Here is a 72089-nt window from a genome sequence, read left to right on the forward strand (position 1 = left end):
GGACCGTGCCCAGCGCCACCCCCCCTGGTCCTCACGCCCCCCGCAACTCCTACTTCCGATACTCTGCCAGCGATCTCCTCGCCCTCAACCCTGGCCCCTCCATAGAGTGCTTCCTGGCCACCCCGAAGCACACCAAAGGACCTTTTTCCTGCCGCACCTGCAACTTCTCCTGCAACAGAACAACGAAGCCAGCAACAAACAACACTCACAACCTGCACTGCATCCTCCTCAACACACGCTCCGCACGAAAACACGCCATCGAGCTCTGGGACTTGCTCGACACCACTGCCCCAGACGTGGCCTTCCTGACCGAAACCTGGTGGAACGACTCTTCGGCCCCTGACATCGCTATCGCCATACCGGATGGATACAAGATCACCAGAAGAGATCGAACCAACGGAATCGGCGGAGGAATAGCCATCGCCCACAAATCCACCCTCAAGATCCACACCCACACGGACGACACTCTCAAGACAGCCTAACACCTCCACTTCCAGATCCACACGGACCCCAACACGACCCTCAGAGGAACCCTCATATACCGCCCTCCAGGACCAAGAGCCCCTTTCAGCGACACCATCTCCGACCTCGTAAGCACTCACGCCCTCGCCTCTCCAGACTACATCCTCCTGGGAGATCTAAACTTCCACCTTGAAAACAACAACAACGCCAACACCGCTTCACTGACCACCAACCTCCACAACTTCGGACTCCACCAACTGGTCAACACTCCCACCCACATCGCCGGTCACACGCTTGACCCCCTCTTCACCTCAAGCAACCACATCTCTTTCAGCCACACCTCCGAACTCCACTGGACCGACCATCACTGCGTCCATTTTACCTTCAAGAAAAACACCGAACACCACCGCATCCCTCTACCACCTCACCGCCGCTGGGGAAAAGTCACCAAAGACCAACTAACCAGCTCCCTCGTCAAACACCCACCACCCGACTCCAACGACCCGAGCGCCGCCGCCATCAACCTCCATCAATGGATCCTCGACTGCGCCAACACCTTAGCTCCACTCAAGAAACCCAGCACCAACCAATGAAAGAAAAAACCAGCCTGGTTCACAGAAGAACTGACCACCTCAAAACGCACCTGCCAGAAGCTCAAGAAGAAATGGATCCTCAAGCGCAGTCCCGACAACCTTGCCACCCTCAAAGACGCCAACCGTGATCACCACCAACGGATCCGACTCGCCAAGCGCGCCCATTTCACTGAACGCCTCAACAACAATGCCCACGATTGCAAAGAACTCTTCGGCATCGTGAAGGAACTCTCCAACCCTAACACCAACATCAACGACATCCCACCCTCCCAGAAACTCTGCGACGACCTCTCCACCTTCTTCCACCAGAAAATCGCAGCCATCCACGACAGTTTCAACACCGCTCCTCCGCCAAACCCCACCCCTGACGACGCCGCCCACGCCTGCCGCCTCACCGCCTGGACCCAAGTGGACGACGCCGAAACCATGAATTCCATCCACTCAGGCTCTCCCACGGACCAATGCCCACATCACGCATTCAACAAAGCCAACGCCACCATCGCCCCCATACTCCGCAAGATCATCAACCTCTCCTTCAACACCGCCACCTTCCCGGACAGCTGGAAGCACGCAGAAATCCAACCCCTCCTCAAGAAACCCAAGGCTGACCCCAACGATCTCAAAAACTTCCGACCGATCTCTCTCCTCCCTTTTCCAGCGAAAGTCATCGAGAAGATCGCCAACGCACAGCTCGCCCACTTCCTAGAAGCCAACTCCATCCTAGACCCCTCTCAATCTGGATTCAGACGAAACCACAGTACCAAGACCGCACTCCTCGCCGCCACTGATGACATCAGACAACAAATAGACAACGGCGAAACCTCAGCCCTCATCCTCCTCGACCTATCAGCCGCCTTCGACACAGTCTGCCACCGCACCCTACTGGCCCGTCTCCACGAAGCCGGCATCCAAGACAAAGCCCTCAACTGGATCTCATCCTTCCTCTCCGACAGAACCCAGAGAGTCCGGCTCTCCCCCTTCCGCTCCAAAGCCACCAACCTCATCTGCGGCGTCCCCCAAGGCTCCTCTCTCAGTCCAACGTTGTTCAACGTCTACATGGCCCCTCTTGCAAAAGTGGCCCGTCAACACAACCTCAGCATCATCTCCTACGCCGACGACACCCAGCTCGTCCTCTCCCTGACCAAAGACCCTCTCACCGCCAAAACCAACCTCCACGAGGGACTAAAAACCATTGCCGAGTGGATGAACAACAGCCGCCTGAAGCTCAACTCCGACAAGACGGAAGTCCTTATCCTCGGACGCTCCCCCTCGGCCCGGAACGACTCCTGGTGGCCCACTGCACTCGGACCCCCACCCACCCCAGCCAACCACGCAAGAAACCTCGGATTCATCCTCGACTCCGCTCTCACCATGTCCAAACAGGTCAACGCCGTCTCCTCTTCCTGTTACAACACCCTCCGAATGCTCCGCAGAATCTTCAAGTAGATTCCAATAGGAACCAGAAAGACGGTAACTCAAGCCCTCGTCAGTAGCAGACTTGACTACGGCAACGCACTCTACACAGGCATCCCAACAAAAGACATCAAATGACTCCAGCGCATCCAGAACGCATCCGCCCGCCTGATCCTCGACATACCCCGCCGATGCCACATCTCCCCCCACCTGAAAGACCTCCACTGGCTCCCCGTGGAAAAAAGGATCGCCTTCAAACTCCTCATCCACGCTCACAAGGCTCTACACGACACCGGACCCACTTACCTCAACACCAGACTCAACTTTTACGTCCCCACACGTCAACTCCGCTCTGCCAACCTCGCCCTCGCCATCGTCCCCCGAATCCAGCGCAAGACCTCTGGCGGCAGATCCTTCACCTTCCTCGCCGCCAAGACCTGGAACTCTCTCCCCACCTCGCTACGCCAGACCCAGGACCTCCTCACCTTCAGGAGACTCCTCAAGACTTGGCTCTTCGAACGCTGGCAGCTCCCTCCCCCCCCCCCTCAGCGCCTCGAAACCCTGACGGGTACATAGTGCGCTTAATAAGTTCTCTGATTGATTGATTGATTAAGTCTGTCCATTTGTGGTCTCTTCCCTGTATTCATGCATTTTATCGCCGATCTTATGTCGGACTCGGCAAGTGGTGCATTCAGTGCTACTTTTGCATCTACATCTACTTTAGGGATGTGTGCCTCATCAAGACTGGCTGCTGCCTCATCATCCCGGCCCATTTGTGCATACAATATTTTGTAAAATTCAGTGCATTGGGCCAGAATATCTTCTTGGGCGGTCACAGATACTCCATTTGTGCTTTTGATAGATACAACAGCATTACCCTCCCTCTTAACTAGCCAGGCTAAGAGCCTACCAGGGTGATTTCCCTGTTTGTGTAGTGTTTCTGTGTACGCATTGAGGTCATGCTTCCCAAGGGTGTCCTGCACCTTATTTAGCTCTCCCATACCTCTGCAGTATGTGGGGCCTGTCTGTCAATGTCTGCAATCTGACGCTCTAGTGTAGTGACGGTGTGTCCCAAGGATTTAAGCACCCCATAAGCATTGTGGACTTGTATTTCCCTCATATGGTACCTTGAAAGCCTCCCAGAGTACCCCAGCCAATTCCAAGGTACTTGTATCTATTTCAATAAATTCCAGTATCACCATCCTAATTTCCTCCCAGAACACATGCTCAAGGTTGTAAAAGCCATTGCTGCCCCGGCACCATATACACTTGGTTCAGCAACTCTACCAAAAGTAGGGCATTGTCTGATATTTGTCGATCCAAGTATTATGTCACCCCAAATTGCTCAATTTGTTCCGTATGGATAAATGCATAATCTATGCTAGAGAATGTCCCATGCGGGGGAGAATTGAAAGACTATCCGTTCGTATTGCCAGGCTGTGCTCTCCATGGTTCTAAGTGGAATGTGTCCATGTCCTCGAATAAGGATCTGGAGGATCTGCCGAGTGGTCTAGCTTTGGGCCTGGAGATGTTTAGATGTCTGTCCAGTACACAGTTGCCTCCTATCTCACCCACCACGCCCACATACTGGCCATCAGCTGCCTTTAGTTCAACCATTACTTTGAGGAGGATACTATCATTTAACCACAACAGCACCCACCGTACTGAGGATGTGAAACTAGAATACCATAGTCTACTCCCCCATTTGATGTGTACTTTCTCATGTTCCTTTTTTAGCAAATGTGTCTCTTGTAGCATTACTAGCTCTGCCTGATGTTTCTTCACATAGGATTATTTGCCTATTTATGGGGTTCTGTATAACTTTAACATTCCCAGATAGAGCTGTCACCCCATGCACGGAATGTTGGGATGTCTTGCATGTCCCTGCGCGGTCATGCCAGCCTGGCATTGCAATATGTGTACCCCAGGCCTCCCTCTCTGGTTATCTTATACCAATATCCCCTGAAAAAGAAAAAAAACCATGACACCCCTTCACCATCCTCCTGTGTGACTCTCCTCAGCCTGGCCTCCACAATTGACACATGGGCCTGTATTTATACTATTTTTAGCGCCGCATTTGCGCCGCTTTTTGACGCAAAACGGCGCAAACCTACAAAATACAATGGCATTTTGCAAGTTTGCGCCGTTTTTGCGTCAAAAAACGACGCAAATGCAGCGCAAAAAAAGTATAAATACGGGCCATGGTGTCTTCCTTGTCCCCCCCAGAAGACAATGTAGCTTCCCTCTCCTGGTGCAATGACCCCATAGTCCCCACATAGGGTTACCCCTTTGGTCTCGCCCCAAGGTCTCACACACACACATTGGAGAGTAGTAGTGTCATGCATACCCCTCCAGTCACAACCAACTCACACAACATTCTCAATCCCCTGTGAAGTACCCTCCCTCTGGCTTATAGATAGTAACATCAATGGTCCCCCTGCAATCTTAGTCTCATGCCAGTAGTTATGTGGTTCCCTTTTGGACTCTGGTCAATGACTTTCAAAAAACTGCATATTGTCCTCTGCATTATCAAAGAAGTGTCTCTTTCCTTGGATGTCTATTTAGATATGCAGCGCCATCAACAACACATGATCTAGTCCTCAGTCTCTGAGTTTCTGCTTCACTTCCATGAACGACCACCTTCTCTGTTGGGTAGCCACACCATAGTCTGGGTAGAACAAAATTCTGTTTATTGTACTCCAAATTACCCTGCTGTCATGCCGCCACCAGAATGTCCGTTTCATGTCTTTGTATCGTAGCATCCATACTATCAGCATTCATGGTGGGGCTCCTGGTTTGGTTCTGCCGCCTGGTGTTCTGTAGGCCCTGTCCACTGGCAGCTTCCCTGCATCCCACAGCCCAGATAAGACCGTGACAAGGCAAGGCTCGAGGAATTGTTCAAATGGGGTGGTTTCTGTCTCCTTGGACAAGCCAGTTACCCAGACATCGTTGTGTCTAACTTGTCCTCCAAATCCGCCAATTTAGCCTCCTGTGCTTGTATTTGTCTGTCCTGATCAGCCAGTTGACTAATATGCACCCTCAGTACCTCATCCATACCATTGGCTCTAGTTCCCTTATCTTGTCCATGTCTTGGCGTAGTAATCCCATCCATTTTCTCTGTAATTGTCTTGTTGCCCTCCAGGATTGGATTTTTGGTCTCCAGGTTTGATGGAGGTGAGGGATACCCCATGTTGGGCTCTTTAGTAGGGACAGCGCTCTATGCCATTCTGGCCAGTCCCTCTTCAATGGGGTGGCGGGTCTTAGGGACCGTGCCTGGCCCCATTTGGACTTTGGCAGAATCCATTTCTGGCAGTAGTTCACTGATGGATTCGGAGCCTAGAGCAAGTCAGTTCGGTCCCTGCCGCAAGGGAGTGACCCTGCTTAACTCATTAACTGTTGCAGTGAGGGGGAGCACCGCCCGGGCCCTCTGCCACAGTAGCCATCATAGTCAGCCCCCAGAACACCTGCAATGGACTGTGCAGTTGTGTATGGTTGGTGGGGCGACATAAGTCCAGGCAGATAATGTCAGCCAGTGATGAGTACCCACGTACCCAGGGAGTCCTTCATTGAGCAGGCTTCACATCTGCTTTTTAACTATGTGAATAGTCCTGTTAGGTTGGGAGCGATCCGGGTGCACTCACTTTCTCCCCCAACAGCCTGGTTTAGGTGATCTCCTGCTTTCAGTTTTGCTGCCTGTTCGTGGGGATAATGTTTACATTTGTGCACTTATACAATATAGTCCTTTCCTCAGATAAGGGTAGGGGCCAGTCCTCCTTTCAAGGGACTCTCTATGCAACGGATCCGGTGCTTACTGTCGATGTGAAGCCCCTCGGGCCCTCAGGCCTGGAATATAGTCATTTGTGTGCCACGGGGCCCCTTTTCCACCACCAGCTCCACGTGTCTCTCATTTCAGTCTGTGTTGGAGTGCACCCCGCACTGCTCCCAGGGCTTCCTATGCTTTCTTTGTAGGGATGGTGCCAATCCCTGTCCTCCCCCGAGCCTCCAAAAATGTCCACTTTTGATGTATGGCTCGTCTCCAAGCTTTCAGGACCATGGCCTGCACATCTCGGCCGCGACTTTTGCTACTCACTGCCAGCGGCCCGGTCCCACCTCGAGTACACCGTCTGTGCAGATTCGGCCTCAGGTTTCCAGGCAGACTGCTATCTCCACAGGCCATACTGCAGTCTGTGCAGCCCTAGTGCTGACCTGGCCACAACTGTTGCTCCCCTGATCTCACAAGCGTCAGGCTCATCAGGGGGGGTTGCTGTGCCTCCCTGGTGTCGCCCTCTGGATGGGGGACCCAGTCATGATGTGCAGGCCAGTTTGCGACTACCAGTGGGGCCGAGAGTGTTCCTAACACTAGTAGTCGTTAGAGCTGCTGCAAGGTGTGTCCTCCTAGGCTGCCATCTTCTCACTGTGTAAGGTCTAACTGATAATTTCTTGTACACATACGGAACATGGGAGCCTTTTCCTACATTGTTTTCACAAATTACATTTGTATTTTTATTCTGGTAGCTCAAATAGCAGGGATGTACAGCAGCATTGGTTATTTTAGTTTCCAGAATAAAGTCCTTTCCCTGTGTACAACAAGGCAGTCAGTGATACCCAGGCAGTGTCTAAGGGGCTGCGAGGAAGGGGACCAAACACATGATTTTATTGGGCAGGTGATGATAGTGGTAGGCAGCTGTAAGGGAATGTTTGCTGAAAGGGGAGTCCTAATATTGTGAGAGGTCTAAATAAAGTCAATTTGTATTGGGTAAAATTTGTGACACACTTAGGGTAAGTTATTAGCAAAGGGTCATTGAATGTGCATCAGGGAAAATTCCTGTGCATAAACATTATCTGCCTGAGTCCAAGACAAAATTTCCCTGAGGTGTCACTCAGAGTGTCAGACATGAGGCCTGAAAAGGTCACACATTAGCTGGTGTAAACAATGAAATATCTGTAGATTGTGCAGCAGATAGTGAGTTATATAGCAAATGCAGAATAATGTGGAAAATGGCACAGTCAGAGAATTGCATAATTCCAGTGTCCCTGGCTGTAACCCAAAACAGCAATTACCCATATTACCCATGCCTGCGTGAGCCATTACATATATCTGCATTATGTTCTCTATGCATTTTATTATATGTGATATCACCATTCCTTGCAAGGGGGGCCGCTAAGGTTTTGTTACGCCGCTGGTTAAGACCTGGAAAGGGTCTGGCCATAGCATTCACCGTTCTATACGCACATAATCATCCTCCCTTTTTCAACTCGTCTGCACTGATAATAATTTCAATCCACAGCACTTACACTAGGAAGTACCAGATACCAGCTATAATATTTCAACCAGTCATCCATACTATGGGAATGGGAATCTTTATGTCGCAGCACGCAATGGTGGTTAAAAATTAGGGCTGATTCAAAGTCACAATCTTACCATGGGACAGGGTGGTGGTGACCGGTCTGACTCAAACTTCCACTGAACAATTTATGGATGTAATTATTATGTGAAAAGTCTTTCTCTGGTTGAAGAAAACCTATCAGCTCCGGCTGCCAAATAGCCCTATGCCTTGCGTGACGCACGATCCAGCAATGCAAAGCTGCACCTTCCAGAGTACAAGGTTTTTTCGGGTGAAGTGTCAGGACTTAAAGGGGTCCACGCGCGTCACTTTGATGCTATGGTTTAGACACCCTAAGAGGATTGTCATTAACAAAAATAGCGTTTTTTGATAGAAGACAATATCTCTCGGTTCCTGCAAATATTGGTCTATTATTTCTGAACTTGTCAGACATAAACTGTATTTCAAATAATGGTTCGAAAATGCTGCCTGTTTGTATAAGCGATGCTTGGAAAAATATACATTTTCAGAGAAAGCTCTTAAAATGCAAATGCACTGGGTAAAGGATTTATTTCAAGAGTCTAGATACAATTAAACGAGGGCTGAGAGGCCTGAAACCTGAGGTTGAATCTCTCAGGTTAGTGGCATATGGATGTGATTTTGAAAGATCACCACTATCTGGGCTGGCCTAGTGTCCTTTTAGGACAGCGCCTCTGAGAGGTCGGTATAGCAGGGGCTGAACGAGCCACGTTTCAAGCCAGGCACTGAATGGTTGATTGACTGTAACAATTAGACTGGTGAGGTGGGGCCATATAGTGCATGAGCTGGCAGTGTCCTTTTAGGACAGTACCTCTGAGTGGTCTGTAGAGCTGGGACTGAGCGAGTCACATCTCAAACTAAGCACGGAAAGCTGATTTGGCTGTAACAACTACAGTGGTGAGGCAGTCATGGGCTGATAGCTTGTCCTTTTAGGACAGTGCCTCTGAGAGGTCTGTACGACTGGGGCTCATTGAGTCACATTTTAAGCCAGGCACTGAATGCTGGATGGTCGATAATAAATAGAGAGGTTAGACCATTCCATACAGCACATGGACTAGATGAGTGTCATTTTAGGGCAGTGCCTCTGAGAGGTCTGTAGAGCTGGGGATGAGTGAGTCACATTTCAAGCCAGGCACTGAAGGCTGGATGGGGTGTAACAACTAGAGCGGTGATGCTGATCCATACAGTACATGTGCTGGCAGTGTGTCATTTTAGGGCAGTATCTCTGAGAGGTATGTTGAATTAGGGCTCAGTGAGGCACTTTTCAATCCGACAACTGAATTCTGACGGTCTGTAACAACTATAGTGGTGAGGGCAGTGCTTAATTTGTGCTTATTTTTTCCGGTGCTGAACACCGGCACTTATTTTGGAGAGCCGGGGCTTATTCTTCTGCCTCAAGCATGTACTGCGAGCAAAAGACACATATGGGAAAGACGGATGAGCGGAAAAATGAAAAAGCATCACAATCTGAGAAAGCAGAAAGCTGCAAGAGTGAGCTGAAGGGGCAGGGAGTGGCTTTATATGGATGAAGGGGCCCGAGATGACTTCAGGATTACACCGCCTCAGTAGTCCATGTTCACACATTTAATTGCAGCAGGGGCATGTTTAAGAGGAGGGCTTTGGGCACCGGCACCTTTTCATTTACAAATTAAGCACTGGGTGAGAGTGGTTCATACAGAATCTGAGCTGGTAGAGTATCTCTTTAGGGCAGTACCTCTGAGAGGTCCGGAGAGCTGGGTCTGAGTAAGGCATTTCAAGCCAGTCAATGATTGCTGAATGGGTTGTATTAGAGTGTTGAGGTTGGTCCATACCGTACATGGACTGGATGAAGGTCCTTTTAGAGCAGTGCCCCTGAGAGGTCTGTAGAGCTGGGGATGAATAAATCACTTACCAAGCTAGGTACTAAATGTTAGCTGGGCTTTAACAACTAGAGTGGTGAGCAGTGGCGGTTTATCTTCGAGGGCGGGGAGGGGTGTTACCCCTGCCCCGCCCGCCGCCACCTGCTGCAAGCCGAGCAGGAAGAAACAGAATGGCACTGAAAAGGTTTCATTGCCATTTTATGCTGGGTGTGCCCTCTGCTGCCGGAAGCAGGGGTAGCAGAGGACTGCCTCTGCTTCTGGAAGACGAAGTAGCAGAGGACTGCCCCTGCTTCCGGCAGTAGAGGGCTGAAGCAGTGCCTGGACTGGCTGCTCCATAGCACGCATGTCACTTTGCCCAGCTGCTTTGTGCCAGACAAAGTGACATGCACACTTTGAAGCTCTCCACCCAGCTGTCTTAAGATAGCTGGGAGGAGACCAGGCACAGGCTTCCAGGGCCTGAAGGAGCGTCTAGACAGGACACTCCATCCAATCCAGGCATTTCTTTCATGCTGGTTAATAGCATGAGAGCAGCGTCTGGATTGGCTAGTGAAGCTCTTCCTCTATCGGATAGCAGAAGCACAGGAGCAGGATGCGCAGCCTGTTGGTAAATACCTTTTTTTTTTTTATGTGTGATGCACGTGTGTAATGTATTCAAAAGTGTATTGCATGTAAGCGTGTTTGTGTTTTAGTTAGTGTTATTTGGGCTTTTGGTGGGAGGGGTGGTTTACTTTAGGGTTTTGGAGGGAGGAGCTGTTTTTTTTTAAGTGGTGGGGCACTTCACTCGCCCCACCACTTTAAAAGGGTACAGTCTGATGCTGGTGGTGAGGCCAGTCCATACAGTACATGAGCTGGCAGAGTGCCCTTTTGGAATGTGCCTCAGAGAGGTCTGGAGAGCTGGGGCTGAGCGAGTCACATTTCAAGACTGGCACTGAATGCTGACTGGGCTGTAACAACTAGAGCGGTGATGCTGATTCATGCAGCACTTAGAGTGAACAACTCTCCTTTTAGGACAGTGCCTCTGAGAGGTCTGTAGAGCTGTGGCTCTGCGAGACACATCTGAACCCAGGCACTGAATGCTGGATTGGCAGTAACAACTAGAGTGGTGAGGCCGGTCCATACAGCAGATTGGCTGGATGAGTGTCCTTTTAGAACAGTGCCTCTGAGAGTCTTTGAGCTGGGGGGGGTGAGAAAGTCACATTCCTAGCCAGACACTGAGGCCCATATTTATACTTTTTGACGCAAAACTGTGCTAACGCAGTTTTGCGCCAAAAAAATTAGCGCCGGCTAACGCCATTCTGAAGCGCCATGTGGGCGCCGTATTTATTGAATGGCGTTAGCCGGCGTTAGCCGACCGTCGCTGCCAGGTGTGCGTGAAAAAAAACGACGTACACCAGGCAGCGCCGGCGTAGGGAAAAATGGCGTTTGGGCGTCCCAAAATGGGGCAAGTCAGGCTGAGGCAAAAAAATCGTCTTAACCCGATTTGCGCCATTTTTTTTGGGCGCCCAGACGCCATTAACATGACTCCTGTCTTAGCAAAGACAGGAGTCATGCCCCCTTGCCCAATGGCCATGCCCAGGTGACTTATGTCCCCTGGGCATGGTCATTGGGCATAGTGGCATGTAGGGGGGCACAAATCAGGCCCCCCTATGCCACAAAAAAAAATAAAAAAAATACTTACCACAACTTACCTTTTCTTCCCTGGGATGGGTCCCTCCATCCTTGGGTGTCCTCCTGGGGTGGGCAAGGGTGGCAGGGGGTGTCCCTGGGGGCAGGGGAGGGCACCTCTGGGCTCATTCTGAGCCCACAGGTCCCTTAACGCCTGCCCGGACCCAGGCGTTAAAAAGAGGTGCAAATGCAGGTTTTTTTAGCCCCGCCCACTCCCGGGCGTGATTTTTGCCCGGGAGTATAAATACCACGCACATGCCTGGGAGTCATTTTTTAAGATGGGAACGCCTACCTTGCATCTCATTAACGCAAGGAAGGTGTTCACGCAAAAAAATGACGCTAACTCCATGAACTTTGGCGCTAGATGCGTCTAACGCCAAAGTATAAATATGGAGTTAGTTTTGCGTCGAATTTGCGTCGAAAAAAACGACGCAAATTCGGCGCAAACGGAGTATAAATATGCCCCACAATGCTGAATGGGCTGGAACAATAAGAATGATGAGACCGGTCCATACGGTACCTGAGCTGGCAGAGTGTTCTTTTAGGACAGTGTCCCTGAGAGGTCTGTGTAGTTGGGACTGAGAGAGTCACATTTCGAAACAGGCCCTGAATGCTAGCTAAGCTTTAACAACTAGATTGGTGAGGCCGGTCCATACAGTGCATGAGCTGGCAAAGTGTCCTCTTTAGGACAGTGCCTCAGAGAGGTCTGTAGAGCTGTGACTGAGCGAGTGATATCTTAAACCAAACTCTGAATGCTCGCTGAGCTGTAACAACTAGAGTGGCAAGGCAGGTCCATAAATTACATGTGCTGGAAGAGTGTCTTTTTAGGATAATGCCTCTGAGAAGTCTGTAGAGCTGGGGCTGAGCGACTCACATTTCAGGCCAGGCACTTAATGCTGGATAGAATGTAACAACTAAACTGGCAAGGCCAGTCTATACAGTACATGAGCTGGCAGAGTGTCCTTTTAGGACAGTGCCTGAGAGGTCTGAAGAGCTGAGCCTGAGCTAGTCACATCCCAAACCAGGCACTGAATGCTGGTTGCACTGTAACAATTAGAATGGTGAGGATAGCCAATACAGTACATGAGCCTGCAGTGTCCTTTTAGGACAGTGGCTCTGAGAGGTCCTTAGAACTGGTAAAGAGTGAATCCCATTTCAATTCAGCACTGAATGCTAAATGGGCTGTAACAACTAGATTGGTGAGGCTGTCCATATATTACATAAAGTGGTGGAGAGTCCTTTTAGGACCGTGCCTCTGAGAGGAATGTAGAGCTGGTGCTGGACAGGTTACATTTCAAGCCAGGCACTGAATACTGGCTGGGATGTAGCCAGTGCTGAATTTGTAAATAAAAATGTGCTGGTGTCCAAAGCTCTCCTCTGAAACTCATGGCTGCTGCAATTGAATGTGGGAGCACGTAATACAGAAGCAGCGTAATCCTGAAGCCATCTTGGACCTCTTTAATCCATTTACAGCCACTCCCTGCCTCTTCAGCTCACTCTTGCAGCTTTCTGCTTTCTCCACTTGTGACGCTATTTTCGTTTTTTTCTCTTCCTCCATCTTTTCCATATGTGCCTTTTGCTCACAGTAAATGCTTGAGGCAAATAATTAAGTGCCAGCTCTCAAAAATAAGTGTTGGTGCCCAGCACAAGAAACCACCAATACAAATTAAGCACTGGCTGTAGCAACTACAGTGGTGAGAATGGTCCATAGAGTTCGCAGTCCTTCAGACTAGCAGCGTCCAATTGTTGTCATTCAAAGGCTATTACAATTCAAACAAACTGGTAAACCAGTCTGCAATTAAACAGATGGACCCAAGGCACTCCACGGAAGTAAGTTATGATCCCATATCGAGAACCCTACCTCCAAGTACGTACCCTCCCCACCAACCACCCCTGTTACCTAAGAAAGTGTTAATTGTAATTGCTTTTTTCCTTGGGTGCCCCGGTGCTGCAGTAAAACTGTAATTAGGTTGTAAAGTCTACCGATTTTGCCTTAAATTTTTTAACTCTTGCTCGATGTTGTATTCTACCCAGGGGCGTAGCTTCCGTGGAGTGCTAATCCCACAACTAAATGCATTCTTCACTTGGCAGATGTGTCGGAGGGTCCTTAATCGGGATTGGTTTTTCTGTGTTTTTTTTTTTTTTTTTGTTCTCCTTTTGTTAAGAGTTTTTAATGGCTTAACATTTTTTTGGCTCAGAAACGTATAGTTAAATCTATCTATCTATCTATCTATCTATCTATCTATCTATCTATCTATCTATCTATCTATCTATCTATCTATCTATCTATCTATCTATCTATCTATCTATCTATCTATCTACCTACCTAAAGAGAGAACGTGTATATGTGTGCATATATATATATATATATATATATATATATATATATATATATATATATAGATAGAGAGAGAGAGAGAGAGAGAGAGAGAGCGAGAGAGAGAGACTGGTTTACCAAAAATTTTGTGAATCCGCAACCATGAAAGTACTCCGTGAATGGTTGCACGTGTATTACATTTATAAATTAATTCACAAGTATTGGAGTGGAAGGCATGTAAAACGCACAGACTCAGGTTTCCAGGCATTTGAACACCCAAAGGTGATGATACAAATGATTGCAACCAACTGTTTTTCGCTGATTGGGCTTGTCCAGACAGAGGCCTACCTATTGCAAATCAGTACTTAGCCTTCTCTTCAGGTGAACACTTGATTCTGAGCCTTGGTCATCCCACCCATCCACCCTGCAGGCTACTGCTTTTTTTAGTTGGGACATTTGAGATTCAGACCCTCGAATCTCACTGAGTAGGGTGTGCCTTTGACTCTACCTGTTTCCTTCCTGCTCCCTTTCCCCTCCTCATCATTGGAGCCTATTCCTCTGTATGGCTGCACAAGCACGTGACCTGCTAGACATTCACCTGTGCCCTTGTTCCATCCTAAAGGGATCCTTCACACACAGCAACAAGTCCACATTTCTCTGACAGAAAAAGCTTACCATCCCCTGTTATGAGCATTGTACTGCACATGCGCAGCGTAGACAGCAGACTACCCTAGAGAAGAACTAGCCAGACCCATGATGCCCTTGTGTGGGGTCCAGCCAAGCCTCCTTCCGGGACCATTTTGTATCTGGCCACCTGCCTCTCCTTGAAGCTGCTGTCTCCCAATATATTTCCACTGCTTTTGTGCTTATTAAGCAGAATGGACATAACCCCTCAAAAATGTAAGCCCTGCTTATTTGAATACGTGCTTCAATGAATATATTGCCTTGCGATGTTGACAGTTCTGCCACTTTCTCACATCGTAGAGTGTGAACACTAGTGACAGAACAGCTTGCAACATTTAGTTTTGACAATCACATATGCTTTTCTTCCACTCGGGTCGTTTTTATAGTAATTAATTAATCTAATGACTAAGCGAGATTAAAACAGTGTGCTGAATTTCAAATTAACTATCATTTAAGGACTAATAACACCATCACAAAGTGTCAATAGCACCCTTGTACAATAAATGCTTATGGTATCTGGTTTGTTTTTGCACCTGATTAATATTTATGCATAAAAAATGAGGAATAAAAATTTAAATTGCATTTGTATTTATTTGTTTCCGGTTGTTACCACTAGTGCAATTTTGCAGTATCAATTACCATCAGGGCATTATTAAGAATGTGGCGCACTTTCCCTTTTTGTTCCGCGGCACACCTTTCAAAAGGTGTGACGGGAACAAACATGGACACTGCGCCATATTTAAAAAAATGTGCTACCCCCAGTGTGGTTGCAAAAGCGCTCTGCCCTGGAGGTTGTGCTTTCCAGTGAAATACGGAGCAGCTGTTTAAAAGCTGCTCCGGGTTTGCTGTGCAGACAGCAATCTGCCTGCACGTTCAAAAGGTGAGAGAGATCCCCGTGACAGGCAGGTGCAGAATGTGGCTCCACTGACTACAGTGTGGTGTCGGGGGCGTTCATGGGACCTTCACTCCACTCCAGGGTGCTGACTTTAGGAGGTGCACTGAAAGTGTGCCACCTTTTCACCTCCTAAAAGCATGGGTGCCTTTGCATCTGTAATATGGCGTGGGCACAGAGACAAAGTGATTCCCTCATTTGCATTAGGCCATGCCCCATGCAAGTAAAGGCATGCCCTCTTATGATAGTGCTGGCATAACATGTGCCCTAGCCCCATCAATATTACAGTAGGGGACGCAAAACTGTCTGCGGTCCTCTCTGCAATACCACTGTGTCCCCAGGGCACACAAAGTGGGTGCACAAGCCCTTTGCGCCTCTGGGGCACAGTGTATAATACAGCCCATGGGCTCTTTTAACACAATAAGGCACACTTTTCCTGTTTGCATCATAGCACACCCTTAAATAGGTGTGCATGCACAAAGAGAGAAAAATGCACCCTATTGCAGAGAATGCGCTGCCCTCAGGACAGCCATGAACTCTTACTGCCCTACAACAGCACGTTCAAGTGAAATACAGAGCAGCTGGTTCAAAGTCATTCCAAGTTTCACTGTGCAAGGGACAACCCTCCTGCACTTTGAGGGGGGATTAGAGAAGTCTTTGCAGGTGGGTGCAGAGAGTGACTGCACTTGCCTACAAGGGGATGTCTTTCTCTCTCCAGAGAGCTGCCATTAGGAACAGACTGACAGTGCGCCATCTTTTTGTGGCACACTTTCAGTGCAGCTTCTGACAGCTTCTTTTCCTTTGCACCCGCATCCACAATATGGCGTGGGTGCAAAGGCAAAGAGATTTCCTAATTTGTGCTACTTAGTGACAAATGTACTTCTCTTAATTCGCAATTCAAACTGAAACAGTGTTTCTGGACAAATCAGTAACTATAAGGCCCTCTTAATGGGGTGCCAAAGTCTCAGTCTGGTAACTCCCCTCCTGCTTGTCTCACTCTCCTAAAGAAAAGTGACCAATTTACTTTGAAGGAGGCTAAACCTGCCTCAAGTAAACAAATACATTCAGAAATTTGTGGTCTGCACTAGCTTCCAGTTCATTTTTCCACATCCCACCTGGTCCTGTGACTGCTAATTATTTTTAGTGTAGCAAATACTGTTCTTGCACATATGGTGGTGTTCTACAATTCTATTGCTCAGCTCTGATAGTTCCCATACATAAAGGAAACATTCCTAATCCTAGTATTTTTGATAAGGTAGTTTTCACCTGAATAATGCTCTGGTTAGACCACAAAACATTCTTAGTGGTCTGCAGGCTGATTTAAGTGCAGGTATTTTCTCAAATAACACAGGTAAACTTTTTCTGACAAATAAATTGGGTTCTGCACATCATACAGATGGCAATTTGGAAGAAGTGTATAATGGGATTTCTGACCACAAACTATTGATCAGTTTCAGACTCCCAAGTTAGGGGGGGTGGGAGCAACTGATTCACAAAGACAAATGGACCCCTTTGGGCCTTTTTCCAACATAAGAATAAGAATGACAGCTTTGAGGAAAGTAGTCAGACACAGCTCTCAATGAACTTTTCCAAAATGGAAAACATTTTTGAAAAGCAATCCAGTTCTTTAAATAAAACGGGGCTGCTTTAAAAAAAAAAAAAAAAGTGTTCACTTTTGGAATGCAATTAATGAGTCACTGGTATGGTGATCTGCTATCCTATATCCTTGGGACTGTAGACAATCACAGATCACAAATTGTGACCTGCCTAATGTATATTAATTAGGCGGGTTGTTCTGTGACCTCCTGCAATTCCTCATTTTGTGAACTGTCCTATTGGTACAAAAGCCAGTATATAATTTGCAACTGCTTTTTCTAAACATGTTGTCCATATCTCTGACCCCTAATCTTTTTGCCTATCGTCATGAAATGTGTGAACATTAAAAAAGACACAATTTTAGTTTTGCTGGACTAAAAGGAGAACATCTGCTGAACACCATCCACATAAATGTGTGGTGGCCATGGTTGTTTCAGGCATCAGTCCCAGATCTATTTAATCTAGAATAATGTTTTATGGTATATAATAGCCCTCATCAGGAAAAAATAGTCCTTGCTTCCTTTGTAATGGTGTAGCTAAAATATGCCAGAATAAAGAATTTGAAGCTAATGTGTCATTTACATTACTAGTGTTGTAGGACCAAAAACAGGTACCTAACAAATATTTGCAACTCTCAGCTGCTTGGAACAGCTGTAAGCAAGGACCACTGGAATCACAGCACTATGGCCCTCATTATGACCCGGGCGGTCTTTTGAACTCCAGGGTTAATGTGGCTATTTCACCGCCAACAGGCTGGCAGTGTATACTGCCACATTATGAGTGTGGCGGGTTGGCTTCTGCCAACCCACCACGTCTCCACTCATTCCGCCATGGCGGTATGAACCGCCGGGACGGAGATGTACATCTCCAACCCGACGGTCCACAGCAGACCGCCGGCGGCATTATGAGCTGACCTATCACCATGGTAGCACTTCCTTCCCTGTCACCTGTAGACGGCTCCTCAGCAACCACCTGACTCTCGCCACCCCTCTACATACATACCGCCCCCTTCATTCACCCCCCTCTCCGATTACATGCACACATACACCCATACGCACCATGCACACACCCATTCACTAACACTGCCATACACCCATTGACTAAAACTCATCCATACACCCATCCACTCACACTCATTCATACATGCATTCGCTCACATACTCACACGCATCCATACATGCATTCACTCACACATACTCACGCATTCAGGCACACATACACATACACATTGAAACATGCATACTTACACGCATACACACTGACATGCAGACACGCACTCACTTCAACATTCATACATGCAGTCCCTCACACCACCACACATACACCACAACACTCAGTGGCATTTACAAACACACATTCAGACACACATGCAGACACCACACACAACAACTCCCACCTCCAACCCCTGTCGGATGCCCGACTTACCTTATCTGGCAAAGAGGTTGTCCGGCAGGGAATGGGAAGAAGTGCTACTACTGCCTGCAGAGCCCCACCAACAGGACACCGCCAGGCGGTATTAACGCCTTCCTGCTCTCTCCCTGTGCTGGATACTGAGCGCAACAATGCAGTGCACACCTGCACCATGGTGCAATGGTGCCCTCTTTACAGGCAGGATTGTTTTTGTGCAGGAAGGGGCACCTCCCTGAAAAAACGCAATACTCTGAATTCAGCACACATAGAAAGAGGAAACAATATATTTCTCCTTGTTACACCTCTGTTGGAAATATGTCCCATTTTTACGCATTCCCAGATTTACTAGTGTTAATACATCTGGAAATGCACCAAAATCCATGGGTGGATGTGTGGGCACACCCACGTTCCATCCATTGGAACCCCTTCCCTATACAGAGCATTAATGCAAGGAAGTGACTTCGGCTGCTTTGTGTTACTTCAGATTTATTAAGCCACGCAGTTCCATACAAGATGGTTCTGAGTGGTATAGTAAATGTGACTTAAGGGCTTGTGATGCGTTGCACCATGGAAGGGCACCACCAGCCCTTGATAAATCTAGCCCTAGATGAACTTTGCCTTAATTCAAGCAAGGGAAATGAAGCATTTCGCTTACAAGTACAAACAATATGTCTGTCTGTTAATATCTCACTAGATGGCGACCAAGCGCCAAATATGTCTGTGTTGTGAGTCGCTTTCTCCATTCTCTTTGAGACGATGGACTATTTTCGAAACAGCTTAACTCTTTTGCTGAAGGTGAAAGGAATTATCTCACTAATGAGCTTGGAGCTCATTACCACCATGTGGAGGATAGTTATATCTTGCACGACCCTTTATCTGGCTATGGCAGTGCTGAGCATGGAAATAATTTAGAAATGGTGAATCAGTGACAGGCAGCCTAAAAACTACAGTGCACATTTAATAAACTTTCAGGCAACGCAGGACAGCAAGCAAATGATGAGCTGAATTGCATGAAAAGGAGAGAGCAGAAATGTTCCATATTTACAATGATATCGATCATTTCTTCTCTCTGTGTGCACTCTAGCACCAACAAAGACATCTGCGTTACAGGAAGGACTGTTTTTCTGAAGAAAGATACTGCATAAAAACAATTCTTAGAGGGAGTTTCATCTTTACATGTGTGAGGCAGAATGCAGCATACATGGAAAGGGGATATCATTTAAAGACATGCCCATGTTTACAAGTCTGTCGTCCTGATTTACAAAACGCACATGCAATGCAATGCTGCACCCAGAGTTGCTGTGCTGCATGAGAGAGAATATCAACACCATGCCTAGCATTTCTACATTTAACACCTGCTTTCAAGTGGAATTAATTTTTGGGTGCAAAACTCAACAATTGTAAGTAGAGAGGGTTGTGTGTCAAAAACCATGGGTGGTAGCACGGGAGAGCCAATGTACTTCTTATGGGGCACTCGCTTGATGCTGAATAATGCAATCAGCACTTCACACTGGTCTGCTTTATTTTTTCTTACAAATCATTGCAAATACCAATTAGCATTGGTTTGTAAATCTGAAAAACAGATTTTGTGTTGGGTCTGCATTGAAAAAGTTACACAAAACAATTGTAAATCCGGGACTTTGTAAATCTTGGAATGCTACAAAATCCATGAGTGGATGAATGGGAATGCTCATGTTCCACTCATGGAATGCTTTCAAAGTTGAACGTAATGCAGCACAAGCTGCGGCCTTGTGTTACATTTCTCTACAAAGTTATACAAAGCCACACAAGTCACATCTTGTGTGGCTTTATAAATATCACTGAAGACTTTGGCCCTCAAAACAACCCTGGCGGTCGGTGTTAAAGCGGCGGAAATACCGCCAACAGTCCGGCGGAAAAAAATGGGATTACGACCACGGCGGAAACCGTCAACATAGACAGCCACTTTAAAACTCTGACCGCCACAGCGGTACAAACAAACAGTGCGGCGGACACCGCCAACAGACAGGCAGAAGACAATGTACTGCCCACCCTATCACAACACGGCTATCCGCCACCTTTTCTGGGGTGGAACCAGCGCGAATAAAAACACGGCGGAAAAAGTACGCAGAAGGGAAAATCACTCACCTCTCCACACCCCACGAGGAACCAGGATGCCATTGAGCCAGAACTGCAGATACTTACGGCGATGGTCTTCCTGCTCCTCTATCAGGGGCTCCAACGACGGTGGCGATGACCACAGTGAGTACTGCACCTACAACACAGGGGAAGGGGGAGGGAAAAGAGAGTGACACACACACACACAAATACATGCTGCAACATTACATATACACCCCCCACCATCCTTTGAATAATGCAAGGACAAAAGGAATTGATTTGAACGATTGTAATCAAAAAAATCCATTAGTCAAAACTCAAAATCCAGTATATACAATTATGTACACCAACTACACAAGCCCGGATAGTGCACCAATCATTGTCCGTGGACCACTGGGCCCAAAATGCATGGGGGCGATGCCCACACTAGATACCTGACTCCAAACGGAGAGAACACTGGAGGGGCATCACATAGAAAATATACAGGCACCTCAGGGGGAGGGGGAAGGGGAGCACCTCAACCAGATGAACGCACAACGCCACTGCTCCACGAGGGGGCTCCATGCCCATTGATGTATCCTGGGGAGTGCAAAGCCACAGTCTCTCAAGTCTTTGCAGTGGGTGGGTTGCCCACTGCTTTATCCTGGGGAGTGCAAAGCCACAGTCTCTCAAGTCTCTCCAGTGGGTGGTTTGCCCACTGCTGCATCCTGGGGAGTGCAAAGCCACAGTCACTCAAGTCTCTCCAGTGGGTGGTTTGCCTACTGCTTTATCCTGGGGAGTGCAAAGCCACACTCTCTCAAGTCTTTACAGTGGGTGGTTTGCCCACTGCTTTATCCTGGGGAGTGCAAAGCCACAGTCTCTCAAGTGGATAACAGTCTCCACTGGTTCTGGAGGGGGCATTGTGCCCAGAGTGCTTCATCCTGCCAAGGACTGAGGTAGTGGATGTGATACTCCACTGGTTCTGGAGGGGGCTTTGTGCCCAGAGTGCTTCATCCTGCCAAGGACTGAGGTAGTGGATGCCTTTCTCCACTGGTTCTGGAGGGGGCTTTGTGCCCAGAGTGCTTCATCCTGCCAAGGACTGAGGTAGTGGATGTGATACTCCACTGGTTCTGGAGGGGGCTTTGTGCCCAGAGTGCTTCATCCTGCCAAGGACTGAGGCAGTGGATGCCTTTCTCCACTGGTTCTGGAGGGGACATGGTGCCCAGAGTGCTTCATCCTGCCAAGGACTGAGGTAGTGGATGCCTTTCTCCACTGGTTCTGGAGGGGGCTTTGTGCTCAGAGTGCTTCATCCTGCCAAGGACTGAGGTAGTGGATGCCTTTCTCCACTGGTTCTGGAGGGGGCATTGTGCCCAGAGTGCTTCATCCTGCCAAGGACTGAGGTAGTGGATGTAATGATACTCCACTGGTTCTGGAGGGGGCTTTGTGCCCAGAGTGCTTCATCCTGCCAAGGACTGAGGTAGTGGATGCCTTTCTCCACTGGTTCTGGAGGGGGCTTTGTGCCCAGAGTGATTCATCCTGCCAAGGACTGAGGTAGTGGATGTGATACTTCACTGGTTCTGGAGGGGGCTTTGTGCCAACAGTGCTCCACGTGCACTGTGGCCGCAACAATACACTCGCCTGGGTGTGTGTGCCACGAGATTGCCGAGGTACAGGTAGATTGATACGCCATGGAACAGAGACATACCCCACACTGCTGCGGCTTCGCATTCCATATGCAGGTGACAACTGTGATGACAGTGATGCTTCAAGGAAGCTGCCCAGGCTCCTGGAACTCACCACCAGCTTTGGACGACTGACCACCGGGGATGGCAACCATGTCTGCGGTGGTGCCACTGGCTCAGGATGTCGCGGAGCCGTTGGCGGTGCTTGTGGTAGTGTCAGTAGCGGCGGTGCTTGCGGTGGTGTCAGTCGTGGCGGTGCTTGAGGCAGGCTCTGTGGCAGCGGTGCTGGCGGTGGGGTCTGTGGCAGCGGTGGTGGCTGTGGGGTCTGTGGCAGTGGTGCTGGCTGCGGGGTCTGTGGCAGCGGTGCTGGCGGCGGGGTTGTGGCAGCGGTGCTGGCTGCGGCGTCTGTGGCAGCGGTGCTGGCGGCGGGCTCTGTGGCGATGGTGCTGGCGGCGGGCTCTGTGGTGGCGGTGCTGGCTACGGGGTCTGTGGCAGCGGTGCTGGCGGCGGGGTCTGTGGTGGCGGTGCTGGCGGCAGGCTATGTGGCAGCGGTGCTGGTGGCGGGCTCTGTGGCGGTGCAGGTGGCGGTGCAGGTGGCGGTGTTCTCAGCCATACAGGTTGGCGTCGATATGGACAGAAGGTGTGACACTGGGCCCTCAGTCGGTGCCACCATGCCCTCTCCTGACCTGTCCTTCAGTTTTTGGCCCTTCCCCACCTTTGATGGTGGCGCAGCTGTCTTGCCACTATCCCCTTTCGTTTTCCCTGACCCTTGGTGGCAGGTGTTTTCTGCTTCTCGCTCCGGGATGTGGGCAACTTTTTGACCTTGGCAGGTGGCGGAATGTCCTTGCCCTCGCTCCGTGTCACACTGGCATCCCTGGTGGTTGGCGCACTCCAATAGCCCGCAGTTGCTGGCACCACTGTGCCTGGGGATGTGGTGGCTGAGGTGCCTGGCTGGAACCTGGAAAGCCTGGCCCTAAGGGAAGGACGGGGGGAGGTGTAGGGAAGAGGTCAATATTAGCCAGGAAAAGTTTTTTAGACACACTGGGACGGGTAGATGGAGGGGGTTTGGGAGTGGTGGAAGAGTTAGTGGTTGTAGGAGGTGTACGTCTGCTGAATTTGGGTGAAGGTGCATGGGCTGGAGGCTGTTGTGAGGTGGATGGCTGTTGGGTGGGTGTGTGCCTGCGTTTGTGTACTTTGGGAGGAGGGCTCACAGACACACTGGGAGAGGACACTGGGGATGTGTGAATGGTACTGGGGGTGGTGAGTGCACGTGAGCGTTGTGTGGTGATGGGCGTGCTGGTGATGGAGGTAGTGGCTGAAGATGTAGTGCATGCAGGTGTGAGTAGAGACGAGACTGGGAGGGAGGAGTTAGATGTGGAGGAGGGGGGCACAATGGAGGCAGTGGATGTTGGTATGTGTGCATTGGTATGACGCTTGTGTGAGTGCCTGTGGGATGTGTGGTGCTTATGTTTGCCTGAGCCACCCTTGTATGTTGATGTGTGTGCACGCTGGTCTGATGGTGTGCTTGGGATAGGCTGAGGTGCAGGGGATTGGGTCTGGGTGGAGGAAGTTGGAGGGGGAGGCTGGACACAGGGACAATGGCTGCCATCAGTGCTCAGGCCAGAGCCTGAAATGCTCTCTGTTGCGCTGCATGGCCAGAATGAATGCCCTCAAGGTATGCATTTGTTTGTTGCAAATGCCTCTCAACACCCCGGATGGCATTCACAATGGTAGACTGCCCAACAGTGAGGGATCTCGGGAGGTCAATAGCCTCTTCACTGAGGGCAGCTGTGCTGACTGGGGCAGGGCCTGAGGTGCCTGGGGCGAAGGAGATGCCCACCGACCTGAGTGAGCGGGCATGGGACACACGCTGAGGGGCTTCTGGGAGGGCGGTGCTGGTAGGGGGGGTGGCTGCTGTACCTGTTGATGCGGAGAGCACAGAAAGGCCCGCCACCAGAATGGAGCTCCCATCAGGGTAGGAGTCGCTGTCACTGCTGTCACCTCCTGTCCCCGCCGTGGAGCTCCCCTCGCCCTCCGTCCCACTGGTTGCTTCAGTCTCCGTTGTTTCGCCCTCCAGGGCCAAGTGGGATGCAGCTCCCTCCTGCTCCGGTGCCACTGCTCCTCCGCCTGATGATGCTATTGCACACAAGAACAGGGACACCACAAAAAGGGGGGGGAAGACAGAAGAAAGACATGTTCAGTGCATGCAACACCACTACTGTTGGCGGACACTACAGACACAGCAGCCCTCTGCACTACGCCATGCACTTATAGTTCCTAGATTATTCACATGCCCATGGGGTACAAGGCTTAAGCCCGAATGCTACACACATGGAAGTCACAGGAGCCTGACTAGGTGTAGATGGCACTAACCACTAGTGGGTTTGGGGTTCCACTGAACCAGCCTCACAAGGGACCTTGCCTACTAGGCTCGCCCTGGCCTAGGGGAACCCACTGCCACCTCCCTCACCCAAATACCTCGTAATGCGCGCAGAGTCAGCTGAATGTGACTGTACTCACCCCCTTGTGGCTGCTTTGATGCCCTCAAGCACCCATCCAACTCCGGATACGCCACCGCCAGGATCCTTAACATCAGGGGGGTCATGGTGCGACGGGCACCCCTCCCATGCTGGGCCTCCGCCGTCTTCTTGCTCCAGCGGCGAAGGTCCTCCCATCTTTTACGGCAGTGGGTGCTCCGTCTGTGGTGGAACCCCAGGGTCCGGACATCCTTGGCGATGGCACGCCAAATATCCTTCTTCTGGTGGGCACTGACCTAGAGGAATAGTACAGGGGAAAACGAAAATCTTTACCCGTCCGGACCGTCATATTCATTGGCCCACGTTCCCACCCTTGCACTGACGCACATACACTCACCGTCCGCTCATGCAGGCCTCAGTCCCCCCCATGTATCTTCCATCCATACCACTCCAAACAGACATAGCTCATGCAGCATTCTCACAGTGTACTCAACTGTTTGTCTGGAGGACCGTACATTTGTGTGTACTGGGGGAGGACCCCATCCACTAGTTTCTCCAACTCCTCCGAAGTGAAGGCAGGGGCCCTTTCCCCAGACACATGAGCCATCGTCGCTTCCAGACTGAGGTCACAGCAGCACTTGCAGTGTAGGTCCTCTCCTGTTGAAGGTCAGGTATCAAGTGAGAGAACAGACAAAAAATGGCGGTCACGTCCGCGGCGGTGCGTACCGTCACCGACGGCGTACATCGTCATTGGCTCCTGGGACCCATAGGGTCCAATGTTAACCAATGCAGGATTGCGCCGCGGTCTTCGACTGCCTACCACGACGGTGTACAACGCCAGCGCAGTTACCTCATATCCCCTTGCCCCACACCTTACAGGTCAGGCAGCCACCATTTCAGGGGGCCACATGGCATTAATATTAACTGCATCACACCAATGTATGCCTTGCATACACACAGTAACAGGCACATTGCGGATTGATAAATGTGTGCAAATGACATTTTGTGATACCTCAGTGTTGGCTGACTCTCTGCTCGCTGTTCTCATCCATAGGGCAAGTCCGCTGGGGCAGGTGATGAGATGGCAGCATCCTCCGGTGTACAGACCGCTGGTGGACCTGTCGACAATGGAAGAGAGACACGTAATGGTCACCTACAGACTTGATCATGCAACAATCCATGAACTGTGTCCCCAGTTGGAGCTAGACCTGATGTCAGCAATCTGCCATCCCACAGGGATCCCCCCTCTAGTGCAGGTCCTGTCAGTACTCCATTTCCTGGCAAGTGGCTCCTTTCAAACAACAGTGGCCATTGCATCAGGGATGTCCCAGCCAATGTTCTCTAACGTGTTGTCCAGAGTGTTGTCTGCCCTGCTGAAACACATGCACAGCTACATCGTGTTCCCTCAGGTGAGGATTTGCCCACAGTGAAAGGTGACTTCTATGCCGTAGGACATATCCCCAACATCATAGGTGCCATTGATGGGACACATGTGGCCTTGGTAACCCCCCGCAGGAGTGAACAGGTGTACAGAAACCGGAAGAGCTACCATTCGATGAATGTGCAGATGGTGTGTTTGGCCGACCAGTACATCTCCCATGTGAATGCCAAATTTCCTGGCTCAGTGTATGACGCTTACATTCTGAGGAATAGCAGCATCCCTTATGTGATGGGGCAACTCCAGAGGCACCGTGTGTGGCTAATAGGTGAGGACAAGGACCCTATACAGTGTGAATAGTTGTCTGGGTGTGGGGTTGTCCCTATGGGTTAGTGTGTGTCTAACAGTTTTCACTCGACATTTGCAGGTGACTCTGGTTACCCCAACCTGTCATGGCTACTGACTCCAGTGAGAAATCCCAGGACAAGGGTAGAGGAACGCTACAATGAGGCACATGGGCGAACTAGGAGGGTGAAAGAACGGACCTTCGGCCTCCTGAAGGCCAGGTTCCGGGGCCTCCATATGACAGGTGGTTCTCTCTACTACTCACCAAAGAAGGTGTGCCAGATCATCGTAGCCTGCTGTAGGCTGCACAACCTGGCTTTGCAACGCCAGGTGCCTTTAGGATGGTCCAGCTGGTGTTCTTGTGGCAGCTGTTGAGCCTGTGAACAGCGAAGAAGAGGAGGCAGAAGAAGAGGATATCGACAACAGAAACAACGTTATTCAGCAATACTTCCAGTGAGACACAGGTAAGAAGATGTCACTGCCTCCCACATCTCATACTATTGTTTGAGCTATCATAAGTCTGTCATTTTCACTCAGTGTATGGACCCTGACTTGTCACTTTGCCTTTCCATTTAGCAGATGTGGGTCCCACTTTGTGACCTCTACTATATTTCCTCCAGCCCTACAGCTGTGTTTCATCGGTATGTGAACAATTAATTTGACCTTGCTATATTCCATAGTTATTGCTGTTACACGTTTGTGAAAGCACAGACTGACTCCAGATTGTTTTGTGGTTGATGTGTGTTTATTTCTGTGCAAATAAGTGGAGGGGGTTGTAAAATGGGCAGGGTGATGGTGGAGGAATGTCCATGGCAGAGTCCAGTCTGTTTGTTTCACAGGTGCATTGTCCAAAGGGGCATAGGAAGTGGAGCAAGGGCAGTTGAAGGATGAACAGGGTGACAAAGCGGGACAGAAGGGTGACATTCAGGGGGGTCTCACTTCCTGGCGGGGGTCTTGGCAATGTTCTCTGTCTTGTTCCTGGATCTCAGGGACCGTTTGCAGGGTGGCTCTCCATCTGCAGGAGGTGGGGTGCTGGTGTCGTGTTCCTGTGGCGGTGCCTCCTGTCCACTAGCGCCGGCGGAAGTGGAGGGCTGTTCATCATCCAGGCTAGTGTCAGGGGCCCCTTGTTGTGCCACAGTGTCCCTCCTGGTGTTGACAAGGTCCTGCAGCACCCCTGCAATGGTGACCAGGGTGGTGTTAATGGACTTGAGTTCCTCTCTGATCCCCAGATAGTGTTCCTCCTGCAGGCGCTGGGTCTCCTGAAACTTGGCCAGTACTGTTGCCTTCGTCTCCTGGGAATGATGGTACGCTCCCATGATTTTGGAGAGGGCCTCGTGGAGAGTGGGTTCCCTGGGCCTGTCCTCCCCCTGTCGCACAGCAGTCCTCCCAGTTCCCCTGTTTTCCTGTTCCTCTGTCCCCTGTACCGTTTGCCCACTGCCCCCAGGTCCCTGATTTTCTTGGGGTGGGGGGTTTGCCTGGGTTCCCTATAGTGGTGGACACACTGCTGCTTGACGTGTCCTGGGGACAGAGGGATGGGCCCACTGGGTGGGTGCTGTGCTGGTGTTTCCTGAGGGGGGAGGCTCTGTGGTGGCTTGTGACAGTGTAAGGGGAACCGACTGTCCCGAGATCCCTGATGGGTTGGGCTGGTCATCTTGATCCAGTTGTGCAGAGCTGCTGTCATCACTGTGGGCCTCTTCTGTGGGGGAGTGGATATGTCTGGTACCTCTTGTCTGGTGACGTTAGGTAGGGGTCCTGCAGGGGTGTAAAGGCATGATTATTGCATCTGTGTGTGCCATTGTGTGCAATGGGTGAGTGACCCTGTACTCCAGTGCTTGCATTCTTGTCTAAGTCCTTGTGTGATATTTGGTTTGGGTTCTCTGTGGGTATCTGTAGTGGACATGCTTTGGTTTTGGGTGTCCATGCTTTGGTGTTGCATGCAGGGCTTGGTGTTGGGATGGGTGGGTTGTGATAGTGGGACATATGTGAGGTGCTGGAGTGATGGGGGTGAGGGTGAGGGGGGAGTATGTGATGGCATGCAGGTAGGGTGGGGGATATAATAGTTAAGAGTTGACTTACCAGTTCCATTCCTCCTGCTACTCCTGCAAGGCCCTCAGGATGCAGTATTGCCAAGACTTGCTCTTCCAATGTTGTTAGTAGTGGGGGTCCACCACCAGTCCTCTGTTCTGCAATCTGGTGTCTGGAGACCACGGAACGCACCTTCCCCCATAGGTCATTCCACCTCTTCCGGATGTCATTCCTACTTCTTGGATGCTGTCCCACTGCGTTGACCCTGTCTGCGATTCTACGCCATAGCTCCATCTTCCTGGCAATGGAGGTGTGCTACACCTGTGATCCGAATAGCTGTGGCTCTACCCGGACGATTTCCTCCACCATGACCCTGAGCTCCTCCTCAGAGAACCTGGGGTGTCGTTGAGGTGCCATGATGTGGTGTGGGTGATGTGTGAGGTGGTGTGTGTTGTGATGTGTGAGGGGATGTGTTGTGTGGTGTTTGAGGTGTGTGGATGTTGAGTGAGTGATGATGTTGTGTGTCTGTGGATGCTGGTATTGTTTCTGGTGGTGTCTCTCTCTGGCCTTCTTTCGAAATTTGGGTTGTAAGGGTTTGTGGGTGATGTGGGTGGGTGTTTTATATTGGATTGGGTGTGTGGGTGTGGTGTATGTATGTGTATCAGGTGTGTGTATTTCGAATTGTCTAATGTGGTTGTGTTTTGTAAATGTGTGTGTATTTTGAGCGCAGCGGTGTGTACCGCCAATGGAATACCGCGGTTGAAAGACCACTGCGTGGATTCATGGGTCGTGATAGTGTGGGCGTATTCCTGTTGGCGTGACAGTGTCAGTTTTGTTATCGCCAGTTTATCACTGACCTTTGGTGTGGCGGACTTGTGTGGGTGTCTGTTTTATGGCGGATTCCGAGCTGTGGGTCGTAAGGGCTGTAGCGGAATTCCGCCACCGCAGCGGTGTGTTGGCAGTCTTCTCCACGGTGGTAAGCGGGATTTACCGCCAGGGTTGTAATGAGGGCCTTTGTGTTCTACTTTTGTCATCCTTTGTGACACAAGTAGAAAGCAAACTCTCCATAAATATGGGCCTGCATGTACCAGACTTGACAACATGCTCTGGGACACTTTGTGACACACAGTCACAACACTTCACAGAGTCACCAGAGAAAAAGACAATATCATACAGTGAGCCCAGTGTGAGCTGGAATTCTTTGCACAGAGTAGTTGTGTAGCTCGTGTGTGGAGGCTCTTTATTGGTGAATCCATTACAGGAAATCCAGCCTCACCTGGGAAAAGAGCAGAGCTACTACTGATTGAGCAGCTGCAATAGCACTAATGCACATTGAACCCTGACAATGCTATATTTTACTACCAAATGGCAATGAAATGGGCTATTGTGCTTGCTTGCACGAGAGCGCCACTGACCAGGAGAGGGAAGAGTGAATTTAAAGTAATTTTTTTGTGCCCTTTGATGATAAAGATGAGAGAGACTGCTCTGGCAGTTTTGACAGGAGGCCTTTCTGGTCTCCACGGCCCTGCCGGTTCCAACTATGTTAAATTTTTCCCTAGGTACTAATGAACCTGGGTGCTGTTCTACCTCCTCTCACAGGACCAAAACATTTCGATATTGACAGGTATGTTGTACGTATGACTATTTTGAAAAACTCTGGCCCATATTTATACTTTTTTTAGAACCGCATTTAAGTCAGGTTTTGAAGCAAAAGTGGCGCAAACTTGCAAAATACAGTTGTATTTTGTAAGTTTACGCCGCATTTCCGTCAAAAAGCGGCGCAAATGAGGTGCTAAAAAGTATAAATATGGGCCTCTATTCTTAAAGAAATTGGCAATGATATATGCAATAATTATACCATATTTCTTATAGAGCCCTTTATACTGCAGTTGTGCCATTTCGAAGTAATGTAAATGACAAGTGTAACTATTACCAAATTTAATAGTACTTACTTTACAAACTTCAGAATGATATAATGTTGAGTTTATCACACCAGTTTTAAACTTATACATTTTGATCATAGCAAATGTCAGGGGGTGAAGGTATGCCGCGAAGAAGAGGGCTGCTCCTTGCTGCTGCTCCGATGACCCTCCTCCACGAATTTTCCATAAGGTACAGTTCTGTTCCATTTGTAGCCTTCCAGAAGGTGTGAGCTTCTATTATCTCTCCACTGGCTTGACCATCAGCCTGGATCCTTCAGACTGTCCAGAGGGCAGCTGCGAGACCATAAGCATGGACTACAGACCCCGAGGAGTCGATGCACGGGGGCAAGTGAAGCCTGTAGTGAGCCACCCGTCTGCTACATTACATTGTAACTTTTATCCAGAGGGCCAGGTGTGGCCCGAGGCCATAAATAAATATGCCTGCGCCACTTGTGGGCAGTTACACTTCACTACTAATACTGTGCCCTGTATCGTCTATCTCTGGGTTCCCAAAGGGCTTACTGGAAGCCTAAGAGCTATGCTAGCAGCCATCCAACATTGGTGACGAAGCAAGTGCTCCCACCACCTACCGCAGCACATGACATGTGGTAGGGAGCCAGTGTTGAGGAGGATTGGAGGCCCTTACAGGTGGTGGAAAGCCATGTGGCGAAGAAACAGGACTGGGCAGTGGTGGTACCAAGCAATGTTCTTACTGGCTGAGAGGCTCTGCATGAAAGAGCGAGGTGAGCAGAGACAGAGGTGTGCACCCGCTCTCCCTCTCCAGTGTGTCCACATGCAGACTGCCACAGTGAGGCTGCTGACAGCCCAGCAGCACACCAGAATTGGAGCGCGAGGCCAGATCCAGAGGGAGAGGACTGCAACGGCTCTGCAGGCAAAGCCGTGTGTCCAAGGCACAGAGTGGCTGCACAAGAGTCTGGGAGGAGCAGCAGGAGGAGCATGTGGTGTGATCAGAGAAGCACACAGACTTATGTACTGGGACAACCTGGGAAGAGTGATTGGTGGCTCCCTTGAGACCCTCGTATTACACAAAAAAAACAAAAGGGGAAGAGACTGTGAACAATAGTAATACCTGCAAACAAAACATAAAAGGTGGCAGTTGCATGAGGCATCATCTGGGCCTGACTAGTGGTGCATGTGCAGTAAAGGAAAAAAATATTAAGAAGAGCAGAGTAACTAGCCCCTCCTAGACACTCATTCTTGCGCATCCCCATATAGGTGGATTAGAGAGACTCTAAAGCTACCACCTACACAGAGTGAGCAGTACAGAGAGAAAAGAGGGGTGGAGTAAAGGGCACAACCACCATGTTGACATCTAACCAGGCAGGAACGTCCCCTGCCACACATGGTGCAAATGCCACAGTCACTGTATTGTCACATTTTAGCCAGCTGGATGACCCTGCAATGGCTGTGCCTCAGTGGGGCAGGTGGATTAGGAGGCTACAACATGATTTCTGTGCTACAAGGGAAACCGATGGCCCCGTCATGAGGTCGATGATGCTGTACATAGGAGGACATGCGCTGTATGACCTATTTGAGAATCTGCCAAACACTGGGGCTGATGATGATTTTGATGCTGCCGTAGCAGTACTAAACAGACATTTTGACCCCCATTTGAGTCCGGATTATAAAAGGTTCAAACTACGTCAAGCACAGCAAGCTGAAGGGAAATCGATTGACATGTTCTTCACACTGCTAAGGAAATTGGCAAGCCATGCACAGGAGTTGACAAACAAGACTAAATTAGAGTGTAATTAATCCAAGAATGCAGGTCTTCCAATCTCAGAAAATTAATTTTGCAACAACCTGGAATATCCCTTGATGACATCTTATTCCTGGCAACAACCCACAAATTGGCAGACTGTCGGGCTGGGGCAATGGAATCCACACTTGCCCACAGCTTGAATCTCCAGGCAAGTCCCTGTGTGGTGAAGGTCAAGGAGGAACCAACATGGTGCAACAACAGCCCACAAGGCCCAGTGGGGTCTCCAACACTAAGTCCAGTGAGAAGGGATGCATAAATTGCATATTGGAGTGCCATTCACCCAGGGGAGGCCCAGCAGGAGGCAAACCGTGCCTGAGATTTGGAAGAATTAATCACTTTGCTAAAATTTGCCACAGCTCCTGTACAATGGGAACATCAACAGTGAAGGGCAGGCTAGTTGCAAACATTAAGCAATTGTCATTGGAGGATGAGAAGGATGACCAGGCTCAGGACAACAGACTGAAGGAGGAAGTGGAAGAGGACATTTTCATGATGTTGTTCATAGGGAGAAAGAACCAACGGAGAAGACATCCCTGAGGTGCCAAATCAACATCTATGGGGTACCGATAACTGCATTAATAGATACAGGGCATCAGTGAATGTGATAGACAATTCTCTAAACTGGAACTGCATCCAGAATTTTGCCCAAATAAAGCAAAAATCTACACCTACAGAGGAACACAGCTACTCCCACTGACGGGTCTCATTAAAGTGGAGGCATTCCACAGGGACCGGAGAACAAAAACAAAACTAAAGTTCCAAGTAACCAAGGGAAACACTGTGCTGGGCTGTCATACAGCTGAAGACTTAGCATTGGTTTTCTTTGCCAAACAGGTCAACCAGTCCAATTCAGATTAGATATTTGTGGACTTTCCATGGACTAAGATGTCTGAAGTGTGTGCAAGTCAAACTCCACATTGACGAGTCAGTGAAACCAGTGGCCCTACAGCATAGGAGAGTGCCTTTTCACCTTCGTCCCTGGATAAAGAAGGAATGGCAGCATTTGGAACAGGCTGGGGTAATTGAGAAAAACCACAGCCCCACACCATGGGTGTCACCTTTAGTAACAGCACCAAAGCCCAAGCAACTGGGAGTCATCAGGTTACGCGTGGACATTAGGCTGCAGAACCAAACCATCCATTGCGAATGAGCAATCACCCCGGCGATCAACGGGCTAGTAGCAGACATCAATGGAGCCCAATGGTTTTCCAAGATCGACTTGAACTCTGGTATCACCAGCTGGTGCTAGAGGAAGCTAGTTGATACATTACAACTTCCTCCACACACGTGGGACTCAGGAGGTTCAAGCACCTTGGTTTTGAGGTGTCTTGACGGCGGCCAAAGTATTTCAAGAGCCAATTTGGGAAGCCTTGTCAGGAATGGTGGGTGTCATCAATGTGAGCGATGATATCCTCATTTACTCCGACACCCTGACAACTGAGAGCAACTTTGCAGTGAGTAGGAGACCTAGGGTGGACTCTACACTGGCAAAAGTGTAGGTTCTATACAAACTAAGCGGAGTTCTTTGGTTACAGATTCTCTAAAGATGTACTCCAAGTGGATCCCCTGAAAGTAGAAGCCATAAAAATGGCTGCTGTGTGTCAGGATACTTCAATTCGATTTCCTCAGAAGCAGAAGATAACTCCTCAGTCCCGACCCGAGCTACTCACAACGAGTATTAATCCTTCATGCTGAGTACCCCGGAGGGGGGAAAGGGGAATGGGATGGTAGAGAGACTGCCACAGAGATGATGAACGCCAGTACTCAGTCTGCCTCTTCACATCTAAGATTGGATACAGCACCTGCAAGAGTCACAGTCGCAATTACTAGGGACATACAACATCAGTTTTTCACTTTGTACTCTCAACACTTAATTCTCTTTAATTCTATTATTTCTTCACTCACCCTGAGTTCTCTGTAGCCTTGCTTCTCTCTATAAATGATAGCTCTTCTTAAAAAAATGCTTATTACTGATTCTGGAAGAACTTCTCAACCTTTGTTAGAGATTGGTTTTATGTTGCTATATATATATATATAGTTGGTGATAATGCGTTCTTCAAATCAGCTGATGTTATTTAATTTCTCCTGTCTTATTGTGACTTCTGTCAATACTTGTATTTGTAAATGCTTGTTTATTAAAGTTCGTTTCTCCTTTCTTACTTCGACATTTGTTGATAACTTGTATTTGTAAATGCTTGTTTATTACAGTTAGTTTCTCCTTCCTTACTTCGACATCTGTCGATATCTTGTAGTTGTAAATGCTTGTTTATTTAAGTTTGTTTCTCTTTTAAACTCTATTTTGGTTTATTACCATTGAATTTGTAAATGCTTATTTGTTAACAGTTCGTTTCTCCTTTAAACTTGGCCTTTGTTTATAACCTTGACATTTGTAGATACTTGCTCTTTTAAAGTTAGTTTTTTCTTTGACTTTAATATCTTAAACAAGAACCTTGTAAACATAAGGTTAATTTATACATTAACTCTGTAGCCTTGCCGACTTCCACGGGAACGGTCTACTATCAAACTCTTCGAATAAACCTTGACAATATTTATCCATTTTCTGTAATATAATCTTCAAATGTAATTTTACCTCACAGGAGTTTCTGTTCTGAAGCGCGCTCTCTCTCCACACAGCTGATTCCTGTCAGACCTCAGTTGAAGTGCAAGGCTTCCAGCTGGAGAGCTCGTAACCTAGCAACCAACCGATTGCAAGACTAGAACTGTAACTAACCTTCAGGACTCACAGCGGCCATCTTGGATCTTCTCTTCTTGATTCTTCCTTTGAAATAAGCGCAAGATTACTCAGCAAACCTTCTTCCAGTTTGGGCTTTGCTGTCTCCACTTAGGATATCTCTTTGCTTTTCTCATGCACTTCTTTTATTTGACTTGGCAAGTTTGTGTGGTCATGACAGTACTCCCCCTCAAGGAACAGTTCTCCAATTTAGGTTTGCTTGGGTAGTTTCTATGAAAGTTTCTCACTAATCTTGAAGCATGTACATACTCGTGCGTCTCCCAGGATCGTTCCTCTGGACCATAACCTTTCCAGTCAATTAGATAATAAAGCTGGCCATTACGGATTTTGGAATCTAAGATTTGATTGACCTCATACTCTTCTGCAGAGCTAATCTGGATAGGAATTGGAGGGGAGTTTTGACGTAAATTTGGAGGACTGTTCTTTAACAAGGAGACATGGAAAACAGGATGTATCTTTAGATGAGCTGGCAACTGCAATTTAACTGCCACTGGATTGATCATCTTGTCAACTTTGAATGGGCCTATAAATCGTGGCTGAAATTTGCGATTTCCTTTGAGACGTAAATGACGAGTGGATAACCAAACTTTGTCTCCTTTCGAATAAATGGGTCTCTCTCTTCTTTTTCTATCAGCCTGAGTCTTATATGAGTCTTTTGCTTGAATGATGTTTTTTTTAGCCCTAACTAACGTGGTCTGCAAATCCCTCACCATCTCTTCTACTGCAGGCACTGAATCATCTTCTTTACCCAACATTACATTAGGATGTCTACCATGGTTCAGATAAAAGGGGGTGAACCCAGTGGTGGAATGAACAGCATTATTGTAAGCAAATTCAGCTGCCCACATCAACTTGGGCCATTCCTTCTCTTTATCGAATAAATTGACTCTTAAATACTGTTCTAACTCTTGATTCACTCTCTCTGTTTGCCCATTGGTTTCAGGATGGTAACTGGTAGAGTAACGAGAATCAATTCCTAATCTTTTACTAAAGGCCTTCCAAAAGCGAGAAACAAATTGGGACCCCCTGTCTGAAACTAGAATTTTTGGGATACCATGGGCGCGTACTATGTGTTGTGTAAACAACTGTGCAACCTGTGGGGCTCGAGGGATTTCTTTCAAAGGAATTAAATGCGCCATTTTAGTGAAAGTGTCTACAAAAACTAGGATAGTGTTAAAACCTTGGCTACTTGGGAGGTCCACTATAAGATACATAGTAACAGTATGCCAGGCATGGGGTGCAGTGGGCAAAGGTCTTAACAGACCTTGTGAAGCTGTTCTATTTGATTTCCCTCTTTGACATTTGTCACAAGTTGACACATATTGTCCTATATGAGTTTTCATTTTTGGCCACCAAAATTCTCGTTGTATTAGATTTTGAGTCTTTTGAATTCCTTTGTGTCCAGCCAATTGATCGTCATGATAAGCCTGAAGAATTTTTTCTTGCAGCTCCACAGTCGGAACATACAGTGCACCTTTAAAGTATGGCAAACCTTTTTTGATTTCTCTTCCTTGGCCTTCTTTGGACCACTTCAGCATTCCTTCGAATGTTAAGTTTTCTTGAATTTCTTTGGTTAAATTTTCATACAATATGGCAGATATGAACTTCTCTTGTGGAATAATCAATTCTTTTTCTGGAGGCTCTTTAACTGCACTGGTATCAATTCGAGATAGAGCATCTGCCTTCCCATTTACTTTTCCTGGTCTAAAAGTGATAACAAAATCAAAGTCTGCAAAATATAGGGACCAACGCAGTTGTCTAGCTGTTAGAGTTCGAGCTGATTTTAAAAACTGAAAATTTTGGTGGTCCGTGTAAACGGTCACTTTATGCTTAGCTCCCAAAATGTAATGCCTCCACTCACGAAAGGTTTCTTTGACTGCCAATAGCTCCTTATCCGCAATTGAATAATTTATCTCTGGTGGTGTTAATTTTCGAGAGAAATAGGCCACTGGATGTAATTGACCTGTATCTTTATGACGCTGGAAAAGGATACCTCCTATGGCAACATCTGAAGCATCTGCCTCCACATAATATGGCTCATCTGGATTGGGTTGGAGCAAGATTGGAGCTGAGACGAAGGAATTCTTCAAAAAATTAAAAGCATTTTCAGCTTCTTTTGTCCACTCAAACTTCACTCCTTTCTTCAACAATCGAGTAATGGGTGTAACTGTTTGAGAAAAATTGGATATGAATCTTCAATAAAAATTAGCGAACCCCAAGAAACTCTGGATCTCTTTGACATTGCAAGGAGAAGGCCAATGTTGCACTGTCTTTATCTTGGCAGGATCCATACTAACTCCTTCTGGTGACAAAATGAATCCTAAGAACTCAACTCGTTCCACATGAAATGCACACTTCTCCAATTTTACATAGAGATGGTTTTCTTGCAACCTTGTGAGGATGGATCGAACATGGGAAATGTGCTCCTGTAGATTGTCGGAAAAGATTAAAATGTCATCTATATAAACCACGGCAATCCGGTCGAGGAATTCTCGTAATATATCATTAACGAAATGCTGGAAGGCAGCGGGAGCATTGCATAACCCATAAGGCATCACTTGATATTCAAATAATCCGTATCGAGTCCGAAAAGCGGTTTTCCATTCATCCCCTGAAGCCACTCGAATCAAATGATATGCTCCTCGCAGGTCCAATTTGGTGTAGATTCTAGCATTCTTTACTTGATCTAATAAAACTGACACTAAAGGCAGTGGGTTTCGATTCTTGATGGTAACCTGATTGAGGGCTCGATAATCAATGCAAGTTCGAAGACTCCCATCCTTCTTTGGTATGAAAAATAGTGGGGATGACACTGGAGATTCAGAAGGACGAATAAAACCATTAGCAAGATATTGATCCAAATACTCCTTTAAATGTTGATTCTCTGCTTCGGTCAATGTGTATATTCTGCTACATGGCAATATCGCACCTGGCTCCAGTTCAATTTTGCAGTCGTAGGGTCGATGTGGTGGCAATTTCTCAGCCTCCTTTTCATCAAAAACGGCGACTAAATCCTCATATTCTTTTGGGATTTCTGCTGTCTTTAGTGCACAGATCATTGAAGAGTGTGATGATAAACAGGCCGCTTGGGACTTGGTGGACACTTCCACTCAATCATGAAAGCAATTCTCTTTGCAGTAAGAGGAATTCATCTTGATCGTTCTTTTGCTCCAATCAATTTGTGGATTATGTTCTGTAAGCCAGGCAAGACCCAAAGTGAGTTGAAATTGTGGAGCATCTATCAAATTAAAGATTATCTGCTCCTGATGTCCACCAAAACCTTGCATTTGAATTGGTTCGGTCTCATGGGAAATGGGTCCTGAAGAAAGATTGGTTCCATCCACAGCTCTTACTACTTCCAAAGTAGATTTCTTGATAAATCGAATACCCATTTTATGAGCGTATTTGATATCACAGAAGTTGCCATTAGCTCCAGAGTCTATCATAACTGAGATCCCTTGAATTTCCTTCTCAAGGGTCTTAACTGATACTGTTTGTACCAAATGTGGCGCTGCGGTTTGTAAGGTATTCGCCACTCGTTGATCTAAAGGAGTTGTCTTGGGTTCTGCTTTCATCAGGGCAACTCCCTCTACTGATGAAGCTGGCCTTTTCCCGACTGAAGAGCTTTGGGTTTCTTGGGACAGTTTTTAACAAAATGCCCAGATGCACCGCAATATAAAAATAGTTGATTCACTCTTCTTTTCTCTTTTTCTTCCTTAGATAAAGGACCTCGGATCGAACCAATTTGCATTGGTTCTTCTATCGTTATCCCTTCTCCGGCTCTCGTATGATCATTTCTTACACAATCAATTCTCAGGGGAAATGGTCGATACTCTCTTCTCTTTTCTGCTCTTCGTTCAGTTAACCGGTGGTCAATCTGTAACACAAGATCAATTAACTCCGAAATTTCGGTGGGTCTATTTGGAACTTGTGCTAAGGCATCTTTCAATTCATCTCTCAGTCCACGATAAAATATGGCGGCTCTTTTTGACTCCGGCCAGGCAGTCTCTACAATGAGTTTATTGAAATGAGCCAGATAGGCTACTAGATATTTATTACCTTGCCTGATTTCCAGTAGTTCATTGTCAGTGGCTTGAGCTGCAGTTCGCCGATCAAATATTCTTAAGAACTCTTCCTTGAAATTTTGGAAATTATATAAAACAGGATCATTTCTGGAAATTATTGGCATGGACCATGCGGCCGCATCTCCTGTCAGATAAGACAATATAAATGCCACTTTGGACTGGTCTTCGGAAAAAATGACTGGTCTACATAAAAAATGAAATGAGCATTGGGTCAGAAAAATCTGGGCCTTATTTGGATCCCCACCGAAGCGCTCGGGTTGAGCCAAAGGAATAATAGGGGAAACCGCATGAATTACTCGAGTGGATATACCTGCAGACTGTGAAGGGCTAGGGATTTGTGAAAACACAGATTCATTTGATTTAGCGGTGTTCCCTAACTCATTTATTCGCTGTTTTATTTGGACTGTTTCTTCTATAGTGTTATTTAATTGTTTCTGTAACCCTTCCAAAACAGTGGCTAATGCTTTTATATCAATTCCTTCTGCCATTCTGCTCAGGAGGAAATCTGTTCTTTCCCTAAAATTAGGGTGATGGCACTTCAATCTGTCAGGATACTTCAATTCGATTTCTTCAGAAGCAGAAGATAACTCCTCAGTCTCGACCCGAGCTACTCACAACGAATATAAATCCTTCGTGCTGAGTACCCCGGAGGGGGAAAGGGGAATGGGATGGTAGAGAGACTGCCACAGAGATGATGAACGCCAGTACTCAGTCTGCCTCTTCACATCTAAGATTGGATACAGCACCTGCAAGAGTCACAGTCGCAATTACTAGGGACATACAACATCAGTTTTTCACTTTCTACTCTCAACACTTAATTCTCTTTAATTCTATTATTTCTTCACTCACCCTGAGTTCTCTGTAGCCTTGCTTCTCTCTATAAATGATAGCTCTTCTTAAAAAAATGCTTATTACTGATTCTGGAAGAACTTCTCAACCTTTGTTAGAGATTGGTTTTATGTTGCTATATATATATATATATAGTTGGTGATAATGCGTTCTTCAAATCAGCTGATGTTATTTAATTTCTCCTGTCTTATTGTGACTTCTGTTAATACTTGTATTTGTAAATGCTTGTTTATTAAAGTTCGTTTCTCCTTTCTTACTTCGACATTTGTTGATAACTTGTATTTGTAAATGCTTGTTTATTACAGTTAGTTTCTCCTTCCTTACTTCGACATCTGTCAATAACTTGTAGTTGTAAATGCTTGTTTATTTAAGTTTGTTTCTCTTTTAAACTCTATTTAGGTTTATTACCATTGAATTTGTAAATGCTTATTTGTTAACAGTTCGCTTCTCCTTTAAACTTGGCCTTTGTTTATAACCTTGACATTTGTAGATACTTGCTCTTTTAAAGTTCGTTTTTTCTTTGACTTTAATATCTTAAACAAGAACCTTGTAAACATAAGGTTAATTCATATATTAACTCTGTAGCCTTGCCGACTTCCACGGGAAAGGTCTACTATCAAACTCTTCGAATAAACCTTGACAATATTTATCCATTTTCTGTAATATAATCTTCAAATGTAATTTTACCTCACAGGAGTTTCTGTTCTGAAGCGCGCTCTCTCTCCACACAGCTGATTCCTGTCAGACCTCAGTTGAAGTGCAAGGCTTCCAGCTGGAGAGCTCGTAACCTAGCAACCAACCGATTGCAAGACTAGAACTGTAACTAACCTTCAGGACTCACAGCGGCCATCTTGGATCTTCTCTTCTTGATTCTTCCTTTGAAATAAGCGCAAGATTACTCTGCAAACCTTCTTCCAGTTTGGGCTTTGCTGTCTCCACTGAGGATATCTCTTTGCTTTTCTCATGCACTTCTTTGATTTGACTTGGCAAGTTTGTGTGGTCATGACACTGTGCCAAGAAACTAATTAGAGGTTTGTTGCTTCCAAGGCATGGCCAATTACGGCAGCCTGTTCATACTAAATCTTGCCACCATTTCCAACCTCCTCCAGGAACCAGGAAATACATGCCAGGGGAATGGACGACTATGGCCGCAAAGGCATTTAACAAAGTTAAGAAAGCGTTGCTGCATGACGCCATCATGGAGTATTTAGATCCAAAACGTCAAACTAAGCTGTTCATTGATGCCAGCTCAGTCGGGTTGGGTGCTAATGCAGATGAAAGGTCAAGAAGAATGGGCTCCCATTGTATATGCGAGCAGAGCACTCATGGCCGTGGAAACTCACTCCGCTCAAATTGAGAGAGACACTCTGGCTATAAGGTGGGAGTGCAAACATTTGACCTGTGAGGCCAGAAATTTTGAGCAATAACAGACCACAAACTGTTGGTGCCACTATTTACGGGCTCGGAATGAGAAGGTCCCCCAATGATTGAAAGGTGGGCTGTCCAGCTGCATCAGAACTCATTCGATGTGGTGTACCGACCAGGTGTGAACAACACAGCTGATTATCTATTGCATCACTCAATTGCAACGGACCCCAGGGATGAGGGGGATGATGAAGCTGGAGTTTAAGGTTTTGCGAAAATGGGGACAGAAATGGCATGCCCCAGGGCACTGTCAGTGGAAGAGGTTGAAGAAGCCACCAATGCTGATACATGATTGGAACAAGTCAAGAGTGCCTCAAAAGGATGGCAGTAGAAACATTTCCTGGTTGGTCTGAGGGGTATGACAGAGGTAGAGCGAGAAGCACAGACACAGCTGTGGTGGTGCAGTGATGATCTCAATGAAAGTGAAGAAGGGCTTGTTTTGAGAGGACACCGAATAGTCAAACCTGGCCGATTGTGGAACTGTACTGTGGAGCTGGCATATCCTGGACACCAGGGCATTGCCAAAACAAAAGCATGCCTTCGGAGCAAGGTGTGGTTCCCGGGGATGGATTGAATGGTCGAAGACTAGGTGAAGAACTGTTGACCTTGTGTGCTCTTGAATACGGAACCTCCCGTGGTGCCAGTAATCACTGAGAGAGCAGTGATGAAGCGCTGGTCATCCCTTCTGGAGCTTTCCTGACAATAGATTCCCCTCGTAGTTAATGACAGCCACTCCAAATTCCCAGCATTGGAGATTTTCAGGTCTATGGCATTTGAGGGTGTGAAACCTGCACTGGAGGAAATCTTTGCATTACTTTGACTACTGGATCAATTCAAGATCAACAATGGCATCACCAGCCCAGCATGGCTACAGTGAGTTCTCTTTTCTGGTTTCAAACAAACCGACAGAGACCTACATCTCAGTCCCCCATATGGTACTGGTGCTGCTGTAGATTCACATACCGGTAGGCAACCTCCTGGGTGTGAGCTATCACCCACTGCTGCCTGGTGTTATACCTGTCACATCAAATTTGCTACCAACTCCTGGGTGGCAGAGGAGACCCCTGCTTCTGGAACATCTCAGCCTTCCCCATCCTCCATTCATCACAGTCTCCCTATTATGGACTATCACATTGGGGGGCCCAATTAATTGAATCATTCTACTTTGTCCGGTGCCTCCTTCCTGCGGTACAGCGCAAATGTCTGTCAAAACGTATTCAATGTACGATCTCCATGGTTGAACAATTCACATTGGAAATTAATAAGGGGAGGAGAGGAGATTTGAGGCAAGATGGCGGCCGCGAGTTTCTAGCGGTCGGAAGTTTTCTTCCTCTCCGGCTCCTGTGCGGCGTTTCTGTTTCCCCCGCGGGGAGGATTATGCGGGCGGCTTCAGATTGGGGCACACCCACCTACATTCGCGGTAATTACCCGCTAAGTGGTATTACGTGCGGAATTAGCAGGAGCTCCCTGGGCGACCTCGGTAATTCTGGCCATAACGGCCGCGGTTTCCTGGTCTTGACATTTGTTATTCTTTTAGCCCCTTGCGGTAAACAGCGGCGGATGGCCCCGAAAGTGGCACGCGGTAGCCGGCTAAAATCAGGGTCGCAGGAATGCGACCTTTGGATCCCCAGCCCCCCGCTCGGGGGGGGGATTTCCAGGAATAGCAGCTTTGGAAACTCCGTCAGCGGTGAGAATGCGCCTGAGGGCAGGCAGCCAGCTCCAGGGAGCTCTGCGGTCCTGGGGCAGACGCACAGGTTAAAAAATGGCGCAAAACAGATTGGAGAAAAGGAGGAAGTGGTGACTATACCCCGGATGTTTAAAATTCTTCATAATTCAGCCTTTAATGGGGGCAGCATTACTATAAAAGACTCCGATCTTGGATCTATACGAGATGCAGCGGAGCTGATTGTGGATGGTGACAGCACCGTCCCAGGACATGTGGCTTCTTTAGATAGTGGGGGGTTGCCTCAGGTGAAAACCGATGTTGGTGGCAGCCGATCTCTGGATACACACAAAACTGTAAGTTGTATTGCTGGGGGATCTTCACAGGCTTCTGTTTCTTGTGTTGGGGGTAATGGTCTTACAGCAGCATCTGAAGGGGAGACTGACCAGCCGTTATATGCCCCTGGGTTTCAGGGCAATGTAGGGCTGGCGCAGGAATTGGTGACAGGGGCAGGGTATTGCGAGCAAGCAATAGTAGCACACCTATTGCCAAGTACCGACCCGCCAACTCTGGCCTGTACTCTGGAGGCGATCCGTGATTTCCGGCAGGGTAGAGAGGATTCATTAGTTCAGGGTGAAGTTGGGGAGAATTTTTTCTCTCTGTCGGATCAATCTCAAGACTCGGACGAGGCCAGCACCAGCCCCTCCATAGACTCAGAGACATGTGATAGCTCTACAGCCCCTTTAACTCCTATTTCTGTGCTGAGGGGCACCGCAATTAAATGTCAACCAAAACAGAGTGAGGTATCTAGACTAGACAAAGCTGGTGAGTCTATTGGGAAGAGGAAAAAAATGAAGGCGTCTAGGATGAGAGCTATGTCCTGGGATTACACAGAAACACAACAGCTACTGCATAGCATGGGTGATCTCTCAGTGGCTCCAGCTCGGGCAGGGGTTAATGTTTTGAATGCAGAGACTGTGCCCCCTTCCCCTTCTCTGCATCTTATTTATCAGACCATCACGGCACAGCATAAGCAAACGCAGAGGGACAGCAAGAAAGCCAGGGTGGCCACGAAGCAGCTACAAGTGGCAGTCAGCAAGGTTGCGAAGACATGCTCTGAAATTGGGGAGCGGATTGCTGCTATTGAGTGCCGGGCGGACGTGCTGGAGTCAGACCTGGGGGCAGTGACAAAACAAGCTGCTATGCATGAGACTCAGCTCTCTGATATTCAGTGGAAAGTAGAGGACTTTGAGAATCGGCAACATCGTAACAACTTGCGCTTAATTGGGATACAAGAAGGTATAGAAGGGCAGGATTCAAGAGCCTTTATAATTAGATTGTTTAAGGCAGCATTTCCGGAGCAGACTGGATGGGAGTGGGAGAAGGAGATACAGAGAGCCCATCGGTTTCCATTACATCTGAGGAATCAACAATTAACAGGAGCAAGTGGATCAGCCCAGCAACAGCCTAGGGCCTTTATAGTTTATTTTGGTAACTATTTGTTGCGCCAAATAGTTTTTGAGAAAGCCCGCCCTGATGCAAGGATTAGCTGTGAGGGCTGTACATTCTTCTCCGCCCCGACTTTTGTCATGCTACGGTGGAGAGACGCTGGCGCTTGAGACAACTGATTAGCCCCTTCCAGGAGAAGGGAGCGGAAGCTTCTCTACTGTCCCCGGCCCGACTTAAGACTATATATAAAGGGACGATACAAGTGTTCTCATCTGAGATCAAAGCCAAGGAGTACCTGCAGTCTTTGACTTAACTGTTTATATATGGTTTATAAAAAAAACGTTTAAAAAAAAGGAGTAGGGTAAAAAGGAAAAAAAAAAAAAAGAAAATGAAATTAAATGAAAAGGGGCGGGTGATAGAGGTGGGTAGCTTGGGAAGAGAAGAAAAGGAGGAGGGATGCTCTTATTGAAATGGTTGGTTTATGGGGGCTTAGTTTTTTTTTTAGGGGAAACAGCTTTCTGTTAGTAAACTTGTTTAATTTAGGAGTCACCGCAGGAGCTCTTTAAGGGGGGGGCTGCTTGTCCATCTTACAGACTACAGTCTGGAAGCCTCATTTGGTAGGGTGGGGGGTGGGTGGGAGGTAGGTAGGGTCTTCTTTTATGGGTGGGGTGGGGATAGGTGGAGTGGTTTAGGGTTGGGTAGGTTTTGCATGGGAGATGCACAGAAATATGTATTTGAAGGCACAGGAGATTATTAGGTGTATGATGAAACAAGATGTAAGTTTGGGTGTATTTGTTAGAGCTTTCAATGTGGGACCGTAATGTTTTGCGGGTGGCCACCTTAAATATATGTGGGCTAAACGATTCTAAGAAAAGACGTCTTGCCATTCATGAGCTCAAAACATTAGGGGCGGATATAATTTGTTTACAAGAGACGCATGTTACCCCAGCTAAAAAGCATTTGTTGGATTTTCCTGGTTTCCAATTAGTTGCGTACACCACTCAAGAAACTAACACTAGAGGGGTTGCAGTACTTACACAGCGAGATCTTCTTAAGGTGGTCAAGAAGAGGGTTGATAACATGGGCCGATGGGTTATAATAGAGTGTGTTATGGGACAATCAAATTTTACTGTGTGTTCTATTTATGGCTCTAATTTTGATGATCCTGTTGGTATTAATATGTTGAATACTGAACTTGTGTCTTGGGCCTTACCACTTATTATATGTGGGGACTTTAATATACATACTGAGACTAATATCCCCCTACAGTATCAGGGCTCATATTTGGGACGGAAACCGAAGGTGTTTCGCGCCTTACAAATGTTGGTGCAGACTCATGGCCTTGTGGATGCATGGCAGCATTGTGTGCCTATGGATCCTGGGTACACTTTCTTTTCTTATCCCCACCGAAAGTCTGTCCGGTTAGACTATTTTTTTTGTCACCATCGCTATGCGAAGGACTTGTGGTGGAAAAATTCCCTAGGGTCATATCTGATCATAATCCTTTGGTAGTACAATTTCCGGACTTGCGTAAAGAGCGACATTTAAAACCCTGGTCTTTTGACCGGGGCTTGTTGCTTGACTCAGCTTATGTGTCACGGATGAAAGTATGGTTAACTGAGTTTTTGGGTTTTAACAGGGATACGGTTCCACCGGGGATGCTATGGGATGCTTTAAAGGCTGCTATTCGTGGGGAAAGCTTGAGCTACGCCCTTAGGCGGGAGAAACAACGGCACCTAGTTATATCTGCGGCCCAGATTGAATTGGCTTCTTTGGAGAGTCAGATAGTGGGGCTCGCAAGGAATAATGCTCCAATACAAGATACTTTGGATAAGATTGCGGTCATGAAGGCTAAGATCATTCAGTTGTATCTAGATCAAGACATTATTAAAGCCCAGATTCGCAGACAGGAATGTTATGAGTTTAGTGAGAGGGTGGGTAAGGTGCTTGCATATAAGACTAGACAAAAGGTGGCTCGGAGTGCCATTTTGGCAATTAAAGAGAGGTTGGGGCCGATTGTGTATGGAGATACGTCAGTATTACCGGTGTTTAAAGAATATTATTCTGTATTGTACCAGCAGGAAAATCTCTTCTCGGATGACAGAGACAAAAGGATTGCTCAGTATTTGAGTGATATTTCATGTCCAAAGTTAACGCAAGATGAGGGCTGTCAGTTGACTGCCCCCATTGAGTTGGATGAGATTATCTCGGCTTTAACTGCTTTATCTAATGGGAAAGCTACTGGCCCTGATATGATCCCAATAGAATTCTTTAAAACTTTTTTTGAGGAATTGAAGGATGATATCATGACACTCTTTACGTCAGTAACGGCTGGAGAGCGGGTGCCGGGCTCATGGCTGGAGGCCAATATTGTTATGTTTTTAAAAAAAGAGAAGAACCCACTTTTACCAGGCTCCTACCGACCTATCTCATTGATAAACGTGGATGCTAAATGGTATGCCAAAATCCTGGCGGTTAGGCTTAGTCGAGTTATCCGTGGGCTTGTTTCTCCTTGGCAACATGGGTTTATTCCTGGGCGGGGGACCGCCGATCATGTCAGGCGTGTTATCACCATGTTAGATGCATCTCAGGTTATGGCGGCCCCTATGTCATTAATATTATTAGATGCCGAAAAGGCTTTCGATCGGGTGAGCTGGAAATATTTATGGACAGTGCTCAGTAAAGTTAATATAGGGGCCGGCTTTATCAAGGCTATACGAGGTTTATATCAGAAGCCCCTTGCTCGAATTCAACTAGCCGGGGCAACCTCAGAGCCCTTTTATATTACAAGAGGAACCAGACAGGGCTGTCCCTGCTCCCCTTTATTGTTTGCACTTTATATAGACCCCTTGATTAGGAAGTTATTGCAAAGTACTTTGATCTCGCCAATGGTAATGATGGAGGGCAGATTTAAAATTTTGGCATATGCTGATGACATAGCCGTCACTACTCCTGAACCAGGTAGGGCGATTGAACAAATAGAGAAACTAACCGCGGAGTTTGGCGAGATCTCAGGCTATGCATTAAATAGGAGTAAATGCCAAATACTGGGCAATGAGTGGGCCATTATTGAAGACAACAGGAGGGCTAATCAAGTGACTTATCTAGGTGTCAGATTGTCGGCCAATTTGGACCAGATAGTGGAGAGTAATCTTGCCCCTGTCTTAGTTAAAACCAGGAAAGAGCTGCATCATATGAACAATTTGCATTTAACGATTATTGGTAGATGCAATCTTATTAAAATGATCTTTTTACCTAGGGTTTTATATTTTTTCCGTACTATCCCGCTGGAAATTAACAAAGAATGGTTTAAACACATGGAGAGTTTAGCGAGTAGTTTTATTAGGTCTTTTAAAAAAGTACGGCGGGCATATAAGTATTTAGTGTTACCCAGAGAGAGGGGGGGGTGGGCGGCCCCTCATTTTCTGTTTTAATACTGGGTATCTGCACTGCAATATATCCAACCATTAATTAGTCAACAGGCTGATAACAGAGATTTTGGCGAAATCTGTCCTACTATATATAACATGATTTGGGGGAGACATGCCAATGCAGCTTTTTTGAGAATAGTGGAGCCTAGTTATTTAAAAAAAGTTAAGTTCAAGACTGTCTGGGCTACATTTAAGGTGTGGACCAATGTTTTAAAAAAAATTGGAATTGGCCGGATTAATTTTTACACCCCAATTTTGAATTCTTCGGTACTTCCTGACATTTTTAAGGATGAATACTGTGCCAGGTGGGCTCAGCTTGGTGTTCGGTGCATTGGGGATTTTTATGGGAACACCCACCTTAAATCTTTTGAAGAATTGACAAGTGAATTTTCATTGGACAATAAGGATTTTTTTAAATATTTGCAAATCAGACACTTTTTGGGGGTAAACTTTAGATCAGCAGCTGGGCAGGTAGGGGATAGAATCCCAGTTATGGAGGTTCTTCATAATTCCACTAGATGGCGGGTCTGTTCGCTTTATCCGCTCCTTTTGAATTTAATGCCAGATGACTTGAGCAAACAGGCGGAGAGGTGGGCTCGGAATACTGGAGCCTCTGAAGTGTCTGTACGAACCTCTTTAGATATAGCACAGCGTTTTATATTAGCCGCTGGGCCACAAACCCAACATTATAAAACTATTTTTCACCTATATTATACCCCCGCTAAGCTATTCAATTGGGGCAGTTCAAGGGGGGTGGTGTGTCCCAGATGTAAGAGCGTATCGGCCGACCTGGTACATATGTTTTTTAGCTGCAGTAGGCTACATGAATTTAACTTTTTAACTAGGCTAATTCATCAGAAGGTGGAAATTACGCCGCAACTAGTATTATTGGGAATTGATGGAGTGGTGTACCTAGAATACTCGCAGAGGTTCTTGTTTTTAACTATGTCTGTGGCCCGCTGCTGTATTGCATCTGATTGGCTGGAGTCGACCCCACCAACTTTTAACCATTGACTGGCTCGGATGTGCTCAACGTTTTATCTAGAGATGGGTTCTTATGCGTGCAAGGGCCGCGCGCGTAGACGGATGGGTGAAGCTATCTGGGCCCTGTTTGCACAGTGGTTAGGTAATAATTGAATCATGTTTGTAGGGGATTTATTTATTTAATCATGTTCAACTTCTGCACTTTATTTGTATTCTAAACTCTTGAATAGGTTATTTCACCCGTCCCCTTTTAGTGGTCCTGTTGTCTGCTGTAGATTGATGAAATGAATTTATGTAATGATGTGTATTTATACAATGTATTTATTGTATTTATTCAGCCTTCTCTTTGTTTTGGTGTCTATACATTGTGCATCTTCAAAAAATAATAATAATAATAAAAAATAAAAAAAAAGGAAATTAATAAGGAACTTAAGGCAATTAATGGCATAATGTTGTATCTCTACCAATTATTGGATACTAGCTATCAACATGTAGATGAGATTCTCAAACAAAGTTAGGGACTTGGAAGACCGGAGTCATAGGAATAACATGCTGATCTTTGGCATTCCAGACATGGAGGACACTAAAGATGTGGTTTTTCTCAAGACGTTTATTCCGGATATTACTGGTCTCACATTCATGTCACTCCTGGAGCTCCAAAGTGCATTCCGAATGGTGACTTGCACCACATCTGCCTCCACCACACTGAGGCCGATAATTGCCAATTTTCTAAGGTTCCATCACGCATGATCCATTTTATCCAAGGCACGTCGGCACGGTCCCTATACATATAGGGAACACTGAATCACAATCTTTGCTGACTTCTCTTATGATACTCACATTATCCGGAAGAAGGTTCTAGCTCTGAGTCCTTCATGCTGCATTATGACCTGCTGGATGCAGCGCTCATGATTGTCACAGTGAATGGTCTGACCAAGGAACTTCATGACCCAGCGGAATTGGAACTTTGGTTGGAACAAGAATGGACCCAACCCACCCACATGTATACATCACAGCTCTCTTCTGAGGAGCTGCTAAGTGACCCTCAATCCCAACTCCCAGAGACGAAGGGCCGAGACAGGGAGTACAGCAGATGAGAGGCTTACTTGGCAATTACTGACAGAGATAAATCATGCTCTCCTTTGAAACCCTGATGTCCAGAGGGTTGCAGTCCGCTGCTGATCTTCCTCATTCAGAGGCTCCTTCTCCACGAACCCCTCCTCACACCCTCCATAACTTTAGATCATTTCTCTACATACTAGATGTGGCAGGCCCAGCAAGCTGGTACATACAATTTCCCATTCACGATTGTCATTTGGAAGGGCTTTTTTTTAGATCCCGTTTAAGATGCATACCTGCTTCTCTTTTTGCAGAACTCTACGTACCGCCTTCCTTCGTGGCCCCTCGACATGGCTCACAATCTTGTTGTTATAGAGCTACACATCTGGTCTCTTAATGCCAATGCTATGACCCACTTTATAAAATGGAAAAAGACTCTAACATCCCTCTGACATAAACCTCTAGACATAGTCCTGATACAGGAAATGCACATTAACTCCTTGTAATCCACCAAACTGAAACGAGATTGGGTGGGGAAGGTGATTTTAAGGAGCTGCTAACCCTACCTGTACTCTGAGAAAAAAACGGAGTTGTCATAATTCTCCATAAGAAGTTGCCATTGAGAGTTCTAAAGACTTGGATCAATCCACATGGTCGATATGCCTTTGCCCGGATACATATATTGGACTACGCTTTTGTAATGGGCTCTGTTTATGCTCCATTAGGCACCAAACTCCATTGGTTCTCAAAACTGACTAGACATTTGACTGAATTTGGCCCTTATCTTGTCATCATCGGTGGTAACTGGAACATGATGTTGGACACACTACTAAATAAGGCGGGCAGCTCTGAGCTACTGCAATTGTGGGATAAAGCCCTTCTGAACATGGGTGTCCACAGGAGGGGAAGGGGGGCGCTTTTACCCCACTGGAATTAGGTACAGCCTGATGTGCAGGCTAACAGTGCAGCGTAGCATTACAGCTGCTAAAGTGTTATGCTGCCTCAAGGTGGATGACATTAAAATTATTCCCCTCTCCCTCTGAAAACATTCTGTGGATGCCCAGGCTTCTGACCGACAATATGGCAGACTTCTCCCTTCATGATTCATGGTGCTTGTTGCACCCTAAGGAGAGAGACTATACCTACGTATCTCCAGCTCACAGTACAGAATCCAGATTAGCCTTATTCCTCACTACGACAAATGTATTGCCGAAGGTCCAGGCATGTGACAACAAAGTTAGGTGTGTCTCAGGTCATTCCCCAATTACTCTCTCTGGATCTTTGCTTGGTCTCACCTAGATCCTGTTCATGGCATCTGGACATATCTAATTCAGGATGCTAGATGACAAACAGAAGCTCCTTTCCTGGCTCACAGAATATCTGAAACTTAGTGGTCCAATTGATCCCTCGAAACAGATATTATGGGCAGCGGGCAAGTCTTATCTTAGAGGAATTCTTATGAGGGCCTACAATGTCGCACGAAGGACCAGACAATGCAACAGATCAGCTCTGGAAGACGTCAAATCCCTGTAGGAGGCCTATAGGAAGCAACCTACACCAAGCCTCTTACCTCTCTGTTCAACAAGAATTACAAGCTAAACATGCCCACCATGTTAATCACGGAGAAAACACTCATGAGAATTAAACAGAAAATTCCAAACAGGGCCAACAGGTGGGTTGGCTCCTCACACTACAATTCCGACAACAAGAGGCCAAGACAGCGATTCAGGCTGTACATGATCCCTGTGGCTTCTTGCTCTCCCATTCAGACCTCATTTCACACACTTTTTCTTCTTCTACTCCGATCTCTATTCATCAGAATACCTTAATTATACTATAAGAGAAGATGCCTTTCAGACACAATTTCCTGAACTCTCTATCCACCTTAGAGAGGAGATAGAACAGTATATGAAGGAAGAAGAAGTGGAGGAGGCTGTTAAGCGAATGGCAATGGGAGAGGCACCCGGTGAAGACAGATTACGTATAGAGTTCTACCATATTACATGGTCCATCATGATAACACTCCTTACAGAGATGTTCCGAGAGGCTAGAGCCTCAGACTTGCTGTGCGAGGAATTCATTAGAGCACATATTGTGCTCATTCCTAAGCTGGACAGGCACCCGCTTTTCTGTGGAAACCTCCCTCTTGAACTGTAACATGAAAATTATGGCCAAGATTCTGGTTAATCGACTGGGAAAAGTGATCCATCTTCTTCCAAGCAGGATTTGTGCCAGGGTGCTCTTCCCTTAATCATTTATGCCCTCTTCTACATATCCTGTGGCAGATCAGGGTGGATGTCTACACCAAATTATTACTCTCCTTGGATGCCGAAAAGTGTTTGACCTGGTAGAGTGGCCCTATGTTTTTCATATCTTGCAGCTCTTCGGCATAGGTCCCAGCATTTTGAAAATGATTTGCTGTCTACATGCAGACCCAGGTTCTTTGCAATTGCTTAGTAATGGCTCAGACCAGACACCAATCTGACACGGAAAAAGCAGTGGCTGCAATGGCTTCTCTCTGTTGCCTCTGCTTTTCCTGTTGGCCTCGGAACTGTTGGGTATCATCATAAGGTCATCCGTCTCGAAATCCAAAGTAACCACTTCAGCAGGAGATCTCAAATTGTTACTATAAATAGACAACGTGCTCTTGACATTAAGTGATCCTGCAACTTCTGTGCCAGACTTGGTGTCACTTATTGAAGACTTATCTGCCTTTTCCAGGTGCACGATTAATTGGCCCAAAACATAGGCTATGCCCATGACCTCTGCCATGCCACCCTATGGTCTTCACTTCAATAACTGCCACCAAAATTGATCCCCAAGGGGCTGAAATATCTGGGATACAAATTATCATTGACTTTCCCACCATGGCCAGAGATAATACCCTCCCATTTTTGGAGATGATGAAAGACGACTTTAACACATGAAGGTCCCTCCAAATCTCATTGTGGGGTAGGGGCTAAATGATCAAGATGGTGGTGGTCCCTATGTTCAATTATGTTTTCGCCATGCTCCCGTTTAACATACCGGAAAGCCACTTGAAACAGATCAACACAACAATTTGGTGGTTTGTCTGGGATGCTAATCCACCTCAGTTATCGGCAGCCACGCTGTATATGGCCACGAATTCTGGAAGCCTCCACCGGTGTATCACATATCCTCAGGTTTATCACCTAAACCCTCACACAGAAATCCCATTTTTGGTTAGAATAGAATGTTAGCTATACAATGGGGTGGTAAGTCTGCCTTTCTTATATGCGGACTACAAAACATAATCAGACCTGCACAATCGTATCCTCCTGGAAATGTATAAGATATCGCAGATGACACATGAGCTCCTCTAAGAAGATGGGCTCACCCACCCTAAAGCTGCGTTATGGTATAAGGCAGCTGTGAGCATTGACTTTAAGCTCTTCAAATGGCAGGACTGGGACATCAAAGGCATCCATGGACTATGTCATGATCAGTGGAGCCGTAAAACCCTTCATGGTCCTCCCTAACACATACAACCTACCCAGATCCCTGAAAGTACCTGCAGATGCAACACTGCCTCCAAGTTGAAGGCATGCAAATGGCTCCATACTTAGAGGGTCATTCTGACCCTGGCGGCCACCGACCACGGGAGCACCGCCAACAGGCTGGCGGTGCTCCAATGAGCATTCTGACCGCGGCGGTTCAGCCGCGGTCAGAAGCGGAAAGTCAGCGGTCTCCCGCTGACTTTCCGCTGCTCTTTGGAATCCTCCATGGCTGCGGAGCGCGCTCCGCAGCCATGAGGATTCTGACCCCCCCTACCGCCATCCAGTTCATGGCGGGAAAGCCACCATGAACAGGATGGCGGTAGGGGGGGTCGCGGGGCCCCTGGGGGCCCCTGCCGTGCCCATGCCAATGGCATGGGCACGGCAGGGGCCCCCGTAAGAGGGCCCCGAAAAGTATTTCAGTGTCTGCCTTGCAGACACTGAAATACGCGACGGGTGCCACTGCACCCGTCGCACCTTCCCACTCCGCCGGCTCGATTACGAGCCGGCATCCTCGTGGGAAGGTCGTTTTCCCCTGGGCTGGCGGGCGGTTTTACTGGAACCGCCCGCCAGCCCAGGGGAAAACTCGTAATACCCGCCGCGGTCTTTTGACCGCGGCGCGGTAATTTGGAGGGCGGGATCCTGGCGGGCGGCCTCCGCCGCCCGCCAGGGTCATAATGAGGCCCTTAGTCTTCATGATACACTTATTTGGTTTGATGGGCCACAACAAGAAACTAATCACAGGACTCTATGACCTACTCATCACCAGGCTAGTCTCAGGCACATTATAACACCTTTCCTCACTATGCTGGCCGCAACAGCTTGCCATCTCAGACTCCCTGATACAGTGGCTGCATCTTATGGCTGGCCATGACAAAGATCTTCTAGAATCTCAGGCGAAATTACGCTACTTAAAAATTCTCCAGGATTAACACTAGTCTGCGGAACGGCTCTTTTGGGCAAAATTAGAGTCCACCTCCCACTGCTGAAAGTGTGCCTCCTCTCACATCGATATTTCACACATTCTATAGTCCGGCCCACTGCCTCAGCAACATTGAACTCTGAGATGGCAATCCTTATGGACACATGTGCCTTGGATTGTACGCACTCTGCAGCACTCCTACTACTACATGACACACAAAATGTCCCTCCAGTAACCAGAAATGAAAAACGGTGGCTTACTACTGTTTCAGAGATAACAAACATTTGTGTCCTCCGTAACTGGTCCAAGCCAACAGCCTCCACTGTAGAGGACTGGATGGGCAGCATGGTATAGGCAAATGAGAACTTGATTTACAGGTTGAAAGTACCATCACAACTTTTCTTGGACATCTTGGTCAGCTTTTTACAAACACCTCACTGATGATATCCGAGACATCTCACGGTATACCTGAGAGAATGTACTGTCTAGTTGCCTACCCCAGGTACCTTAGCATGTGTAATGCATTCTAATATCCTGAACTTTAGCCTCACTGTATCTGTCTATGTGGTATATTGCCGACTTTGTCTGTTGCCACAGTTGGGACCGGGTGCACCCATCAGGTTATGTGATTGGTCAGCAGAGGTGTGGCACTAGTCATTCATGGTCTACTTCTTTATTGTTACCCAGTTATTGTGCTGTTGCTCTCAGAAAAAGTTTATATGGTGATGTGTTAAATCTATTATTCTGTCCCATTAAAAATAAAAATGTTTCAAACACAGCCTATGTCAATCACAAGCAAAGGACGCTCACTGAGTCATCCTACAAGGTAAATGGTGCTCTTATTTACTTAATTCATCGCATGCCACATTTTGACTTATCTTAGGCTTTATTGCACCTGCTGGAGAGATGTACACTGATAATGTCTCATGATATAACACTAATGAAAGTGTTCTGGTGGTGAATGTGCTTATTGGAGAGATTTGATGATCTTTGAATCATAGAACAGCTTTGAATGGTAGTAACTTTGATGAAGGGTGCTGCTACAACCCTCAGATCTCAATTGTGTTTGTTAGGAGGATTACAAATTATGGCAACTTATTGGTTTATTTCAAAGATCCTTGTGTAATTTCAACTTCAAAACTTCCAATCCTGGTAAAATAAATCAGTGAGTTATTTGAGACATATGTTGTAAACAGTGCTTAATATGAGCTAGTGGTTTCTGGTGCTCGGCACCAGCACTTAACTTTCAACACTGGCACTTATGACAGTCTGCAACATGGTGGTGCTGTATGTTTAATTTAGAGATGAGCACAACAGCAGTTATTTATTGATTCAATATACATGAAAAATGACTAACACCTGCTGGCAAAGTTATCCTTCTGGCTTCAGGGTCCTGGAATAATCTGAGTTGTTGCTCTTGTAGGAGTGTGATAGTTAGTTGTGTTGGTATTGTCACTGGCAGCACTGGCAGAGGCAGTGGGTGGTGCAAATTGCACTGGTCTCCTGACAAGGGCTCTGGCACTTTTTTTCTATATATTAAACACTGGATTTATTGCAATATCTTGCTCTTCAAAAGGGCAATCAAGCATTTGAATTCTGGTTATAATTAGTATTATTATATAGACCTTGCATTCTTAGGTCAATAAAGTAATAAACATCCTATCCACATTTATAACTTGCCTAATATGTAAGTGGTGTGGCTTATCGTCATAGGTGGTTAGATATGGAGACAAAGTATGTACTTCTTGGAATTCGGACTCCTAATCCCAGCTAGGACTAAACTCAGACAAAGAAAATACTTGAAATAAGGAATTTTTGTCTAAGCGTGCTGGAGGGCAAACAAAAAGGCTCCTAGTAACCCTAGCCCGTTTTTGGGTGCAGCTGCATGTGTCCTAATTTTACATTGCACGTCATTACACACTGGGAAGGAGTCAAAAGAAAATAAGGGATCTATTTATTATTATAATTGAGAACTCCTATAGAGACCGACGTGAAAACTACAGTTGTACATGCAGCCTGCTATATTGCAGAAGAGCCACAATGGTCTATATACAATTAGTTGCATAAAAGAAGGGCCACCGTGACACATACAATACACTAAAAAACAACAGAGATCAAGTTTAAAAAGATAATAGTGCATTGGACCTCAGTAATTAAGTGGAAGTCTGACTAAAGTAATGACACAGCACATAACAATATTTAAATGCTCTGTTATATTTGTCAGATTTAAAGAATTTCTATAGTATTTCTGTACTCATGTTTATGCCATACTTATAAATAAGCATTTGCTTATCATGCAGAAAGTGTTGCTTTCCAATATGGCTTCTGTATTCAAGAAATAGACCATGCCAAAACAATGCAACACAAACATTGCAATGGAAATACTTCCCAGGAGGTGGTGTGATACATCGAACAGCTCGGGCTGGACTGTTCCCATGGGGAACAGGGACAAGACTGATTTGTTTATGGCTGGGTCCAAACTGGGGTGACGTGGCAAGGAAAATAACGATGGATTAAACCCAGATCAGTGACTGGGGGTGAGTGTTTGAAAAGTTTCAGCACTCCGTCCATAATTTTATTTTGTTTTGTGATGTTGCTTTGTGCGCACTAAGTGGCAGGGGTATGCCCAGACGTGGGTCCCTTGCTCGCTGTGCCACTGGATTCAAGCTAGCCTGGCTGATGAAGGGTGATACCCAGAAACCGGTCCCAGGATGCTTGTTTACTGTCCAGGGAGGACCTGGCCTAGCAGATCGGGATGACTGTTCCAATGGGGAACAGGGTCAAGACTGATTTGCATATGGCTGGGTCCAAACTGGGGTGACGTGGCGAGCAAAATAACAATGGATTAAACCCAGATCAGTGACTGGGGATGAGTGTTTGAAAAGTTTCAGCACTCCGTCCATAATTTTATTTTGTTTTGTGATGTTGCTTTGTGGGCCCTAAGTGGCACGGGTATGCCCAGACGTGGGGCCCTTGCTCGCTGCGCCACTGGATTTAAGCTAGCCTGGCTGATGAAGGGTGATACCCAGAAACCGGTCCCAGGATGCTTGTTTTCTGTCCAGGGAGGACCTGGTCTAGCAGTTTGGGCTGGACTGTTCCCATGGGGAACAGGGTCAAGACTGATTTGCATATGGCTGGGTCCAAACTGGGGTGACGTGGCGAGCAAAATAACAATGGATTAAACCCAGATCTGTGACTGGGGGTGAGTGTTTGAAAAGTTTCAACACTCCGTCCATCATTTTTTTTTGTTTTGTGATGTTACATCGAACAGCCAACAGCATGAGGTGAGAAATGTACAGTCCTTGGGTCTGATGCAGAATATGATGGACCACGTCCCAATGCAATAAGTGACGAGGACTATATCAAACAAGCCAATGTTTGAAAAGGGCTGACCCAAATTCCACTCTCTATTTATTTTTAAAACTATGGGGCATATTTATGAAGCCTTCATGCAGCACAGCAAGCCACCTTGCCGGGCTGTGTGAAAGGGAAAGGTCAGAAATGTGCTACATTCAACATAATAGGAGACATTTCAGTCCTTTCCTTGTGCTGGTGCCATTTTGTTTGCCTAGCGCCAATGCAGGCCCCCTTGCTCCATGGTGCAAAGGTGCCTGCATTGCAGACAGGATTGTTTTTGTGCACGAGGAAACACCTTCCTGCATAAAAACAAACCTTTGAGGCTTTTTTCTCTTTCTATGTGTGCGGCGGAATGCTTCACACATAGAAAGAGATTTAAACGGGCAAATATGAAGATATTTCGCCTTCTTACACCTCACCTGGGTAGGCATAGCATTTTGACACATTCCCAGGTCTACCAGTAATGGCAAATCAGAGAATGCACCAAAATCCATGGGTGAATGCATGGGAACACCCACGCTCCACCAATGGAACGCCTCCCTGTGGCTCCCAGAGATTTGCACTGCATTACTCTACTCTAGATTTATCAAGCCATCAGGCTTGATAAACTTACTTAGTAGTTACTTAGTAGTTGTGACACCCTTGCACCTCATTTCATGGTACAATGGCAACGTAAATGAATGATAATGATACTGATTTACATATTACGTGATTGCCCAAAGGTGTTTTGGCGTTAATGTCTGCTAGATGTCTTGGCATTAATGTCTGCTAGATATCACGTTTTATTTTGCTAGTTTATAAATCTGCCCCTGTATGTCATACCGAAAGCAACTTTGTCTAGCAGAACTTAAAAATAAATCACACCCAGGCAAGGCAAACAAATGGTAAATCTGCCACTTATGCTGAAGAACGTAAGCACATCACCTGTTTAAAAAGAAATGGAGAAGGACAAAATGGAAAAGGAGCAAGGCTGTTATGTGGCAAGGGGAAGTTGCAGATCTAGACATGACCAACAGAAGAGAAACAATAGCCATATAAGCAGTCTCAAGATGAGCAAAATAAAAGTCTGATCATGGTCCAGAAGAGGAGATGAAAAGAAGTTAGATGCGTCTTACTAAAAGAAGAAAACTGATATGTTTCTCTCGGGCCGATGGTTGGCCCTTGTGCTTCCTAGAAAAAAATCAAGGTCATACTGTCAACAAAAGCTAAACAAGTTAGCTATGTTGCTCACCGTTAAGCCTAAAATAAAGCAGAAATTGACCAGATTAATGGGTAGATAATAACTATCTTTCTTGCACAAAGAGTGAGTGTGATCACCTAACACATTCCTTATGATTTCTGAAAACATATTCAGGACATAATGTGTCTGTAAGTTGACACTTGTTTATGTAATATTGTGACATAAAACCATTCAAATCATGACGGGCGTTCACCACATTGATGTGATCCAATTATAAGTCCGGAAGACATCCATCAAATACACTATGTCCCGCTACGGGAAGTTCCTCTAGTTATATAGCATGTCTACTGGACAGAGGCCCATGAAGAATTATAATTTAATTTTAACTATACCAAAATTGGGTTTCCAACTTGACGCTGTGACCTCCAGGCACAGCCAGAGATCAGAAATGTACTCGCCTTCAAGAATGTTCTGATATATTTCAGAAAAACGGAAATAGTAAATGTATGATGGTTTAACTCATTTTGGTCAACAAAGTAAAAAAACTCAGGAGAAAACACGAAATAGTGGATGGCTGCATTACACTCAAGGCATTACACCAGAGGAGTCTGCCTTATAGACAGCTAAAAGGATTTCACAAAAATACATTTGACATTCACTGATAATAAGGATGTTGTGTTAAACAACGTTGCTGCTAAAATAGAATTTTCTAAATGTGGAAGCCCTGCTTCATGATTGGCCCATGCCTCAGACATGCTCCACATACTGCCACCTGCTGCCTAGCCCTGGACAAAATGTTAATTATGCCGAGGTAACTTGCATAATGTCAGGCATTTCCCATTATGCCTGTTCCATGATGTTTGTGAAATTATGCATTAGCCCATGTTGCATAAGTACTCACCATTCATGGTAAAATGTTACTGCTAATGCACCACTGAACGCATGTGACCAAAAAAACGCGAGTGCTGCTAAGGGTTTTAGCGCGACTTCTTAGCCTGAAATACGACCTCAAGTCAAAAAATAACACAAGGAAGAATTTAGACCTAAAAATTATAGCGCTGAATGTCAAATTTGAATTTCATGCAATTTCACTGAAAGCAAGCAAGTTACACAAATTTGGCACACTCCTATATGCTACACAGGTTTCAGTTTATTTTGTCCGTGAACTGTGCACAGACAAAAATAAGTAGCCTACACAATGAGTGGATCATCTTGATGAAGAGGACTGTGGTTCCGGACATACAGGAATCACTCCAAAAAAAACCTTGCGCATACCAAGTTGCCCCATTCCCACGAGATATATAGAAATAATTCCAAATATCAGAAACCATTAGTAGACAGCAGAGAGGGACTCTTAATGATCATGGCAAAAACATTGTTTAGAAATTCTGAGCATACTGAGAGTCTCATCTAAAACCGGAAACCAAGTCATCATTACTGCAAAAGTTGTGTGAAGGAGCTCAAGTGGTTGGACTTCACTTCACATCCACCACAAATATGTCATATGATCGCTACTGACAATGTTTTGCCCTTGACTGTGCAATTATAAATGCCAAAGGGTGAAAAAAATACTTAGATGCTGTAATACAAGAATATATCCTTGGAGTAAGGCAGTACCTAATTTGTTAACAAATAAGTGCCAAGGCCCTTGTAAGGAGGCCCTGCAGCTTGCACCACCAATGCCCCCTGCTAGCATTGCCAATGACAGTACCATCACAACTAACCATCACACTCTTACAAGTGGGATAATTCACACTGTAAATATACATTAAAAATGACTAATACATGCAGCTCAAGCTATTCTTAAAGTTTTGGGTAACAAGTATTATTGTTTTTAATGTATATTTAATAATTGAACAACTGTTGTTGTACTCCTCACAAAATTAGACTGTTAGAAATTGGATCTCTAGCTGGTAGAGGTTTGCACCACAATCCTAGTCAGGATAAGTAACATACCGACTAAAAGTTTACCGGTCTTCACCCTCTGGTAGCTCGGCACAAAGCAATCAGGCTAAACTAAAGAGGCAATGTGTGAAGCATTTGTGCACACACACACAGTAACACAGTGAAAACACCACAAAAGGACTCCACACCAGTTTAGAAAAATAGCCAATATTTATCTGAGTCAAACAAGACCAAAATGCAAAAATCGAACATACAAAAATCAAGCTATTAATTTTTGTTGTGATTAAATCAGAATGCAGTGCTTAGAAGTCAAACGGGGATATCTGGTCACATGGGACTAGGGCAAATCCAAAAGTTCTGTCCGACTATGATAGAGCACGGGCTGTGTAGCGAAGTCACGCAGACCTGCTGACAGTACCTTGGCTGTGTCAAAGCTCAGGGATGATGCGTTGATCCAAAGAAGGGGATGCATTAAGCTAGCAGGCAATGCATCATTTCCTGACCAGGCAATTCCATTGGTGTGTCAATGACCAGAAGTGATGTGAGTCTGTGACTTCATTGCAGACAGAGGCAAAGTGTTGTTTCTGCAGGGGGATGCATTGGTTCCAGTTGACAGGGCAGATGCGAGGCATCAGTTTCTTGTGTTGCAGCATCACACTCACCTCCGAGGACCCAGGACTGGATTTGGCCCCACTTGGCACAGCAGGACTCTCAGCAGAGGAATCGAGGTCCTGAAAGAAAGATGTCCTTGGAGAAACTCTAGATTGCAGGATGTAAAGAGTTAAGGGCAGTCCTCACTCCCAGGCCAACCCTGCAAAGCAAACACCAAAGTGACAGTCCCTCCTTGCAGCACAGCAGTCCTTCTTTCGAAAATAATGTCCTTAGTGCAGAACTGATCTGAGTATATGGTGTCAGGGGTCCAGTACTTATACCCAAAAAGACTTTGATGAAGGGGTAACTTCAAAGGAATTCTCTGAAGTGCACGAGTATACCTTTCATCCCAGCCCTGGGTCCAGTCTACCAGTAGGGGGTAATCAGCCCATTGTGTGAGGGCAGGCAACAACTTATTTAGAACTACGTGAGGCTAAGGCACAGAATGGTTAAAGTAAGAAAATGTCACCTTTCTAAAAGTGGCATTTCAGACCGACAATGTAAAAAACAATTTGAGCAAGAGAGGTATTTTGAAATTGTGAGCTCAGAGACACCAAACTCCACAACTTCTTCTTTTCCCAATCGGAAAGTACACTTAAAAGATGCTTTAAGGTAACCTCAATGTTAGCCTATGGAAAAGAATACCTTGCACTAGTGAAAAACAAATGTAAGAGCTGTTCACTATCTGGACATGTTAAACTGAAACATGCATGTGCTACTTTTTAAATACAATGCATCCTGTCCTGGGGGTTTACTAAGACCTTCCTTAGGGGTGACTTACATTGAATCAAAAGAAAGGTTTGGGCCTAGCAAGTAGGTATAATTGGCATGCTCAAATGGAAGTTTAAAACGCACACAGAGGCTCTGCAGTGGCAGCCTGAGACATGTTTGAAAGGCTGTTGTAGTGGGTGGCACAACCAGTGCTGCAGGCTCACTAGTAGAATAATTTGATTTAAAGGCCCTGGACACACCTAGTACACTTTACTAGGGACCTGCCAGTCAATAAAATATGTAAGTCATGGAGAAGCCAATGTTACCATGTTTTAGACACAGAGCACATGCACTTTAGCACTGGTCAACAGTGAAAAAGTGTGCAGAGTCCTAAAGCAAGCAAAAATGAAGTTCAGCAAACAGTGAAAACAGGAGGTGAGAAAGCATAAAGTCAAGGGGAACTATGCCAAAAAATGCCAGTTCCAACATAGAGAATCATCACTATCATGTGATTACCTGTGCAGACAATAAAGTGCTGGTGCAGAGTATCAGAAATCACGGCTCAGATTAAGCACTGGAGCAATCAGGGTTGTAAAAGGGTGGCAGATATGTTGATATTAAACAGATCCCAGGCTTTTGCAGGGCCACCTACTCGTTCTCTAACATTCATTTATATGTTCTAAAACAAACCAGTCCTATTAAAGACGAGGCAGCTAACATGGCTAATACTTATTGATGGTGTCAGATGCTGGGTACGCAGTCTTTTCTCTTATGTTCTAAGATATTTTTTTAAACTTTGGAACCGGTCATTGTCATATAGGAGCCTCTCTGGAGCTTATTGACGTATGCCGTGCTGAAACTTATGATATGCCTGAAACTAATATGAGTCCTGGAGACTGTTAACCTGGATTAGGGCAACCATAGAAAGCATACTATTGCTTGAAAAAAAATCCGAAGGACTATTAATGAAACCAAAAACTCTTTCTAAGGTCAACTTTCTAAAAGGTACAGCATTTGAAGGAGAGATTTGAGAAAAGGAGAAAGGGCATTATCTTGAACTTAGACAATCTTCAGCAAAAAGTAGATGACCATTTTCCTGAGTAAAATGGTCAGGATAAACATTTTTGCAGTCCGCTTACCATCTTTGCTTACATAATTGCAATAGGACAATTGGCCTTCATTGACACTAATGATTGACACTAATCAAATGCTAATGCCTGTCATGTGTAAATGGCTTATTAGTGGGAGATGGCAACATAACATTACGTTGCAGACATAATCCTACAACTGGAGTTTGGCAGTCAAATGACAGTTACCACTGCACAGTAATGACCATTGCCTTTATACAAGCACTACTTGTACAAGCACTAGTTGCCATTGGATAAGGCACCACCTAGTGGAGGCAGAGTCTGGCCTCCACGGAAGATATCTGCTATCTTGTGTGTCCTGTACCCCTTGCTCTGATTATCCCATTTGTTGCTGCTGGGGGTGCTGTTTGGACACTGGGAATTGGGAGGGGCACCTGAGAGGATGTAACACCTCTGAATAGTGAGTCGTGAGTCATCTTCCCCATTTCACAAACTTTTCTTTTCCCCTAGACACCACTGAGACCTCAAAGGCCAGGTAGAAAGGAATAGCTTCAGCACTGGTCATCCTCTGGATTGAGGTGGGAGAGATTGTGCTGCATTGGCAGACTTCCCTTAGAATGGGCTCATACCATGACCCTGAAACCGGCCACTTTTGAGAAGTGTCGGTGGTGCACACTTGGGAGGTCCTAGAAAAGAGTGATCGCCAGTATTGCCACCACAGAAAGGTATGGAGGCCCTGCTCTCTATAGAGCCCCACAGCAGAAACAAAGGACATACTGCTACAATAACTTCCTTGAAGCTCAAAAAAGACCCACTAAATGGCCCACCTCACAAACGTGGCTGCTTGGCTGTGACACTGGTAGACAAGGGGCAGCACACCAAAGCACTAACTGCTTGATTATGATCAGATGACCACTGGATTACCACACTGACTGGAAGACAGACTTGGACAAAAGTGGACAAGGTGAGATTATTTCTGCACTGGAATGATACTTCCTTCTGTGTAGGAAAACAAGGTGATTGGAGAAATTGGAACCCTAGGGCATTCCGTTCCAGAATCTTATTGCTCAGAAGATCAGGTCAAGTCTGTTGGAAATGGCCCTTCTGCAGGGTTATCCCCAGACTTTTTGCATTCCCCCTTCTCTTTTTCTGACCTCATTTATGCTGGTTTTTAGACTCTGCGCACTTTACCACTGCTAGCCAGTGCTAAAGTGCATATGCTCTCTCCCTTTAAACATGGTAACATTGGATAATACTCAATTGGACTATTTGATTTACTTGTAAGACCCTAGTAGAGTGCACTCGATGTGCCCAGGGCCTGTAGATTAAATGCTACTAGTGGGCCTGCAGCACTGGTTGTGCCACCCACTTTAGTAGCCCCTTTACCTTGTCTCAGGCCTGCCATTGCAAGGCCTGTGTGTGCAGTTTCACTGTCACCTCGACTTAGCATTTAAAAGTACTTGCCAGGCCTAAACCTCCCCTTTCTCTACATATAAGTCACCTCTGATGTGTGCCCTAGGTAACCCCTAGAGCAGGGGGCTGTGTGGGTAAAAGGCAGGACATGTACCTGTGTAGTTTAGCACCTGCCGTGAGGGAGAAAATTCCACGCATCACCCACCGGAACAACGCGCAGCCGGTCAACAAGCCCAGAATTCCCACACAGACGCTGGGGTGTCTGAAAACCCCACGACCTAAAGAGGAGACCCGTCCGCGCGCCGGAAATCAACGCTACGTCTTCCCCGTGTGAAAAATAACAACGCAAGTCCGGGTCTGAAGGGGCGAAACCGACGCACACACCATTTTTCCACGCATCTCCTCCTCTGCGGCCCTTTGCACAGATTTTTCACTCCAATCAGGTACTTTGTGCTTGAAAGAGACTTTGTTTACTTTTAAAAAGACTTAAGACACTTTATATCACTTTCCAGTGATATCTTTACATTTTCGTATTGCATCTTTGATCGTTTTTGACCTGCAAATATCCAGATAAATATTATATATTTTTCTAAACACTGTGTGGTGTATTTTTGTGGTGCTATATTGTGTTATTGTATGATTTATTGCACAAATACCTTACACATTGCCTTCTAAGCTAAGCCTGACTGTTCAGTGCCAAGCTACCAGAGGGTGGGCACAGGATAAGTTGGATTGTGTGTGACTTACCCTGACTAGAGTGAGGGTCCTTGCTTGGACAGGGGGTAACCTGACTGCCAACCAAAGACCCAATTTCTAACATTGGTGATCAGCGGTGAGGATAGGACTTGTATTTGTGCAGTGACATACAGTAGCTAAGTATTTCACTACCTACCCACAGTTGGTCAACTTGATTTTTATCTCTTTTTGAAAATTCGTTTTTCCTGACAATTTTCTAAACCTCAATCCTCACTCAACATGTCTCTGGCTGGGTCTCAAGCAGGAGATTTTGACCTAGCCCTTTTGGAGACATATACTGTCAAACAGCTAAAAGGGTTCTGCAGGGAGATGAGTGTACCCACCCAAGGGGCCTCCAGAAAGGGGGACTTTCAAGTGGTGCTGAGGGCCTGGGCAGAAGCCCATTTAGAGGAGGATGCTGAGGAAAAGGAGCCAGAAGATGGCCCCTCAGAGGATTTTTTGCCATCAGTGGGTGATGTTACCACTGCAATTGTGCCCCCTTCCAGACCAGGGAGCAGTGTCTCTGATCAAGGCCCGACCACAGAGGAAAGGAGAGAGGAGAGGGAGTTCCAATTGCAAATGGCAAGACTGAAAATTGAGGCTCAACAGGAGGAAAGAAGGGCAGAGAGAGCCTTGGCTGAAAAGAAACTTTTGTTGGCTCATGAACTGAGTCTCAAGGAGCTGAATCTCAAGGGAAAGCAGTCTGAATCCAGCAGTAATGGTGGCAGCATACAGACAGGACCTGCTGGAGAAAAGAAGGTTTGTATACCCAAAAATGTGATGCCCAGTTTTGTGGTGGGAGATGACATAGATAAATGGCTAGCTGCTTAGGAAGTTGCACTAAGGGCTCATGAGGTTCCTGAAGGGCAATGGGGTACAGCTATGTGGAGTTATGTGCCACCATTGGGGAGGGACACACTTCTCACATTGGACATAAAGGATCAAAACACATACCCACTTCAGAAAGCCATTTTACTTGCCAAGTTTGGGCTGACCCGTGAGAAATACCTTCAGAAGTTCAGGGACAGCACCAAACTGTCCACACAAACATGGGTAGATTTCTTTGACTTTTCCAGTAGGTCACTGAATGGATGGGTGCGGGGCTGCAAAGTAGATGATTACACAGGATTGTATAATTTGATTCTGAGAGAGCATATGCTCAGTATTTGTTTTACAGAGTTGCGCCAGCACCTAGTAGACAGTAAGCTGACTGATCCCAGGAAGCTTGCTGAGGAGGCGGACCTCTGGACTAGCACCAGAGTGTCCAAAAAGGTATCTGGGAGTGACCCCAAGAAGGGTGGTTCCAGTTCCCCCGACAGAGTGAGGGGGAGGTTAGAGATGATCCAGACAAGTCCCAGAGTAAGGGGGGAGGAAAGGGTTCCCATTCCCCATCTGAGAAACAGGGTGGTGGTTCTGGTGGGCAGTGGCCCAAAGCATCCCATTCTCAACCCGCTGCTTTGAGTGTTCCCAGCTAGGACACAGGAAGGGGGACTCTGTCTGTCCAAATAAATCACCCAGTATTGGGACCTCTACAGGGGTGGCCCATGTGGCCTTAGGCGAAGTAGTCCCCAGGGGCAGGTCGTAGACCATGCCTTCATCTCCTTTAGTTGGGAGGTGGACTCAGAGGGTAAACTTGTGATCCCTGAGGGTGGGAATCATCACTTCCACCAGGTGGGAGTGAATGGGGTCCCAGTCACCGCTCTGAGAGACACAGGGGCTAGTCTTACCATGATGGTGGAGAGACTAGTGTCACCAGAGCAGTACACCTGCCAGGTGTGTAGAGTGACTCCAGCCATTGGGGAAGATTTCTTCCGCCCCATGGCCCGGGTGTCCCTAGAGTGGGGTGGGGAGGTGACCCAGAGGTGGGTCATAGTTAGTCCCCAGCTGCCCATTGACTGCATTCTGGGGAATGATTTTCCCCTAGCGTCAGGAGAGCTGAGAGGGTTGACCCCAAAGGGTGCCCTGACAGTTCAGATGTCTGGCATTACCACTCCCCAGAGGAGGGTATGTGAGCCCAGATGTGGAGGCACGGTGAGGAAGGACTCACCACTGCCCTCTGTTCAGCCTCAGGATACAGACCCTGGGCTGAGGGACCGGTATCAGGGACCCACCCCTGAACTGGTGAGAATGGAGAATGGGTGCAAGACCCCTGGGGCTACTGCCCCCCATTTTGGGATGCTTCAGGAGCCCCTTGGGAGCTCCCTACCAGACCCCCATCTGGAGGAGAAGCTCATCCAACGCCCCCCTCAGGGTCTCCACTTAGCAGTGGATGGTCTGGGGCCTGGCTCATGACACTGACAGCTGTCAGTGGCGTCTGTTGGTTTCTGTCCTTATGGGCAGAGTTTTCCCTGGGTTGGGGACAGAAGTCAGACCCAAGGAATGGAACGGGCCACCTCACTTTGTTGGCCATGGTGGTACTGTCTGCATACTGGGATGCATCTGTGAGCATGTTAAAATTAGGAGCTTCACAGATGGGGTCCTCAGGTGATGAGAAGGGTTCCCCATGGGCCAGTTTAGTGGCCCCAGAGAGTATAGACAAAGAAGCTTCACTGAGCTCAGAAAGGCATAGAACTGGCAAGTGCCCCTGCAGTAGTGAGCCATTGTCCATGTTCTATTGCCTTAAGCAGGGAAGTCCATCAGAGTGTTGATTAGTCTACCCTGGCTTTAGGCTGGAAGGGGAATATGTTGGAAAGGGCCCTTCTGCAGGGTTATCCCCAGACTTTTTGCCTTCCTCCTTCTCTTTTTCTGCCCTCATTTTTGCTGGTTTTTAGACTGCACACTTTACCACTGCTAACCAGTGCTAAAGTGCATACGCTCTCTCCCTTTAAACATGGTAACACTGGATCATACCCAATTGGACTATTTGATTTACTTGGAAGACCCTAGTAGAGTGCACTATATGTGCCCAGGGCCTGTAGATTAAATGCTACTAGTGGCCTGCAGCACTGGTTGTGCCACCCACTTTAGTAGCCCCTTTACCTTGTCTCAGGCCCCCCAGTGCAAGGCCTGTGTGTGCAGTTTCACTGTCACCTCGACTTGGCATTTAAAAGTACTTGCCAAGCCTAAACCTCCACTTTCTCTACATATAAGTCACCTCTAATGTGTTCCCTAGGTAACCCCTAGAGCAGGGGGCTGTGTGGGTAAAAGACAGGACATGTGTGAGAAGGTAGCCTCTTTCTAGCCTTGTTACCCCCACTTTTGGCCTGTTTGTGAGTGTATGTCAGGGTGTTTGTCACTGTTTTCACTGTCTCACTGAGATCCTGATAGCCAGGCCTCAGTGCTCATAGTGAAAACACTATGTTTTCAGTATGTTTGTTATGTGTCACTGGGATCCTGCTGGTCAGGACCCCAGTGCTCATAGGTTTGTGGCCTATATGTATGTGTCACTGGGACCCTGTCACACAGGGCCCCAGTGCTCATAGGTGTGCATGTATATGTTCCCTGTGTGGTGCCTAACTGTCTCACTGAGGCTCTGCTAACCAGAACCTCAGTGGTTATGCTCTCTCATTACTTTCAAATTGTCACTAACAGGCTAGTGACCAATTTTACCAATTTACATTGGCTTACTGGAACACCCTCATAATTCCCTAGTATATGGTACTGAGGTACCCAGGGTATTGGGGTTCCAGGAGATCCCTATGGGCTGCAGCATTTCTTTTGCCACCCATAGGGAGCTCTGACAATTCTTACACAGGCCTGCCACTGCAGCCTGAGTGAAATAACGTCCACGTTATTTCACAGCCATTTTACACTGCACTTAAGTAACTTATAAGTCACCTATATGTCTAACCTTTACCTGGTAAAGGTTAGGTGCAAAGTTACTTAGTGTGAGGGCACCCTGGCACTAGCCAAGGTGCCCCCACATTGTTCAGAGCCAATTCCCTGAACTTTGTGAGTGCGGGGACACCATTACACGCGTGCACTACATATAGGTCACTACCTATATGTAGCTTCACAATGGTAACTCCGAATATGGCCATGTAACATGTCTATGATCATGGAATTGCCCCCTCTATGCCATCCTGGCACAGTTGGCACAATCCCATGATCCCAGTGGTCTGTAGCACAGACCCTGGTACTGCCAAACTGTCCTTCCTGGGGTTTCACTGCAGCTGCTGCTGCTGCCAACCCCTCAGACAGGCAGCTGCCCTCCTGGGGTCCAGCCAGGCCTGGCCCAGGATGGCAGAACAAAGAACTTCCTCTGAGAGAGGGTGTGACACCCTCTCCCTTTGGAAAATGGTGTGAAGGCAGGGGAGGAGTAGCCTCCCCCAGCCTCTGGAAATGCTTTGTTGGGCACAGAGGTGCCCAATTCTGCATAAGCCAGTCTACACCGGTTCAGGGACCCCTTAGCCCCTGCTCTGGCGCAAAACTGGACAAAGGAAAGGGGAGTGACCACTCCCCTGACCTGCACCTCCCCTGGGAGGTGTCCAGAGCTCCTCCAGTGTGCTCCAGACCTCTGCCATCTTGGAAACAGAGGTGCTGCTGGCACACTGGACTGCTCTGAGTGGCCAGTGCCACCAGGTGACGTCAGAGACTCCTGCTGATAGGCTCCTTCAGGTGTTAGTAGCCTATCCTCTCTCCTAGGTAGCCAAACCCTCTTTTCTGGCTATTTAGGGTCTCTGTCTCTGGGGAAACTTCAGATAACGAATGCAAGAGCTCATCCGAGTTCCTCTGCATCTCTCTCTTCACCTTCTGATAAGGAATCGACTGCTGACCGCGCTGGAAGCCTGCAAACCTGCAACATAGTAGCAAAGACGACTACTGCAACTCTGTAACGCTGATCCTGCCGCCTTCTCGACTGTTTTCCTGCTTGTGCATGCTGTGGGGGTAGCCTGCTTCCTCTCTGCACCAGAAGCTCCGAAGAAATCTCCCGTGGGTCGACGGAATCTTCCCCCTGCAACCGCAGGCACCAAAAAGCTGCATTACCGGTCCCTTGGGTCTCCTCTCAGCACAACGAGCGAGGTCCCTCGAATCCAGCGACTCTGTCCAAGTGACCCCCACAGTCCAGTGACTCTTCAGCCCAAGTTTGGTGGAGGTAAGTCCTTGCCTCACCTCGCTGGGCTGCATTGCTGGGAACCGCGACTTTGCAGCTACCCCGGCCCCTGTGCACTTCCGGCGGAAATCCTTCATGCACAGCTAAGCCTGGGTCCACGGCACTCTAACCTGCATTGCACAACTTTCTAAGTTGGTCTCCGGCGACGTGGGACTCCTTTGTGCAACTTCGGCGAGCACCGTTTCACGCATCCTCGTAGTGCCTGTTTCTGGCACTTCTCCGGGTGCTACCTGCTTCAGTGAGGGCTCTTTGTCTTGCTCGACATCCCCTCTCTCTTCAGGTCCAATTTGCGACCTCCTGGTCCCTCCTGGGCCCCAGCAGTGTCCAAAAACGCCAAACGCACGATTTGCAGCTAGCAAGGCTTGTTGGCGTTCTTCCGGCGGGAAAACACTTCTGCACGACTTTCCAAGGCGAGAGGGATCCGTCCACCAAAGGGGAAGTCTCTAGCCCTTTTCGTTCCTGCAGAAACCTCAGCTTCTTCTGTCCAGTCGAAGCTTCTTTGCACCCGCAGCTGGCATTTCCTGGGCATCTGCCCATCTCCGACTTGCTTGTGACTTTTGGACTTGGTCCCCTTGTTCCACAGGTACCCTAGATTGGAAATCCACAGTTGTTGCATTGCTGGTTTGTGTCTTTCCTGCATTATTCCTCTAACACGACTCTTTTGTCCTTAGGGGAACTTTAGTGCACTTTGCACTCACTTTTCAGGGTCTTGGGGAGGGTTATTTTTCTAACTCTCACTATTTTCTAATAGTCCCAGGGACCCTCTACAAGGTCACATAGGTTTGGGGTCCATTCGTGGTTCGCATTCCACTTCTGGAGTATATGGTTTGTGTTGCCCCTATCCCTATGTTTCCCCATTGCATCCTATTGTAACTATACATTGTTTGCACTGTTTTCTAAGACTATACTGCATATTTTTGCTATTGTGTATATATATCTTGTGTATGTTTCCTATCCTCTCACTGAGGGTACACTCTAAGATACTTTGGCATATTGTCATAAAAATAAAGTACCTTTATTTTTAGTATAACTGTGTATTGTGTTTTCTTATGATATTGTGCATATGACACTAAGTGGTACTGTAGTAGCTTCACACGTCTCCTAGTTCAGCCTAAGCTGCTCTGCTAAGCTACCATTATCTATCAGCCTAAGCTGCTAGACACCCTATACACTAATAAGGGATAACTGGGCCTGGTGCAAGGTGCAAGTACCCCTTGGTACTCACTACAAGCCAGTCCAGCCCCCTACAACATGTACCTGTGTAGTTTACATGTTCTGGTAGTGTAAAACTCCTAAATTAATTTTTACACTACTGTGAGGCCTGCTCCCTTCATAGGCTAACATTGGGGTTGCCCTCATACATTGTTGAAGTGGTAGCTGCTGATCTGAAAGGAGTAGGAAGGTCATATTTAGTATGGCCAGAATGGTAATCCAAAATCCTGCTGACTGGTGAAGTTTGATTTAATATTACTATTTCAGAAATGCCACTTTTAGAAAGTGAGCATTTCTCTGCACTTAAATCTTTCTGTGCCTTACAATCCACGTCTGGCTGGGTTTAGTTGACAGCTCCTTGTGCATTCACTCAGACACACCCCAAACACAGGGTACTCAGCCTCACTTGCATACATCTGCATTTTGAATGGGTCTTCCTGGGCTGGGAGGGTGGAGGGCCTGCTCTCACACAAAGGACTGCCACACCCCCTACTGGGACCCTGGCAGACAGGACTGAACTGAAAGGGGACCTGGTGCACTTCTAAGCCACTCTTTGAAGTCTCCCCCACTTCAAAGGCACACTTGGGTATAAAACAGGGCCTCTGCCCTACCACCTCAGACGCTTGCTGGAGAAGAAACCTGAACCAGAACCTGCACCCTGACAAGAAGAACTGCCTGGCTGCCCAAAGGCCTCACCTGACTGCTTTC

The sequence above is a fragment of the Pleurodeles waltl genome, chromosome 9, assembly GCF_031143425.1.
Source record: "Pleurodeles waltl isolate 20211129_DDA chromosome 9, aPleWal1.hap1.20221129, whole genome shotgun sequence".
NCBI lineage: Eukaryota > Metazoa > Chordata > Amphibia > Caudata > Salamandridae > Pleurodeles > Pleurodeles waltl.